This window comes from Podarcis liolepis (assembly GCF_965112155.1).
Source record: "Podarcis liolepis genome assembly, chromosome: 17".
Taxonomy (NCBI): domain Eukaryota; kingdom Metazoa; phylum Chordata; class Lepidosauria; order Squamata; family Lacertidae; genus Podarcis; species Podarcis liolepis.
Window position 1 is genome coordinate 21,708,746 of NC_139571.1, and position 72,089 is coordinate 21,780,834.

A 72,089-nucleotide genomic window follows, 5' to 3' on the forward strand; every position below is an offset into this window, starting at 1 on the left:
GCTTAGCGCAGAGCAGCAGCCGCGCCTTTCCGCGCCCCACGCGGGTCGTCCGAGCGCCTCATGAAAGGGCGCCGAAGCCTCCACAACCCACCCCACCCCCGAGCGCCCGGCTCTTGACCCACAGCCCTGTGGGCAGGAGGGCCTGCTTGGCCCCGCGCCCCTGTACCCGGCCGCCCTTTCATGGAGCATTTTTGTGGGTGTTGCTCGGGCACCCCGGGGAGCGCAGGAAGCTGGCACCTGTGGACACGAGGAGGAAGCGCAAGCGCCGCTCGCTGGGGGAGGGCGCCCCAAGGTGCCCCCTCCCCCCCCCAGGGCCGTGTGGTTATGCAAAGTGACTCAGAGAGAGAGAAAGAGAGAGTGCGCCGTGCGCGCAGCGTCTTGTGCCAAGTGTTTTGGATGCGCCTGACAGAGACAGAGCGCGCCCTGCTCTCCAGCCACACACGCGCAGAGGCACCGCCACCCCCACACCTCTCCACCTCCTCCTCCTTCTCTCCGCCTGGCTATCTTGGAGCCGCAGAGCCAGGCAGACTCCGCCAGTAGCAGCACCAGCACCAGCGGCGGCGAGAGGAGGAGGAGGAGGAGACGCGAGAGACCCCGCAGCGTGACGAAGGCGCACGGTCCCCGTCCTCTCTCTATCCATACGCGCGCGTGCGTTCCAGCGAAACCAGCAGCCGACCGAACGCGAGCGAGCGAGAGCCGTTCTGCCGTTGAGGGAAAGACCCGCCGGCTCCTCTCTCTGCCTCCGTCTCTTGCGCGCGTGTCTCTAGTCTCTCGGCGCGGCGCGCATCCCTCCGGCCTCCATCTCCTTCCCGTGCGTCTTTTCTCCCACCACGAGCCACCATGGCGCAGGAGCTCGCCCGGAAAAGGGGCTTCAACTGCAGGCGCTTCCTGAAGAACAACTGGCTCCTCCTGGCCACCATCCTCGCCGTGGTGCTGGGTGAGTGTTGGCGGGCAAGGGAAGAAGAGGGGGAAGGAAGGAGGGAGGGAGACAGGCAGGCAGGCTGGCGAAGGAAGCTGGAGTGTCGCGGGGGCGCGTGGAAACCTCTTTCATCATTCGGGGGGGAAAGGCAGCCCTTCCCTTTGGAGGGAATCCTTGGCGGCTGCTCTGGGTCAAGTCTGCCTCCTTCCAGCCGTGTGCAGTAGTCTTCCTTAAGGTGGGGTTGTGAGCAGAAAAAAAGAAAATTACAAGAAATAGTTCCACTTGCTTAACATTGAAGATGTATATGTGAATACACACAGAGAGACGTGTATATATAGGAACAAAGAAGATTAGATAGATAGATAGATAGATAGATAGATAGATAGATAGATAGATAGATAATAGATAGATAGATAGATAGATAGATAGGGGCGAAACAAGGCATTATTTCACCCAGCTCGGCACCCCCTCCATGCGCATTTGCGTACACATAGGTTGGGAGCATCAATGGTTTCCCTCTGGAGGCTTCACACAGGGCAAACAAAATCTGGCTACCCCCTCCCCCCAATAGCTACGGCTCTACACACACACACACACACAGAGAGAGAGAGAGAGAGAGAGAGAGAGAGAGAGAGAGAGAGACATGCTAAACAAATGTTCAGCCACCATGGGAGAAATGTAGCGTTGTATTATGAGCATCCTAGAAAGGTAACCCAGCTGGGATTGGTTCCGGGACTTATAAAGGACCCCTGCTATCATTTGGGCAGGATTGCAGTCTATCTCTTCTAAGCTCTTTGCCAAACCCCCAGCTGAGCTTAATAATACCTAGTACACACACACACACACCCCTCGAATATAAATGATGATGGTGGATAGGTGTTTTCCTCCAGGAGAGCCCTTTCCAAAAGAATGAATATCTCCCTGGAAACAGATGCAGATTTGTTCTTTGTGGGGTGGATGGAGGTTTCCTCCGCCCTGTTGCAATAAAGGAAAGAGCTGGCAGTGAGCAAATCTTTGCCACTGTGATGAAATGGTACTAATGTTTAGGTGCTGATCTGGCATTCGTTGAGCTTCTATAGAATGCTGATAAAATTAAAACACCGTGGCTCCTGAGTCGAAATACGTTTACTCAGGTGTAGGTCCCACTAAGTTCAACCAGACTTGGCAAGTATTTTAAGAAAAGAGGAAACCTTAAGGAGAGCTGATTGCCCAGGTCTAGCCCCACTGCAGATCATTAAATCGTTCTTCATCTCAGCAATCATTGACTTGCCCTATACTAGTACCTGGCCCCGCATGATCCTAGTAATCTTGGAAAGGAGGCTCATTTCAGAAATGCTTGCTTCCAAGTAAAGCTTATTAGGATCATAACTGAAGTAAGGGAAAGATGACCATTCTGTGAATGCCGCATAGGAGCTGTGTAACCTGATTTACATTATATTTACTTGCAAATAAACCCTGCTGAGTTCAAAGGAACTTGCTACTTGTCAAGTAGGTTTAGGATTGCAGGAGAGCCTAACCACGTGTACTCAGATGTAGGTGGCTATTTATTTATTTATTTATTTATTTATTTATTTATTTATTTATTTATTTGATAAAAGTTATATACTGCTTGGTTGTAGAAAAAAAAAACCTCAAAGCAATGTTAAATGGAACTCACTCCCAAATAAATGCAAAAAGCACTGCAGCCTCAGTTTCCCTTCCTTCCAGGAAGAATGATCCCCATTCTCTTTCTTAAATCTCCCAAGACACCTCTAGTATGTGAAGTTATTTCTGTGTATTTTTTAAAAAATAGAAACAGACAAGTATTTTTGTATACAGTGGTACCTCAGGTTACATATGCTTCAGGTTACACACTCCACTAAGCCAGAAATAGTGCTTCAGGTTAAGAACTTTGCTTCAGGATGAGAACAGGAATTGTGCTCCGCCGGCGCGGCAGCAGCAGGAGGCCCCATTAGCTAAAGTGGTGCTTCAGGTTAAGAACAGTTTCAGGTTAAGTACGGACCTCCGGAACGAATTAAGTACTTAACCTGAGGTACCACTGTATAAGCTGTACACTCTCACTCCAGCACGAATTGCCTCGCTGTCAAAAAATATAAAGTACCCTTGGTGATTGTTTCCAGCCAGGATTTGTTAAATAATTCATTTCAATAATCTCATTTACTTGACTGCATTCAGTTATTGGTATTACTCTGGCTGTTAGAAGTGTAAATCACGCTTATCCAACCAACATCATTCTCATGCAATATTAATATTTGTTAAATGCCATCCGTTCAGTGTATTTCATAACGATGTGGGCAAATTAATACTAGAGACAAACATGCCTCTTCCCTCTCCATTTCTCTCAATACTGGTTTCCCATAACCTGAATTATAGCCCTCAGGATTCCACAAGTAAGTCATGGTGCCATAAAAAGACAAACAGCAGTGCGATTTTTCTTGAAGAAATTAAATCAAAATTCAAAAATTAATTCAAAATTCCTTTTGAAGTCAGTTTGTTTACTTTAGTGTTACAATTATATCCCACATTTGTTGCTGTTTAGTCATGTCCGACTTTTCGTGACCCCATGGACCAGAGCACGCCAGGCACTCCTGTCTTCCACTGCCTCCCACAGTTTGGTCAAACTCATGCTGGTAGCTTCGGGAACACTGTCCAGCCATCTCGTCCTCTGTCATCCCCTTCTCCTTGTGCCCTCCATCTTTCTCAACATCAGGATCTTTTCCAGGGAATCTTCTCTTCTCATGAAGTGGCCAAAGTCTTGGAGCCTCAGCTTCAAGTTCTGCCCTTCCAGTGAGCACCCAGGGCTGATTTCCTTAAGAATAGATAGGTTTGATCTTCTTGCAGTCCATGGGACTCTCAAGAGTCTCCTCCAGCACCATAATTCAAAAGCATCCATTCTTCAGCGATCAGCCTTCTTTATGGTCCAGCTCTCACTTCCATATCCCACATTTATGTCCTCCAAATAGATCAGTGGGTTACATTTCATCCTCACAGCAACTGTGTGTCATAAGTTAGGCTGAGAGAGGGCAACTGGCCCAAGGTCATTCAGGGAGATTCGTGGCTGACTGAGGATTTGAACCCTGGTCTCCTACGTCCTAGTCTGATTGGGGATTTAGGGTGCAACCTCAACCCAAGATCCACCAGTGAGTTAGGCTGCAGAAGATCTCTGGCTCAGTCAGCTGAGGCTGCAGTGGTTTATGTCCCCAACCCTAGCTTAGCTGGAGATGCACTGGTGCAAAATGCTCATCTTGGCTCAGACGGTGCTCAGCCAGCCGACCCAAAGCTGACTGGATCAAGGCTGGTGTTAAGTCTCTAGGAAAGCATGTTGGGGACAGGCAGGGAAGAGACTTCATAGGGACCCTAACTCTGTTCATCTCAATCATGTGGCCTAGCAGCCCAGCAGAACTTATGCTAGCAAAAAAAGCGGTGCTGTAAGTCACACTCTTAATTTACGGCTTGTTTAAGGCTATTACAGTGGTACCTCGGGTTAAGTACTTAATTCATTCCGGAGGTCCATTCTTAACCTGAAACTGTTCTTAACCTGAGGTACCACTTTAGCTAATGGAGCCTCCTGCTGCCACCGCACTGCCGGAGCATGATTTCTGTTCTCATCCTGAAGCAAAGTTTTTAACCCGAGGTACTATTTCTGGGTTAGCGGAGTCTGTAATCTGAAGCGTATGTAATCTGAAGCGTATGTAACCCGAGGTACCACTGTATTTTAAGGCTTCCCTCAAAACGGGGTTGGGCTCTCTCAGTTGGCAGTAGCCTTGCTCCCGAATGGGGTTTGGATCTGGCTTACCTTAAAGGTAAAGGGACCCCTGACCATTAGGTCCAGTCGTGGCCGACTCTGGGGTTGCGGCGCTCATCTCGCTTTATTGGCCGAGGGAGCCGGCGTACAGCTTCCGGGTCATGTGGCCAGCATGACTAAGCCGCTTCTGGCGAACCAGAGCAGCACACGGAAACGCCGTTTACCTTCCCGCCGGAGTGGTACCTATTTATCTACTTGCACTTTGACGTGCTTTTGAACTGCTAGGTTGGCAGGAGCAGGGACCAAGCAACGGGAGCTCACCCCATCGTGGGGATTCGAACTGCTGACCTTCTGATCAGCAAGTCCTAGGCTCTGTGGTTTAACCCACAGCGCCACCCACGTCCCTCCTGGCTTACCTTAGGCTGACTTAAATTAAGACAGGGTCATTAAGCTGATTTTCCATAGTTAGAATTGCTCCTTTAACCATCAGAAATAGCAAAAGAGAAGCCCTACAGTTCAGCGTACACTTTCTTAGAAATATGGAACTACTTTTGAATGTGTCTAGGCTCTAGTTTCGTGTATTCTCAGAACTGATCTAGAAGGGCAAAGGATCATGCATCTGGACGGTGTATACATATTTAAAAAGTAAAGGTAAAGGACCCCTGACAGTTAAGTCCAGTCATGAACAACTCTGGGGTTGCGTCGCTCATCTCACTTTATTGGCCGAGGGAGCCGGCGTACAGCTTCCGGGTCATGTGGCCAGCATGACTAAGCCGCTTCTGGCGAAACCAGAGCAGTGCACGGAAACACCGTTTACCTTCCCGCCGGAGCGATACCTATTTATCTACTTGCACTTTGACGTGCTTTCGAACTGCTACATTGGCAGGAGCAGGGAGAGAGCAACGGGAGCTCACCCCGTCGCGGGGATTCAAACCGTTGACCTTCTGATTGGCAAGCCCTAGGCTCTGTGGTTTACACCAAATGTGTTGAATATATACTATATGGTAATTTATGGACCTAATATGTATCTAAAGCCATTTGCACATAACAAAATACGTATTTTCTCAAAGTAATTGTTGAACTGAAATACAATTAAGAAGAAGTGATATTTTAGGGAGCAGGCTAGCAGGCAGGGCCCATTATTTACATCACAGGAGCCTACACAACACAAACCACTGTTGCTGTATGTAGGTTTTATTTTATTTGTTTTTTATCTTATGTTTTGGAAATGTACATCCAGGGGTTTTTTTCCTTTATTTTTTTGGGGGGGCCCCAAAAGAGTAGGGCCCTAAACTATAGCTTGTTTAGCTTATATGTAAATCCAGCACTGACTTTAGGGCACCTGTTGTGGGGAGAATTCAACTGGACTTAACTGTCCAGGGGTCCTTTACTCTTTTTGGGGGGGGGAGAGGAGTGTCTCTGGAGTAATTTTTATATCATTTGACAAAGCAAGTCATCCATTGGACTCTGCATATGTGGCTCAGGATCTGAGCACGAGGGGTTTGAATACATCCTTTGTAAATTCTTGTTCATTTTACTTTGAACAACTCATCCCTGTGCCATAGGACATACTCCTTCAGAATCTTATCAGGTGACCTTGGAGGTTGCCGTTCGTTGTGTGTGGGGGTACACCTTGGGATGTTGGAATGAGTTTCATAATTATTTAGATCTTGGCTACAGTTCAGTTACTTTTCTGAGTTTTGTACATTCATGATTTGATCCAGAAGGCAAATTCACACATGCAATGCTCATATTTTGATCTCCCCCACTGCTTTCCTGCAGGGAGGAATTTAGAGATTTTAATCCTTCTCCACTGACCATGATTTAAAATAATACATACAAATAGAATCTACTGGCAAATTTGTTGTTTCTTCACTGTTTGTTTGCAAGTTACTTTGTTTCTAAAGCAGCTATATATTTCACATGGAAGTCATTTTAGTTTTATGTTTTCCTAAAGAAATCTACTTTAGATAAGTAATGGTTGTGAAAAGATAACATTATTAAAAAAAAAAACATGTTGGTAAATTTTCCAGAAACTCATAGCATCAAATTTTAATGTATATAAACATTTTTATGTCCATACATTTGAAATCTAATAGATCTTTTGAAGGAAGCACGAAGATCTATTAGAATTGAAATGTATGGACATCATAAAATTGTCTCAATTTAGCAAAGAATTGGGCAATTAAAGGCCAAAATTGTGGGTACGGGTTAATGAAGAATAGCCTGGGTATGAAAATAGCTTTTCCATATAGCATTATATTAAGATCAATATGTACTGCTATACTTCAGTACTTCGGAACATTGTTAAGGATAACTGCTATGCTTAGTGTATTTTTGGTATTTGGGATGATAAAGCGTGTCATACTTCAAAGAAACCAGTTAAATTGCTTTTTTGGTACAAGGACATGCCCTTGTGTGCAATTTAATATTTTTTTTTGGGTGGGGCGAAATATATGACAACAACATTTCAATTAGAAACCTTTTCATAGCTGAAAGTGTAATCACACTTTTTTCAAGGTAAATTACAAAATACAATTCCATCCTTCCTTAGTTCAATCAAATGCTGTTTGATGTTTGGGGACTTCATTTGCTTGAGGATCTTAAAAATAATTAAATTATTAAGTAAAAAAGAAAAATATGTTTCTGTGGAACCTTTCAAAACTTTTGCAACCAAGCTTTGAGTAAGCAGTAGTGCAATAGCTGAACTGTATACAACTAATATACATAATCTACTGCAGGCTTCCTCAACCTCGGCCCTCCAGATGTTTTTGGCCTACAACTCCCATGATCCCCAGCTAGCAGGACCAGTGGTTAGGGATGATGGGAACTGTAGTCTCAAAACATCTGGAGGGCCGAGGTTGAGGAAGCCTGATCTACTGTGAACTGTATAACTATGATTCAGCTTCTTCTTTGTCTTGAGAGAATGTTTCCCCGTTAAGAGTCAGGGCAAAGCTTTTGTCTACAATGAATGCATCAAGCTAGCAGTGTTGGTCAGTGGAATGCAAGAAAGGAAGTAAACATCTACTCTGGGAAATCCAAACTTCCATTAATCTTGACTCAGCCCTCCAGATGGTTTGGACTACAATTCCCATCACCCTGACCACTGGTCCTATTAGCTAGGGATGATGGGAGTTGTAGTCCCAAACATCTGCAGGGCCGAGTTTGCCTATGCCTGGTCTTGGCATTAAGTACGGCGCTAATGTGAAAATTTCACATTGGTTGAAACTAAGAAATTGCAGCTCCATTGCAAATTCTATTTCCTTGTGAACCCTCTCTTTGCAGACTGAGCAATTGCATTATATGTTCATGACCTGGTGCAGATGTTGTAAGAACTACTACAGTTATCAGTGGTAGAGTCATAAGTAGAGGTAGGGAAGGAATTCAATTCAGTTTGCATTTAAAGTGAAACCTACCTAACTTGCATTTAGGTTGGCAGTTCGAATCTCCACGACGGGGTGAGCTCCCGTTGTTCAGTCCCAGCTCCTGCCAACCTAGCAGTTCAAAAGCACATCAAAGTGCAAGTAGATAAATAGGTACCGCTCCAGCAGGAAGGTAAACGGCATTTCAGTGCACTGCTCTGGTTCACCAGAAGCAGCGTAGTCATGCTGGCAACATGACCCAGAAGCTGTCTGCGGACAAACGCCAGCTCCCTCGGCAAGTAAAGTGAGATGAGCGCCGCAACCCCAGAGTCATCCACGACTGGACTTAACTGCCAGGGGTCCCTTTACCTTTAAGCTACTGAAGGTAATGGGACCCTTTATATGTCCAGCCATCCTTTGTCTACAGCAAATTGTCACTGTTTTTTTTGTGTTGAATATATGCTATATGGTAATTTATGGGCCTAATGTATCTAAAGCCATTTGCACATAACAAAATGTGTATTTTATCAAAGTAATTGTTGTAAAGTCCGTGCAGAATGCAAAGTTCATACAGAATGTAGGCACCCTATCTATAGAAATGAGCAAACCGGTGATATTTTAGGGAGCGGGCTAGCAGGTGGGGCCCATTGCTTACATCATAGGAGCCTACACAACACAAAACACTATTGCTGTATGTAGGTTTTATTTTGTTTGTTTTTTATCTTATATTTTGGAAATGTACATCCAGGTTTTTTTCCTTTAAGTTTTTGGGGCCCCCAAGAGAGTGGAGCCCTAAGTTATCACTTGTTTAGCTTATACATAAATCTGGCACTGCCCTTACACATTTGTGGAAGCATGTATAAACCTTTCAACAGGCATTATCCAGTGAGTTTCTATATCATTCGAGCAACCACACTCCACAGAGTATTCTGAATAGCAACAACCCTACAGTGGTACTTGGAAGATGCAACATCCCTGAAACTCCAGTGCTTCTTTGCAAGATGTCTTGACAGCTGTGCATTTGTTTTGCTATAAACTTCTAATATAGAAAAAGCCCCCCCCCCCCAATGGCTGTAATGGCATTTGAAAACAGATCAGTCAATACTCGTGCAAGTGCAGGATTTATTTATTTTTTTGAAAAGAATCTGGTATAGAAAGGTTTTAGATTTAACAAAACAAATTCCCATCCGGAATTGTGAGGATTTAATTCACAAACAAACTGAGCTCTAATTTTATTTGTACTTCTGTCGGTAATATATATTCATTACTCGCCAAGGGCAGTAATTTGCCAGAACAGGAAGCCCAGATGAGCTCCCTCCATACATTTATAAATCTGATGGTCGCCATAAGATCCATTATGACAGAGAAAACACAGCACTGGGAAGCCGCCTCAAGAATCACAGGCACATGGTGTCAGTGTGCTGAAAAACAGAGATGACTGGGGTGTAAAGCACAGAAGGACTGCTTTGCTTTAGAGACAAATTTACAGATACAGGGACAGAAATCATGGGATTCCATAGTAAAGTCCTAATAATTTCATATGCTGTGCAATGCCCAGAACATTTTAAATGGTTGGTGATATTAATAGTGCGTAATATCATCAACCATTACCATCAACCATCAAAAGAGAGTCAGTTTTGACCATAGTATGCTGCAGGTAGTAATAATAATAATAATAATAATAATAATAATAATAATAATAATAATAATAATAATTTCTTTTTAAAAATTGAATAATAAAACGAAGGGGGGAAATCCCTCCAATGTAAGTTTAATTCACTAGCCTTCCAAACTACCACAAGTAGCCAGGAAATTCCAAAGCAGCAATAAATCTTGCCACAACTCCCAGCAATTAGCACTCGCTGAACTCAGAGCTATGTACCTCATCAATCAATGAGACAGTCCTCCGATAAGCACACGGCCATCTCTACATCTCTGGGCCCATAACCATTGTTGGAACACATGGGGGGGCATCGGACAGCACCCTCACTGAGACAGACTTCTCCGGACATCTTCCTCTGGAGCGCAACCCGGGACGCTCATAACTCTGCAGTCCTGGTGCGCAGCAGCAACACATATCCGAAGATATATGCACACTCAAACAGCAGAGTAAAGCTGGAAGCTCAGGCTATGAGGTGTGACGTCTAAGTAATTTATTAAGCAATATATACAGGACAAAGCAGGGATGCGGATGGCACTGTGGGTTAAACCACAGAGCCTAGGACTTGCCGATCAGAAGGTCGGCGGTTCGAATCCCCGTGACTGGGTGAGCTCCCATTGCTCGGTCCCTGCTCCTGCCACCCTAGCAGTTCAAAAGCACGTCGAAGTGCAAGTAGATAAATAGGTACCGCTCTGGTGGGAAGGTAAACAGCATTTCTCTGCGCTGCTCTGGTTCACCAAAAGTGGCTTAGTCATGCTCGCCACATGACCCAGAAGCTGTACGCCGGCTCCCTCGGCCAATGAAGCGAGATGAGCGCCGCAACCCCAGAGTCGGTCACAACTGGACCTAATGGTCAGGGGTCCCTTTACCTTTACAAGACAGGCAACCATGGTGTCCTCTCACATCTTCTCCAAGAGAGAGAGAAAAAGTACAAAAGTACAATCCAATGGAAGAGATAGAACTGGTTTCCATTTCCCTCACTTTCCAAGCACGGAATGTAAACACAGACATGTGATGTAATAATCACACGTCCAGCAACGGGAGAGAATGAAAATGCTGACAGTTATTGCGACTTCTGGGCTAACAGGATAGTTGTTTACTGGCAGCTGTATTCCCTGGGGTGGAGGAAGCTGCTTGGGCTCCTGGGGCGGCGCACCCAGGGGCTGGGCGAGCCTCCCATAGGGGCAGGGTACACCGCAGGGCCTCCGGAATCTGCCTGCCTCCTCCCACTCAGCTGCCCTACAGCTGGGAGGGAGGCAGCAGGCGGACCATTTGGGCAGCATGGAGCCTGCGCTGCCCAAGTTACCGCGTCACTCCCAGAAGAGACGTGTGGCTCGGGTGCGTTGCAGGCCCCGCAGTGAGTGCCGCCTGGCATTTTGTCACCCCCCTCAGTGGTGACACCCAGGGCGGCCCGCACCCACCCCTTCCTCCACCCCTGCCTGGGGTGTCTTCACTACAGATTTAAAGGAGCTTAAATATCCCCTCTCCAGTGTGGTGTAGTGGTTAAGAACGGTAGACTCGTAATCTGGTGAACTGGGTTCGCTTCCCTGCTCCTCCACATGCTGCTGCTGGGTGACCTTGGGCTAGTCACACTTCTCTGATGTCTCTCAGCCTCACTCACCGCACGGAGTGTTTGTTGTGGGGGAAGAAGGGAAAGGAGAATGTTAGCCACTTTGACTCCTTAGGGTAGTGATAAAGCGGGATATCAAATCCAAACTCCTCCTCCTCCTCCTCCTCCTCCTCCTCCTCCTCCTCCTCCTCTTCTTCTTCTTCTTCTTCTTCTTCTTCTTCTTCTTCTTCTTCTTCTTCTTCTTCTTCTTCTTCCAGCTACAGGAGAGCTTTGCATTTGCTGCACATCACATTCTCCATTTAAACAAAGCTTATACTCCCAAGAGATTAGGTCTATACTCCACAAAACCAAATATAATAAAAAGTTCTAAGAAGTTTACATAAAAACCATTAAAAAACAATGATTTTCAGTTTTTAAAAATCCTAAAGACTAGAACAAACTGTGTACCACAAATGAAACTGAGCAATGTAAATAATTTGGTTAAAAGTGTTTTCAACAAGATGGCATGTTTGAAAATACCATGCTATGCCATGTGTGAGATAATGTGCCTTAACTATGCTAAGAGCAGTAATCAGAAAACAAAATCCACTCTAGAATAATAAGAGAAACTCCTTGTGTGAAAGTTATTTTCACTCAACATATCATTAAGTGTTTTCAGTTATATTTTTGACATTGCTTTCCTTTCCCTGGACTGACTGCAAGTGCTTATAAAATAGGGTGACTCAACTTTAGGAATGAATTTGTACGTAGAAAACCTGGCTAACATATGGCCAGCTATTCCAAAAGGTTTATTATGAAACTACCATACAACATGTATTCATATACATTTGTTTCCTTTAGCTATATATACAAATACAATAATAATAATTTGAAATTTACTATGTGCAGACTTCTGAGTAAAGTATGATAGTCTGGGAATGTAAGGAGAGGGTTCAGTTTATTCCTGCTGTGATACTGAGCAAGATAAATCACACAGAATGTCACCGCATGCTAGACCTCTTCCTTAAACCACTGAGATGCTTTGTGTTCCTTCCTTTTCATCATGTAGCACAACGTACTTCATTAAAACAAAATAAATTTAGCATGTCAATGAGGAAAGAGCGCTGAAAGAAAGAATGTGTCTTTCTTTATCCAAGGCAGATGACAGATGGCTTCATCTGAAAGCTTCACGTTTGGGCTGAAACATTCTTGAGAAAATGTCTCTCCAGAACAAAAGCATAGAGAACTGAAGCCCAACTCATTTCCTTTTCTTTATATTTTTGTGTATTTTTTGTGTAAAACTTTATGTTGCATAGACACACGCAGAAAACATATTTGATGGCTTGGAACAATGGGGCAGCTTCAGAAGACGCTGGTGGTTTCAAACCATGTGATTGGTGCCTAGGTGTAACTTTTGAGCATGCTCCAAGGTGAGGCATTAGCCAGTGAGAACAACAACAGGAAGAATGCTTCCATCGTTGAGTTGCCTCACAGGTCCGTACACCTGAAGGAACCTTCTGCCATCTTTGAATAACATACAGTGGTACCTCGGGTTAAGTACTTAATTCGTTCCGGAGGTCCGTTCTTAACCCGAAACCGTTCTTAACCTGAGGTACCACTTTAGTTAATGGGGCCTCCTGCTGCCGTTGCGCCGCCACCACACGATTTCCGGTCTCATCCTGGGGCAAGGTTCTTAACCCGAGGTATTATTTCTGGGTTAGCGGAGTTAGTAACCCAAAGCATTTGTAACCCGAAGCGTTTATAACCCGAGGTACCACTGTACTTTTGAAGAACAAACATTTCCAGCACTGTCATAATTTGCTTTATGTTGATTAAAATTATATTCAAAACATGATTTCATTCCTCCCCCCCCCTCCCAAATACTAAATCTGGTTTTGTATTTCACTGTTACTTCTTAGGCATTGGATTGGGTGTCGCCGTTAGGGAATATGGAAATCTCTCCAATCTGGATAAATTTTACTTTGCCTTTCCTGGAGAAGTTCTGATGAGGATGCTCAAGCTAATCATATTGCCATTAATTATATCAAGTATGATAACAGGTAAGACCAAATATATATATATATTCTTATTTCTGTAAATAAAATCTGTTTGGTTAAAAAATAGCATTAAGCATTTAAAACTTTACTTCCACGATTTTCAAATGTTACACTGATGCTATTTTAAGAATATAATGTAATAATTATTTATTATTTATTATTTATCCCCCGCCCATCTGGCTGGGTTTCCCCAACCACCCTGGGTGGCTCCCAACAGAATACTAAAAACACAATAAAACATCAAACATTAAAAACTTCCCTAAACAGGGTTGCCTTCAGATGCCTTCTAAAAGTCAGATAGTTGTTTATCTCCTTGACATCTGATGGGAGGGCATTCCACAGGGCGGGTGCCACTACTGAGAAGGCCCTCTGCCTGGTTCCCTGTAATATCAAAGCATTTCCTTCACCTCCTATTTCTAGATTATTGTTCCTTAACAGGTTTTAGGAAGCTCAAACTTTGAAATTTACACAACTGTAGAGCAGGTTCTCAGCTCAGGGTTTCTCCTGCGGGCTCTTGTCTTTTGTCAGTTACATGCAGCTGCTTCATCAACTGCAACCAGTTCTCAGCAGGGATAGCCTAACCATGCTCTGATAACCTCCCAAATTGGATTGCCAGGGGTGAGAGGAGGAGTACCTAATCCCCTATCAATTTGCCCATCCTCTAAAATCATCTTATGAGATCCTCCTTCACGCAAACTCCTTGCCTAAGGTCGGGTGGTCAGAGAGAGGACCTTGTCAGACATGGCTCCCCGGTTATAAAATACCCTCCAAAGGAGACACACCTGGCCACCAGCGCTGTTATCTTGTATGTACCAAGCAAAACTCTGGTTTTGCTTCTGGAAGGAAGAGCTGGGAGTGTTGATCCTTCCAAGTGGAAAGCAGATGTCTTGTGCTGTTTCAGAGTAACAACAAACCTTTGAGAAGTGAATACATTTTAGAGCTCCGGGACGCAGGTGGCGCTGTGGGTTAAAACACAGAGCCTAGGACTTGCCAGTCAGAAGGTCGGCGGCTCAAATCCCCGCGACGGGGTGAGCTCCCGTTGCTCAGTCCCTGCTCCTGCCAACCTAGCAATTCGAAAGAACGTCAAAGTGCAAGTAGATAAATAGGTACCGCTCCGGCGGGAAGGTAAACGGCGTTTCTGTGCGCTGCTCTGGTTCGCCAGAAGCAGCTTAGTCAAGCTGGCCACATGACCCAAAAGCTGTACGCCGGCTCCCTCGGCCAATAAAGTGAGATGAACGCCACAACCCCAGAGTCAGCCACGAATAGACCTAACGGTCAGGGGTCCCTGTACCTTTAGTCAGAAGGCATAAATTGAAAGTAAATCGTTCAGGAAGCTTAAAGAGCCATCCTGTTAAGGCGCAAGACAGCATATCCTAAATGCTAGCGCCTTGTGATGACCAGCACCCCCCCCCCCCAAACTGTACCCTGCCATGTCCCCTTTTTGATCCTAATGACGCTGAAGTTCTGCATTAGAACTGTGGGAAGAGAAAATTGAGTACAGTCATACCTTGGTTTCAGAACAGCTTAGTTCTCAAACGTTTTGGCTCCCAAATGCTGCAAACCCGGAAGTGACAAAACCCGATTTGCGAAGCTGAATGTCCGACGTGGCTTCTGCTCTTCTGTTTGGCTGCAGGAGCTTCCTGCAGCCAATCAGAAGCCACGCTTTGGTTTTGGAAGTTGAATGGACTTCTGGAATGGATTCCATTCGATTTCCAAGGTATGACTGTACTGGATCTCACTCTCTGAAGCTAGAAGGGGATATCCAATATATCCTATGGGCCCAACACTCCTTCCCAGGGACCACTGGATTACATGCTCAGAAAGCAAAAACAAAAATACCGTATTTTTCGCTCTATAAGACGCACCAGACCACAAGACGCACCTAGTTTTTGGAGGAGGAAAACAAGAAAAAATATTCTGAATCTCAGAAGCCAGAACAGCAAGAGGAATCACTGCACAGTGAAAGCAGCAATCCCTCTTGCTGTTCTGGCTTCTGGGGTAGCTGTGCAGCCTGCATTCGCTCCATAAGACGCGCACACATTTCCCCTTACTTTTTAGGAGGGAAAAAGTGAGTCTTATAGAGCAAAAAATACGGTATATGCCATATTAATTATACATGACGTGAACATCCAAAAGTGTTTAAACTTTTTTTTTATGGAGGGGGTACCTAATAAAGGTGCACTTAACATGATTTAAATGTTTTATTCACAGAAATCCCAAGTTTTGCTTGATATTTTTTTTTTAAAAAAAATGGATACTTGTAAATATTTTAAAATATGACAACTCAGTAATGTACACTTCTGGTTTACTATTTAGGCTTCAGGTGGGGAAATTAAGAAGCTGGAAATTGCCGACATGTTAATTTTTGCTTACGTGAAGAGCTGTATACATGAATAAGTGTGCTTCTTACAGATAGTCATCTGATAAAGTTACTTACAAATTTGATGTTGGAACCAACTAATATTGTATCCATTTCCAGTTGTCCAGTCCAGCAACATCTGCAGGGCACCGTGCTAGATACCTCTACAAGAAAGTAGCTGTGGCTTTGCAGTGTGAGATATCTGAGTCGTCTTAGTAGGGATGTGTAAATAGGCAGAAGTTTGCATATTCTGAATTATTAAAAATCTTACAAGGAAAGGAAGAAAGTGTTCAGATCATTGGCGTGAAGTGCAAGGAAATGACAGTGATGAAGGGCATTGTTTGCCAAGCAGGACAAAGACTAGAGCTAAATGGAGTACTCACCTTTTCAAGCTAATTAGGACAGCTGAAAAGTAAAAGGACCCCTGGACGGTTAAGTCCAATCAAAGGTGACTATGAGGTTGCGGCGCTCATCTCGCTTTCAGGCTGAGGGAGCCGGCGTTTGTCCGCAGACAGCATTCTGGGTCATGTGGCCAGCATGACTAAACCGCTACTGGTGCACGGAGGACTGTGACGAGTGCCAGAGCGCACGGAAACACCATTTACCTTCCTGCCGCAGCTGTACCTATTTATCTACTTGCACTGGCATGCTTTCAAACTGCTACGTTGGCAGGAGCTGGGACAGAGCAACAGGAGCTCATCCCGTTGTGCAGATTCGAACCGCCGACCTTCTGATCAGCAAGCCCAAGAGGCTCAGTGGTTTAGACCACAGCACCACCTGCGTCCCTCAAATTCGGAACTTAACAATCATAGAATCACAAAACTGTAGAGTTGGGTGAAGTGAAGGGCATGAGGCAGGAGTTGGTAATGCAGGTGCAAAGTTATTTTGGCACCTGTTTCTACCGCTTCATTTTCCCCTTGAGCAATGTATAATGAAGGAGACAAAGGTCACAGACAGAGCACGGCAGACCACTGAGAAAGCCAAAGGTTAGATAGAGGGCATAATGTTCAGACAGCTGTGGCTTGTCTGCGGATGGAAGTGTGCTCCACATCCGGCGGTCATTCCTTCAGTTTTTTAGTTTGGGTGGCCCTTGATCTGGACACTAGACTTCTCTTGATGCAGTCTAGAATTGCATTAGCTTTTCTTTTCTTTTTTGGTGCTGCATCACACTGTTTACTCATGTTAAGCTTGTGGTCCACTAAGACCTCTAGATCCTTCCATATGCACTACTATCAAGCCAGGTGCCCTCACAAATCCTTCTGTAAGACAAGATTCCCTCTTGTTCTGACAGTCATCAGATGAGAGTTAAAGGAGGAAATGGGTCGTGCGTCATAGAAGACATGTGTAAATCCTCACAGTCTTCTGGGAAGACAATGATTGCCTTAGTCTGAAATTTGCAAGGTGGTTGTGATGCAGTTTTCAAAGAGATGGTAATGTGATTGTTCTGCAATGTAGGCAAACTAGAATTTCCCCCTCATATTAGGTTATGTGAGTTGATCAGTTACACATCACGTGCAACCTGGTTTGTGTGCAGGCTGCTTTTGAATTCCAGATCATCCACATCATTCTGCTGACACGTTCACAAAGCACAACCACATTATACGTAGCCACCTGCTTTGCCGAACTGTACACTGAAGTGGTTGTGTGAATCAGTTCTTAATGCACGTCCTCTTCCAGCAGAGCTCATTTTAATGTTTGATTGCGCTTGGTTAAGTAGTAACCACACTCTTCAAAAGCATGGCATGTGTGCTTGAGGTCATGCATTTTGTCTCTGCAGTCTATATCTTGTGCAAGCACAACAAGCACCTATTGTCTGCCTCGGGAACTGGCCAAGTATGCAGTATGAAATCAATCTCTGTAGAAAGAGGATTTATGGTTTGATCATCAAATAGAGCAGTGTTGGCACAGGCAGTTAAAACAGGACAGGCTTTTTTGCTGATCCTCTTTAATGACCAATTTATTGTGTGGGCTAAATGGAATGGAGGAAGAAATAGATTCTGTCAGTTTCCCTCTAATAGCTAGGTGACTTGTTCAGGCCTTGCTCTGAGAAAGGGAGGAGGAGTACTGCTGATTCACACTCAGTGATGACTTTCAGATTTCATCAGTGGCTAATTTCTGAAAGAGAGCTGCTTTGAGTTCAAGCCTGCCTGAAAGGCACACCCTTTGATCTTCTACCTAATATCGGGTGTTTTGAGGGACTAACGCTGGTCACTCTGTGCAGAGAAGGAACTCTGCACATGTGCAGAGGCACGCATATCTTATTATCTCGCAACATCGTTCAGAATGGAAGCCTTGCTCAACTGAAATTTGGTTCTGGGTCTCCATCTTAGTAATTTAGTGGGACCTTTAAAACACTGAAGGGACATGGGTGGCGCTTTGGTCTAAACCACTGAGCCTCTTGGGCTTGCCAATCAGAAGGTCAGCGGTTCGAATCCCTGCGACAGGGTGAGCTCTCATTGCTCGGTCCCTGCTCCTGACAACCTAGCAGTTTGAAAGCATGTCAAAGTGCAAGTAGATAAATAGGTACTGCTCTGGCGGGAAGGTAAATGGCGTTTCCGTGCGCTACTCTGGTTCACCAGAAGTGGCTTACTCATGCTGGCCACATGACCCGGAAGCTGTATGCCGGCTCCCTCAGCCAATAAAGCGAGATGAGTGCCGCAACCCCAGAGTCGTCTGCGACTGGACCTAATGGTCAGGGGTCCCTTTACCTTTAAAACACTGAAATGCTGAAACATGGCAGTAGAAGTCAATATGCCGAGGCACCACCCCATAAAGAACATAGAACAGAGCTCTATAGCTTTGTACTGGGACACGGTCACAATTCTGGCCACAGTACAGGATAAGCCATTAACACACTATACTGGCAGCTGCCACATGGCTGCACCAGGGCAATTATGTTGATCTTGGGGTGCAAGGAAATGACAGGATTCTCTCCACAGTGGCGGAGCAAGCCGATTAGGCGCCTGGGGGCAGCGCACATGCCCTGGGCCATGGGGCGGGGCCACCCGCCCAGAAGGTGGGACAGGATGCTCCATGGGGCCTCTGGAGTCTGCCTGCCCCTCCCACTCAGCTGAGGGGGAGGTGGTGGGTGGGCCGTTTAGGGTAGCGTAGAGCCTGCGGGCGCTCAAGCCACCGTGTCACTCCCAGGAGAGACACGTGGCTTGGGCGCTACAGGCCTTAGTGCCGCCCAGCATTTTGTCACACACACCCTGTGGTGACACCCGGGGCGGCCTGCCCCCACCGCACCCCCCTTCCTCCACCACTGCCTCTCCAATCCCCTTGTGTAATACTTGGGTCTTTGTCCCTTAAAGGAGCTATTGAGAGTGATACAGGGACTGGGAGGTGTTTAAAGGATACTTGCAAAACCATACTGAAAAATCAGAACTCCTATTCGAATAAACGAGTTCTGTTTTAAATACTGAAATACTAAATAAGATGGATAACAATGTGTAATAGAAAAAGAAGCATGAAATTAGGTTAAAGGTGTGTGAAAGAAAGTAATAGAAGTGGAAAGAAATTGCAATGGAATAGATTGGAAGTCTAACACAAAGGTGGAGTGAAGGCTTGTGGATGGTGATGGGAAAAGGAATTATCTGTGGGATTGAGTGTAGGTATGTTTGAACATTTTTAAGGATTGTATGAAATGTATGTTTGTATGCTTGTATATTCGCAGTATGTGTGTATTAATGCTGAATTATTTTAATAATAATAAAAAATTAATTTTTTTTATTTTTTATTAAAAAAGAGAGTGATACAAATTTGTACTGTTTATAGTTAAGGGGATGAAGGACCAAACCAGCCAGGACACTGAAGAATGGAGGTAGAGGAGCTCCTACCATAACTGCATATTTGTCCTTTTGCATAGAAGAAGGGCTGTGAGGAATTCACAATTCAAACACAGCTTCTCTGCCAGAGTGCCTAGTGCCAACATGATCAAGTGATAAGATCTCCTTGCAATGGAGCTATGGATCGATCCTCTGTCCTTCAGTTACTTGTCCATAGGAATAGGTCTTCAGAGTCTTATCTCTCTGAAAACCACTGAAATGCTGGAAATTTTTTTAGCAAAAGATCTTACCTATGAATGTATGTGATTGGTATGTAATGCAGACCTTGCTTATTAAACTGAGCTTGTTGCAGCTTTTCCCTATCTGGAAAACCTTGTGAAATTTGAACACTGTCCCAAGGTTTGCTTGATTTTGTTTTGTTTTTTAAGAAGTTTTATCTGTGTTGCTGAATGAAATTTCTTAGCATTGACAAATAGACAGAAGTACTTCCTTCTTGACTTCTGTTCCAGGAACATTTCTTAACAGAATTATTATTAAGTGAAAGAGAGAGGTTTTGGGGTTTTTTTGAGAACAATAAGTGTCTTTTTGAGCATAATATAAGTCTGTGATTCACAAATCCTTCTTCATGGAAATGATGGGGGGTTTTATGAGAATGCTGAACCTTTACAACGGTTCTTATGTTGCTCCTATTGTCTCTTTCTTTTAATTTCATTTCTTTTGCGACTGTTGCACTCTCTCCTTTTGTGGTATTTTCTCTGTCCTTCACTTGGTTCTGCTTAAGCATGCTTGCCCAGTAATTTGAAAACTACAGCTCCAATCTTCAGATCCACGTGCAATATAATTCCATGAAAATAGGCATGCGGTACCAACAAACAAACCTCATGAGCTTTCATGTTCCATTTCTGATTTGTATTTTTTTCATTGTGAGGGGTATATAATTTGCAATGTTGTGTTTTTTTAAAAAATGACAAGTAGAAAGTGAGGGTTTATTTTTTTTTAACCTAATTGCTCATAAAGCACAAAATGATTAATGCACCTCGGCACGGTGGGCAGCAGGAGGCCCCATTAGCTAAAGTGGTACCTCAGGTTAAGAACAGTTTCAGGTTAAGAACGGACCTCCGGAATGAATTAAGTTCATAACCAGAGGTATCACTGTACTATGTTCCTGTCTGAAATTCTGAAATGATGTCTTATTTCTAAAACTGATTAGTTTATTTTATTAGATGAAAAGACAGGCTAACATCCATCTCATGAAATAAATTTCCCATGCCACTTAGTCGCTTTTAAAAGCAGTTAGATTTTCCTATGCAAGTTAAAAAGGTGGCATGTACGACATAGAGTAAAATGGCACAAACAGATACATTATCAGGATAGGATGCTGACTATCAGCCACAATGACCCAATGAGACCTGTATGTTCAGGGTAACACCATATTTACTTGAGTCTAATGTTCACCTTTTTTAGCCAAATTACGTTGCAAAAATTAAGGTGTGCATTAGATTTGATGGCACATTTACATCCGCCAGCAAATACATTTTTTGGTTTCCAGGTTCTGAAAATTGAGGTGTGCATTAGATTCGATGGCACATTAGACTCAAGTAAATATGGTATATCTTTGATTAATCAATCTGAAGGTGGTGCAGCAGATGAGATACAACACCTTGATGCCATGCTTGTGAGATTCCAGGGATCTGCTTGACAGTTGTTGTAAACAGAGAGTAATGCTGCCATACTGGTTGATCGAACAGAAGTGTCTACTAACAAGTGGTTTCAACCAATTTCCTCTTCCTTCTGCAACCCCCTGCGCCCCCTTCCACACTGTCTTGGAAGTTCCCTTAACTCTACTATGTTAGTAGGCATTTCATATGAACATATGAAGTCATCTTATACCAAATCAAACCATGATTAGTGCATTTAGCTCACTATTGTCTCCATTGGCGGGTCAGCATCTCCCCAGGGTTTCAGGCGGGGCACATTCCCAGTCGTACCTTGAGATGCCCGGGATTGGGACCCTCCGCATGTGAAATGACTGTTTTGCCACTGAACTACGTACGGCCCTTCGTGTGTATCAAAAGCTTTTTCTGCAAGTGGAAAAGATTAATTGGAAGTCACCCACAATGCAAGGAGAATAGGTAAAGCAAATATCAGAAATGTAGACATGAACTGGCCATGTGGAGATGGCAGTATTGAGTCGGTGGCTCATGTGCTTCTGGCTTGCACTCCTTATAAAAAGATTTGAGGAGTGACGTTGTCCATGCCAAGTCACTCAACCCTTGCTACTCTGCCCTTTCTTCTAGCAGATCAAGATGATCAGGTGGCAGCAAAAAACTGCAAGGTTTCTAGCAGGGGCAGTTAGAATAAGATCCATTATTTTACTATTGATATAAACCTCCAAAATGTGTTTTGTATAGTTAAGTTTTCACCTCTTCAGTACATTTTATTTTATTTTCTTGCTATGGCTAGTGACTGATGCAAATAAAGATTCTTCTGATCTGATCTGATCTGATCTGATCTAGACATGAACTGCATTTATTTACAAATGTTTATGAACTAGAATCTCATTATTTTCCAAATATCCCCAGGTGTTGCTGCTTTGGACTCCGGCATTTCTGGAAAGATTGGCTTGAGGGCAGTTGTTTACTACTTCTTCACTACAGCTTTAGCCGTAATCCTAGGTAATCCTAGAATCTTTATAATCCTTAAATTTATTTGCATTGTACAATGATGTTTTGTTTTTATTTTAAATGCACATCAGAAGTGAACAGTCATTTTTCACCTCACCCAAATTTTTTAGAAAGAGCATGTTTGGATAAACTGTTACATCTAGAGTCATTCTCATGGAGAAGGATGTTTTCCCCCCTCCATGCTACATTCCAGATATGTGATTTCATAGGCATACAGGATTGTCTTAACAACAATTATAATGCTTAACCATGGGATTACCTGTACCTGTACCGTTACCTGTACTGTTTAGGGAAGCTTTTAATATTTGGTGAATTCTTGTATTTTAATATTCTGCCGGAAGCTGTCCAGAGTGGCTAGGGAAACCCAGCCAGATGGGCGGGGTATAAATAAATAAATTATTATTATTATTATTATTATTATTATTATTATTACTGAGCAAACAAGGACCAGGCAGGACCAAAGCAGCTGCAATCTCTTCCTTAGGATCCAGCACATTCACATAAACCATCATTACGCTTATTGTGAATGTGCAACTTTGGCCCCTATGTCCATCTGCTGCCTTGGTTCATCAATAGGCTGAATGACTTGGTGGGTTGTGTGTTTATCCTTTCACCTCCTATAAAGCTTACTCTCTGTTGTGCCACAGAAGCTCAGAAATGAGTCAGCTGTTTCCTCACTAAAGGAATTAACCCATTAAACTGCATTCCTTAACACGATCTTGTGGCGACTTTGTATCCTGTAACAGTGAACTCAGTTTTCCACCAAACTTGAAAGGAAAAATCACTGACCCTACAGCTGACACAATCCTGGCCTGTCATTTGCTGTGCTCTGGAAACAGCCATTGTACACCTTGTAAAAATAATATAAAATGCTGTGTGCAAGATTTACATCTGTTCAGAATGTTATTTTTCTCCATTACAGGGGTTGTGTTGGTTGTGGCTATCAAACCAGGAGTGTCCCAGAATGCTGCGGAGATTGACAGAATGGGCAGTACACCGGAGGTCTCCACAGTGGATGCTATGTTAGACTTGGTTAGGTGAGCTCTCAAATTCTGTTCTGTTGCTAAACCGATTGCACCATAAATGCCACTGTCTCAATTTTAAGCTATCAAACCATATGTATCTGAAAGATGGAAAAGCTTGTACAGTCATACCTCAAGTTACAGATGCTTCAGGTTGTGTGTTTTCAGGTTGTGCACCGCTCCGAACCTGGAAGTACCAGAACGGGTTACTTCCGGGTTTCGGCACTTGTACATGTGCAGAAACACTAAATTGTGCCTTGCACATGCGCAGAAGCGCCGAATCGCAACCCGCGCGTGCACAGACACGGCACTGCGGGTTGTAAACATGCCTCCCACACGGATCACGTTCACAACCTGAGCATCTAGAACTTTTAAGCAATAGATTGTATTCAGTGCTGTCTGCAGACCTTGAGCAAGCAGAATAAACCTCTGTTTTTACAACAAGACTTCACATTCCTCTTCTCCCTGTGGAGCCCTCTGAGTGCTTTCATTCACCTGCTCCAGGTGTTGTGGTTTCTCTGGAGCATATTTTGTGGGGAGAAGCAGAGATGTTGAAGTCCAGATGCCCAAGTGGAAATCTGCTCATGCAATGCTGGATTCTGACCAATATAAAGGACTTGTTCATAATGATGCAGTTCCTTTTCTTGATGAAGCACAGAGGGTATCATATGCAATTCATACTAGCCTTTTCTTTTTCTTTACTCAGCTGGTAGGTGTCCCCTGCCCAATGCAGTATTTGGAACCATTTGTCTGCCAAAACAAAATGATATAATCACTAAACACAACAAGGAGAGAGTGTTACAAAGTCTGGGTGGGACATTTTTATCCTACTCTGTCAATCCAGTAAGATTGTATATCTGTATCCCATGCACTGCATCCCGACTGAATGACAAATATAGCATGGAAGAAAGATCCCAGTCTGTTGTGAACCCATTTGTTAAAACGTTGACTCTTTAAGGCCTTACATAAGTGTTTCACCTTGAACAGATCTTCCTAGAACTTTGAGCCTTGATATAATATATCCTGGGATATGTGGAGAGAGAGAGAGGAAAAAAAACATTATCACCAGCATTCCTTATTGCTTCTTGAATATACTTTGTATTGTTACATTGCAATATCATTAAAGATCTTAAAATCCTTCTGCAGGAATATGTTCCCAGAAAACCTTGTGCAGGCCTGTTTCCAACAGGTAAGTTCAATCTTGGTATTTACTAACCCCTATTCTGGTATTTACTAACCCCTTCTCTGGGTGGCACAGTGGGTTAAACCACAGAGCCTAGGACTTGCCAATGAGAAGGTCAGCAGTTCGAATCCCCGCGACGGAGTGAGTTCCCGTTGCTCGGTCCCTGCTCCTGCCAACCTAGCAGTTCGAAAGCACGTCAAAGTGCAAGTAGATAAATAGGTACCGCTCTGGCGGGAAGGTAAACGGCGTTTCCGTGCACTGCTCTGGTTCGCCAGAAGTGGCTTAGTCATGCTGGCCACACAACCCGGAAGCTGTATGCCGGCTCCCTCGGCCAGTAAAGTGAGATGAGCGCCGCAACCCCAGAGTCGGCCACAACTGGACCTAATGGTCACGGGTCTCTTTACCTTTACCTTTACCTTACTCTGCATTTATTTCTCCACCTCCATAAAACAACATTGTGGTGCTTATACTGTAGGATACTGTGATATTTTGGGTGCAAAAAAACACAACCCTAATGAAAACATCAAGGAAAAATTAGGGTTTTCTTTCCAATTACTAACGCATTAGACAACAATTTTCAGAACCAAAGCAACATATAAAGCTTGCATTCCAGGGCGACATTAAGATACAAAACCAAAGGCCTTCATAGGCCAAGTGGTTCCCTTTTTCTAGTGGTGCAGAAATATTACGTGGCTGCAACTTACTCAGCACTGGGATTGGCCTGCAAGGCGTCATCTTTATAGCTCAGAAAAAGAAAGTGAGGAATCAGAGGGAATTTTATGGTTTTCTGATTGCTTGCACTTACGGTGAAGGAGGAGAAGCGTTAGGTAGAAGGAATAAGGAATGTAGAAATAAACCAACACGAGGACATGACCCTGGCTCAGGTGTGGCTCTTCGGAGAGGATGTTGTGTTCTCTTAACTGCCCCTCTCCCAACACTCCTAATTCCCTTGGCAAAGTTTTCTGGAACAGTCTCACACTTATCGTCTTACACAACAGCAGTTGGCAGGGCAGGGCAGGCAGGGCTTCCCAACAGCAAGCGTTGCTCCTGGTTACCAAGAGGTGGACAGGGAGGAGCAACGAGCGAGGAGCTCAGCACAGGAGCATCAGATTGGCTTTGCTGAGCTTCCTGCCCCTTGCCCTTCTGCTTCTCTCTCTTGGTAAGCAGCAGGGATACTTGGGGTCAGGGAGCCCGGTGAGCAACACCACCCCACCAACCAGTGCTTTGTCGTCGTTATTTACACAGGCAACTCCCCATTTGCTTGCAATCAGCATGCTCGCAACCACTGCTGTTTTTTTGGCACACGGCTTGTGTGTGTCCCGCCGATGCGTGCGGTGCCTCAGAACACAACCCCTGTGTAAATGGGGAGTTGCCTCTACTCTGTTTCACACAGGCAACTAGCCTTGTGAAATACAATGAACCCCAAAAGGGAAACATGAAACCAGAGTTTCCCAAACTTTGGTCTCCAGCTGTTTTAGGACTACAACTCCCATCATCCCTAGGTAGCAGGACCAGTGGTCAGGGATGATGGGAACTGTAGTCCAAAAAAAACAGGTGGAGACCCAAGTTCGGAAACCCTGCATTAAACAAATACTTCATCAAACAAACTTGTTATTATTATTATTATTATTTAGATATTTTATTGAAAAAATTCAGATATAACGCAGTAGATACAAAAAGAAAGGAGAAAGGAAAAACAACAAAACACAGAACTGTGTAAAGGCGGAAAAACTATATGCGGATGTACAAAAAATACCCTAACCCATACATGCTTTTATAAATTTGATATTGCTATCCTAATACTGATAGAAATATTAATAGTCTGCAGCATTTTGTATAAATTCATTCCAAATATTGTCGTATTTATCCAAGCAGAGTCTATGTCTGTAAGCAGTCCGTTAGCCGGTTGCAAGTGTTATCATATTATCAATCCACTGATTAAAGGAGATCATATCTTTATTCTTCCAGTTCATCAGTATCAGCCTCTTGGCTACCATTAGAGAGTGTAAAATCCATTTTCGTTGTCCTTTTGCTAACTTCCGTACAGTAGGTATAAAGAAAACCAAATCATTTATTCCATACAATGTTGGCTCTTGTTCTAACATAACCCTTCATGATGATTTCCTAATATCATATTAGCTATTTCTATCTATGTACACATTATAATGCATCTGCATGTCAGCTGTTGTTGACATGTTGAAACCATAAATAGTATATATCAGCATTCTAGGCCTCACTAAACACCTTCCACCCTGAAAAGAAGTTTAAAAAATAGTTTCCTTGTCAATCCATTATATCCTAAGAATGTAATGTATGTTTTCTTAACTTTCAGTATAAGACCAAGCGTGTAGAAATAACGATCACAACGGAAGTAGACAAAAATGCTACTATTCCTACACCAGACCCACTCTCGACTGTACTGCCAACAGAGATTTCAAAGGTATGATTACTACTGGTTGTTGTATTGCACTGAAACTATTGAAATTATGACGAAAGGGTTAGGGTAGTAAAATTCTGCTTGTTAATGTGATAATTAATAACAGGAATTGAAAAGGATCTACTGGACCACACTGTTAAAAGACCCAAGCTTGTGGTCAAATTCTTTAAGATCATTTGTTCTCCAGAGGCTCCGCATGCAGCCATTTAGTAGCACTACACAAACCAATACTTTCAAAACTATAACCCAGGCATAGGCATGATCCCTAGCTAACAGGACCAGTGGTCAGGGATGATGGGAATTGTAGTCCAAAACATCTGGAGAGCTGGAGGTTGCCTATGCCTTCTATAACCCAAGGAATAAAGTAGCAAACTAACCAATAAATGGGACACAGGTGGCGCTGTGGGTTAAACCACAGAGCCTAGGACTTGCAGATCAGAAGGTCAGCAGTTTGAATCTCCACGACGGGGTGAGCTCCCATTGCTCGGTCCCTGCTCCTGCCAACCTAGCAGTTCGAAAGCACGTCAAAGTACAAGTAGATAAATAGGTGCCGCTCTGGCGGGAAGGTAAACGGTGTTTCCGTGCACTGCTCTGGTTCACCAGAAACAGCTTTGTCATGCTGGCCACATGACCCGGAAGCTGTACGCCGGCTCCCTTGGCCAATAAAGCGAGATGAGCGCCACAGCCCCAGAGTTGGCCACGACTAGACCTAATGGTCAGGGGTCCCTTTCCCTTTACTAACCAATAAACACCAAACAGGCTTAAGTTTCTAGAGTTTCCTGAACGAGAAAGCTGCTTAAGTTTCATATCAAGAAAACGTGTTGTTGGTATTCATATTTTATTGAAAAGATTTCAGTTTAAAGAAATAAAGTGATGCAAAGAAAAAGAGAAATAAAAAGGCACAAAAATATGTAGGGGGGAAATCCACAATATACAAATATATATGAAAAATACCCGAACCCATACATTCTTTTATAAATCAGATATTATTATCCTAATACATATGGGAATATTAATAGCTCACTACATTTTGTCTAGACTCATTCCAAATACAGCCATGCCTTGGAAGTCAAATGGAATCAGTTCCGGAAGTCCGTTCGACTTCCAAAACGTTCGAAAACCAAAGCGCAGCTTCTGATTGGTTGCAGGAAGCTCCTACACCCAATTGGAAGCCCCGTCAGACATTCGGCTTCCAAAAATAGTTCATAAATCAGAACAGTCACTTCCGGGTTTGTGATGTTCGGAGCCAAAACGTTCGAGAATTAGGCTTTTCGACTTCCAAGGTACGACTGTATTGTCATATTTATGCAACCAAAGTCTACATCTGTAAAGTGTTCATAATTTGCGAGTGTTATCATATTGTCGATCCATTTATTAAAGGGAATTGTATCTTTATTCTCCCAGTTCATCAATATCAGCCTCTTGGCATTGTTGCTGATTGGTAACTTTTCTCCTTCACTCTCAATCTGCAGAATATAACCAAGGAATACAAAATAGTGGGTTTGTATTCCGATGGTATTAACGTTCTTGGCCTGATAGTCTTTTGCCTTGTCTTCGGAATTGTTATTGGGAAAATGGGAGAAAAGGGGAAGGTGCTGATGGACTTCTTCAATGCACTGAACGATGCCACAATGTACATAGTTCAGATAATAATGTGGTAAGTAGAATGATATCTTGCCCGTAAGTTTTGTTACTGTAATGGTATCAGGGGGTTGCTTGACAGCAATCAGGCAAATGCCTCCCTGGTCTGTTGTAAAGCCTTGTTATTGGTGCCAAAAAAAACCTTCACCATGCAGAGCGCCACTATTCTGTGACTCACTCATTCACTGGCAGAATCTGAGAGTGGGCGGTCCTTCCCCAGCAGAGTAGTTTCTTGACGCCCAGTCTGCGCTTCCCCTCTCTGCGCGGAAGCCTACTGCGCAAGGAAGGCATGGGTAACGGGGGACCTCTCTCCTCCCCACTTTGCTCAGACAAGGTGTCCTGGCACCGCCTTGCCTCCTCCGAGCCCTGCACCTCCTTCCCACTAGAGGCGTGGCTTCCTTCCTCCGCTGAGGAGGTGCTGCTTCCCACTATCTTTGGGGGCTCTCTGTAATCCATCCGGCTTTTCCCCTCTCGCCCCTGAGCCGATGGCAGTTCCCTGACAGTTATTGAATTCAGGATGATGATAATGATAATAAAGTAATTTACCGTACATAAAACTTCTTTCAGAAAGTCGACGTGATTAACAGGTTTATTCCTTGAGTTTTAAAATATTACGCATTTGGCTGTGAAAGCTCTTTCTCCCTCCCCACCTCTTTCGCTTTTCCTCTTCCCCCTCCCCTGAAAGAGGCTATTTATTCAGCTATCAAAGTTATGGAATCGCTGGCGGTAGGGGACGGCATTTTTGGTATTCGTATAATTGAACCCTTGTTGCCAAAGCTATGACACAGCATGGTTTCTGCTCCTAACATCTCTTCAGAGCTTCTAAGGTTACCAGGTGCCCCTGTTACCCGGGGACAGTCTCCAGATTTACAAATCAGTCCCCATACAAAATCCATTGAAGTTGACACGTGTCCCCGGATTTATTGAAAAAAATCTGGTAACCTTATCATGACCTCCAACTACCAATGATGGTTTTTGGATGGGCTATAATAGTAAATAGCTGCTTTACTTATTGCTTACCTGATTTCAGTGTTTACCACTTATTTCCATCCCTATACTGTAGCAGTGACACATATGAAACCTGTGACTGTTTCTTCTGTTATTTTTGTTCTGCATTCTATTGCAATTTGCAAAATTAAAAATTATTATTTTTCGAAAAAGCAATGGAGCGCAGTTGAGAAAATGCACTCCCTTAGAAGCAATCTAGAATTAAATTTCTTTTAGAAAGAAAGAAAGAAAGAAAGAAAGAAAGAAAGAAAGAAAGAAAGAAAGAAAGAAAGATCACTTCTATACAGGGGCATTTCTTTTGTTTTGCAAAGGAATTCCAGCTACACAATGCAGTACTCTCCTTCTTAGTTGTCCATTGTCATATGCATGAAAAAAAAGTTGAACAAATTTGTTGTTTACCATGTTTTTATAGCGAGCTCAATGAAATAACAGTGATCATGGAATACTTTTTATGACGTTTTGTGCATTCCAGGTATATGCCGTTGGGTATTATTTTTTTGATTGCCGGAAAGATAATAGAAGTTGAAGACTGGGAGATTTTTCGCAAACTGGGTCTTTACATGGCTACTGTTCTAAGTGGGTATGTTATTCCTTAAACCGTTATAAAAATGTACTCATTTACTTTTCATTTTTAATTTATATACAATAGATCGGTTTCTTCTGTAACTGGGTATGAGAGGACATTCGTTTTATAGACGTTCTAATTTCACTGTGCTTCAGAACGACATTGAATTAGAAACGCACTATTTTTATTTCAATTGTCAGCTCCCAGGCAATATAATGGGGGGGGGGGGTGAGGTCACATGAGGCGGGGGAGGGGAGGCACAGGGTTCCAAGCTGAGTTACATGCATATAAATGGAACTCATACTTTGATTCTGTGGTCACCTAAGGAGTATGGTGGCCAATGTGAGATTTGAATTCTCCCCTCCCCCCATAATTTTTATAAAATTTTCTGTTTAACACTTTAGAATATTCATTTAAACAACCTTAAAATATCAGTGACTTCCATTTTCTCTTTCCTTGGGTTCATTTTGCATAACATAAATCCCCGCATATTTTACATAAACTAAACCATGGGTAGGCAAACTATGGCCCGGGGGCCGGATCCGGCCCAATCGCCCTCTAAATCCGGCCCGCGGATAGTCCCTGAGTCAGCGTGTTTTTACATGAGTAGAATGTGTGCTTTTATTTAAAATGCATCTTTGGGTTATTTGTGGGGCATAGGAATTCGTCATCCCCCCCCCACAAAAAATATAGTCAGGCCCCCCACAAAGGTCTGAGGGACAGCAAACTGGCCCCCTGCTGAAAAAGTTTGCTGACCCCTGAACTAAACCATTCAGTATTCCATTATTACACCCATCAAAACTTATTTACACTGTTGAATTTATCTTAATGCTGCCAGCGTTTTCAAGTGTACACAATTTCCCAATATGTCGCACCTTGATGCATATGAGTAGATCACACATCAAATCTATAACAATATCAAACAAAATATACAAGTATGTCACATATATGAGATATTGTGGGGGCAATTTTCCAAGTCAAAAACTGCAATAGCTTGGCTGGCTTGCTATGCTTCAGGTAGGTTTTGGAACCCGTTGACAGCACTTCCCTAATGATTTATTGTCAGGTAATATTTGAAACGTAAAAAAGGGGGGGTACCAGGAGGAAGTATTCATGCATGTTAGGATTTTCTAACATACCCACAGATACTGGCATTTGACCCGTGCTTTAGGGATGAACTGAGCAGCCTAATTCTGACTCATTTCAGCCGTGGCACCTTGGGATCAGGGCCATAGTGGGCGCTGTTTTGCATGCCCCTCTGGGTGTGTGGGGAAAGGGAGAGTTACCTGTTGCCTGAACGTCTAGAGATCTATTGCCAATATGGACAGAAAAGCTCGATGGGCCACAATGAAGGACGATAACTTAGTGGGACTCACCTCCCCCTGTGCAAGTGGAGGGGCCGTGAGAGCCCGCAACCCCACCTCCTCCTTAAGGTGGAAGTGGCTTTCATATTAATTTGAACAGTTTTAAAAACAGAACTAAATTTCAAAAATGGAGCTGTGATTTCTGCACTGCAAGTGGGCTGGACTAGGTGGGATCCTTCCAACTTTACAGTTCTATGATTCTGTGATTTCCCCTTCCCCTTTTTTCCCCCAGGCTTGCAATTCATAGTATTGTAATTCTGCCGCTCATGTACTTAATAATAGTCCGGAAAAACCCGTATAAATTTGCCATGGGGATGGCTCAAGCACTTTTGACAGCACTCATGATTTCCTCAAGGTAAGGATAATTTTGATTTTAAAAAAATCTTCTCTTCATATCAAATCATCTTGGAATTAATAGAAATGAATTTAGAAATGATTAAATCTGCCCTCTGTTTTGCCGCGTTAAAGTCTACATCTTAATTTCCAGTAGCCCCATAAATTGTTCTCATGCCAGATTAATAGCCATGCACACTGGCATTTCACTACTATGCTTCTTAAAGTCTTTTCTTTATTTTCTCTCCCCCCCCCCCAAATGTGTGTGATACAGTTCAGCCACTTTACCTGTCACGTTTCGCTGTGCAGAAGAAAAAAACCATGTTGACAAGAGAATTACTCGATTTGTTTTACCGGTAGGCGCTACAATCAACATGGATGGTACCGCCCTTTATGAAGCAGTGGCTGCTGTTTTTATTTCACAACTTAATGACTTAGAACTAGATATTGGCCAAATAGTGACCATTAGGTAAGAATCGTACTCTTGCATGCTTTTCAGTTCATCTTTCCCAAGCAATGTAACTGCTGACTTTGTTGTCCAGAATGCTTCGTGCACACAAAGGTGGGCCAACCACAACATGATCTGACATCTCACTGAAAACCTGTAGAGAACAGTGAGATCGGTCATCCCAGTGAAGGGCTAAATCAGCTGTGGAACTGAACAAAGACCGGATTTTCTGACATACCCACTGGCATTTGACCCGTGCTTTAGGGATGAACTGAGCAGCCTAATTCTGACTCGTTTCAGCCGTAGCCCTGTGTTCTGTGGATTTACAGATGAGCATACCTATTACACAGTAGATATTGTTACACAGCAAGGGACGCGGTTGGCACTGTGGTCTAAACCGCTGAGCCTCTTGGGCTTGCCAATCGGAAGGTCAGTGGTTCGAATCCGCGCAACGGGGTGAGCTCCCGCTGCCCTGTCCCAGCTGCAGCCAACCTTGCAGTTTGAAAGCATGCCAGTGCAAGTAGATAAATAGATACCACTGTGGCGGGAAGGTAAACGGTGTTTCCACGCGCTCTAGTTTCCGTCATGGTGTCCCATTGCGCCAGTAGCAGTTTAGTCAAGCTGGCCACGTGACCCGGAAAGCTGTCTGTGGACAAACGCCGGCCTCCCCAAGATGAGCGCCACACCCCATAGTCACCTTTGACTGGACTTAACTGTCCAGGGGTACTTTACCTTTTGTTACACACCACTCCTGTCTCCAGGCAGTGCACGATTCCAGGGGTACCAAGCATGCTTCCCTGGGTCTGTGTTTCCTTTTGGACAGTGGAGACTATGACACCTTTATGATATATGGTTTATTTACACATATATACAACCTGGGTCTAGATGGAGAAAGTTCAGAGCGTTTTCATCCCAAGAGAGTCTCTTGCTTCTCCAATAAGCAGGAGAGGCTTAAGTCTCAGAACAGAGAAATCAGCCAAGCTCTCTGCCTGTCCCAGCCAGCCCACATAGTTCTCCAAATGATTTCCCTTGCTTACATCATCCAAACTGAAACCCTACATCCCTTAAACCCTTTTTGCCTCTGCCCACTAACACACAGCTGGAGGAGGGGTCCATATTCCTCTGAATTATTACTTTATTATTCGGCTGTCTTGTCACTATGCTTTTTACTATGTTTTCACTATGTTTTTATCATTAACGTTCTGTAATGTGTTTTTAATGTTATACACCGCCCTGGGAACTTTTGACAAGGGGCGTATATAAACTGAATAAATCATAATAGTCTTTGCCCTCCCAATGACTTTCTGGGTAGGTAAATGACTCAGTTCTTACTAGCTTTCTTCCCCTTGATGTTTCCTCTTCCAGGTGGTTTCCTGAATGGGGAAAGCTGAGTCCAGCTATTTAAAGTCTGATTTTCAGTTTAACCCTCCAAGCATGGATTAATTCTAACTTTTAAACCCAAGAATTTAGAGGGGATTTAGAGCACACACCCACACCCAAAAAAACACCTCATAGCAATATAAAATGCACTGTTTTAAAACCATTTAATCTTAATATATCAAACAGCAGACCTTGTTGTGAATGTTGTCCCACCTCCTTCAAGGCAGTTAAAATATCTTCCCTCTGGACACCACCGCTAATAAAACTTAAAATGGCTGCAGTGTTCTATGAGGCAAGAAGAGACACAGATCAATAACAAAAAACAACCTCAACTGGTGTATACCTTAGAAATCCCTTAAGATTACCGGTACTTCTTGAATTTACAATCATTCAGCAGTCGGAGTTTCCCATAAAGTCAACGTTTTTTAGGATGGTAGGGAATGTTTTTTTAAATAACAACTCTGGTTTAAAAACTTCAAGAAGTGTTTCCATAACTGCACAAGACTGAATGAAGGAGAAACATATCTGATGGCCTTTTCTTGGTTTGGGATGTAGTGTCACAGCAACAGCTGCCAGCATCGGAGCTGCAGGTGTGCCCCAGGCCGGACTAGTTACCATGGTGATCGTACTGAGTGCTGTCGGACTGCCTGCTGAAGATGTTACCCTCATAATAGCAGTGGACTGGCTTCTGTAAGTGTCTAACCATGAATGTCTCTCGATCCTGTGTCCTCAGTAATGCAGATACAGTGGTACCTCAGGTTAAGAACTTAATTCGTTCTGGAAGTCTGTTCTTAACCTAAAACTGTTCTTAACCGGAAGCACCACTTTAGCTAATGGGGCCTCCCGCGGCTGCCGCGCCACAGGAGCACAATTTCTGTTCTCATCCTGAAGCAAAGTTCTTAACCTGAGGTACTATTTCTGGGTTAGCGGAGTCTGTAACCTGAAGCGTATGTAACCTGAGGTACCACTGTATCCATAATAAAACATAGGGTAACCTGACAGCGTAGTATTAAAAGGTTGCCTGTGCTAGACCATTAACTTGAGAGCAGATCTGCTGTACATCTTATTATTTGTATCAAAACGTGCGACATACAAATTGCAGCCCTGCTGGGGGTTTTACTTATCCATCCACCCAGTGTGTGGTTTAGAGGGTTCAAAGTTGAACAAATTTGAAAACGTAGAGAAAGGGTGAGGAACCTGTGGTGGATCCACAACTTCCACCATCCCTGATCTTCGGCTATGTCAGTGATGGCCAAACCTGGCCCTCCAGCTGTTTTGGGACTACAGTTCCCATCATCCCTGACCACTGGTCCTGTTAGCTAGGGGTGATGGGAGTTGTCATCCAAAAACAGCTGGAGGGCCAAGTTTGGCCATCACTGGGCTACTTTGACAGGGACTGATGATGGGAATCGGAGTTCAGCAGTCTCTGGAGGGTTTCAGGTTGCCCATTCCTGGTCTAGGTATATCACTAATAAATGTGAAATTGAACACATACTTGACAGTAAGAAGAGAATTCGGCCATTCTTGTGCTTTTTGTATCATATATATGCTGCTAATGATTGAAAACCCACTGCCCCAATTCGGTCCACAAGTAATAGCTTTGAACCTCTTGGCGAATACAGTAGTTTCCCACTGCAGTCTCTGTTTGAAGTTCTTTTATTCAAGTCTGGGTACCATAAGTAACAGAGCGTTCCAGGAGGCTAAAGAGTTTTCCCAGTGGGTTTTTTAAAAAAATAATATTGCTGTTTCTGACACCACATATGCATTCATTTAGTATTTGGCATGGAGAATGGCCTGTTCCATGTAACATGCAAAAGGCCGTTGCTGGAAGGTGTTGGCATATATCACATTGAAAGATGAGAAGACGAATAACCCCCTGATGTTGTGGGTGGGTTATACAAAGTTAATTAGGTTCTGCAATAGGGTTGCTGGAGTAGACATGGGCACAGAGTTGGCATCTGAGTCTGCTGCAAGGTGGGGTCTGTGTCCATATATGTCATACATCCATAGATTTAGCACATCTGTTGAAGTGGACTGTAGTGCCCCCTGAAAGCTTTGTTAGTCCTTAAGGTGCAGACAACAGACTAGCGTGTTAACCCCTCTACAAACTATCCTAAAATCAGAACAGCATCTACCCACAGGTATTCTCCCCCCAAATCAATATTATTTTCTTAGTTTGACGGTTTGCTACTGAATTCCTGCAGCATTCATTTATATGTCACATTAAAATCTTTACTGAGCCAACTTACAGTTCATTTCTGATCATTATGAAAACACAAAGTTCAGGAACATCGGGAATTTATTTGGAGTATGTATGTACTACTGTTTGATTTGTGAGAGCTTTAGAGTGCGAACTAGAAAATGAGATAGCAAATGGGTCAGTTTCGGGTAAAATATATATTTTCAAGTATTACTTTATAGTTGAATTATGTTCCCGTTTTGTTTCATTATGTAATCAGTTTAATTCTGAATGATTGGTTTTTTTGTTGGCACAAGTTTGGATATTTCACAGTCAAGTTTTCCTTGACACTCAGTTAACAATATTAACAAGGAACCCAGCTAATCATTTGGTTTCAAAGCCCCAAGGCAGCCAATTGTATACCTTTTCTTTGCATAGATAGGCACCTACTGTGTACTAGTAAATGAATTCATTGCCATTACAATTGCCTTCTGGCATACACTTGCAATCTTATCTGTTGCATTTATTTTTAGAACACCAAATTATTTTTGCAGGAAGCACATTGCCCTGGACTATATGCCAGGCCATTTAGCACTTCTGCAGATTGGTTGCCCCAGGGTACCACGTTGATCTTCAGTCTTTCACTTATTACCTCAGATGTATCATCTTTGTCCTTCCAGGAAGTAACTCATTAGCAGTCATTTAGATTATATGCAAGGTTGTGTGTCTATGGTTGCCAGAGGGAATTTTGCTCCTAACTGCCTAATATGATTTTGGACCCCAAAAAAAGCACATTTTTTTAAAAAAAGGAACTCCCAATAGTCTTCCAGGCCTGAATCCTTGGAGAAGGAAATCAACACTAAGCGCATTTTTGCCTACTCAGAGATTGGTTCTACAGAGTTCAATGGCCTGTTTAACCAGTTGTAGAATGTGGTGTTTGTAAGTAAGTAAATTGTGCACTACCGTTCCAATGTAACCCCTGTCTCAAGTGCCTCAAGGCAGTTTTGTCTGTTGTATTCAGAACCAGGCTATGCTGAAGAAGCAGTCAGAGCATAGACTTGATTCTAAGCCATAGCCAAGCCCATTGGCCCCCTGTTTCTGTCTAAGTGTGCCACACAATCAGTTACATAGCATGGGTTGCTAGCGCCCGGAGCTGTGTGGAGTGGGTGGGAGGGAGGGAAACAGCAGAGTACAATGCACATTCAACTGTGTAACGGTGTCCATGTCACCCAGGAGATTGCAGTCACAGAGATAAGAAAGGAAGAGTCATTCCCTTCTCTGGAGAGGTCACTTCCTGGTTCACATGGAGAACCTGTTTTCAGTGGAGCCCAGTGACAGAAGTTCGCAGCTGTATGGAGGCAGCACTGGGTGTTGAAATTTTGCACCCACTAGCAATTTTGCGCCCCTGCCCTTGTGCCCGCCCACCAAGCTATGCCACTGCACACAATCTCCCACTGCCTCTGCCACATATCTCATGTGCTAGCAGGACAAGTGCCCTCTTAATTTGATTTTAAAGGGGGGGGAAGAAACTTAGTTTCAGGATCCATTTTGCATCTTTACATGAAAGCATAAATACAAGCAAAAATTTCCAATTGCTGGGGTCCACTTGAAAACTCAGTTCACTCTGAACTTAAAGTTCACGTTGATTTTTTGAAACGCAAATGTTAACATTTGTTCCATGGAGCTTAAAGTTCATATTTTTTTTTAAACTCAGCTTTCGAATGTGATCTTTCCCACGTTTTGTTTGGGTTCTGGTACTGTGCCATTCATTACAAAATCAGCCTTGCGAACTGAAACACTTTGCAGAAGCAGTATAGCTTTTGCCTTTGTAAAAATAGATTGGACCTAGTCAACTTGCCCGGACTAACCCAAAATGTTTATTCCATAGGGATAGATTCAGAACAATGGTGAATGTCCTTGGCGATGCCTTTGGCGCTGGAATTGTGGAGAAGCTCTCGCAAAAGGAACTGGAGCTTATGGACGTTGGTGCTGAAGTCAACATAGTGAACCCTTTTGCCCTGGACAAAACAACGAAGGATGACAGTGAGGAAACAGAGGCCAAGAAATCTTATGTGAATGGAGCTTTTGCTATTGATAAATCAGACACCATATCATTCACCCAGACATCACAGTTCTGAATGAAATTGACTGACAAGGGAGCCACACTGGATTAAAGGACATGGGAAGGCCCTATGTTGAGCCATATTCTGGGCCCCTCTCACTTCAGACCCCACATGTTGAATTTTTTCTTCTTTGCCTATATTCATACAGGCAAACAGGAAGACACACATCCTGTCTCACAAAACTCCCCTTCTCAGATCTGCCACAACACAATCACCCTGCTCCTTTTCTTGTGCAGGCTATAAGGAGATTTCAGTTTTGCCCACAGCTGAGAACGTGGCCATATCACAACGGGATGGCCAACATGTTGTGTTGATTTCTTCAGGAGCCTCAGTGATAGGTCATATCTCAGCATAGATATGTTCCCTGACAAATACACAACGTCAGGGAACCCTGCACAGCTGAGGCCCTACACTGAAACAGGCCACGGTCTTACCTGTGCCTGTGTCAGCAACCCTGAAGAACATCACCATGCATGAAATCATTTAGCCAACCGAAAGGATAAATGTGTTGCTTTGAAACAGAGGCTCCAGATTTTCCTCAGTTCTTTGTTTTTGAAACATCAGATCATTGAGGGCAGATTGATCCCAGTTGCACAAATACGTATTTTCTTTTAAAGAGCCATCTCTTGAGAATTCTAGGTATCTGCTTGCAGTGATCATGATGATAAGTTGGGATAATAAACCAAAGGATATGGTTTATATCTGAAGCACAGTGCGGCGTTCCCATTCCTCTACTCTGCACATGAAATTCCTTTTTGTTTTTCAAAAAGGAAGACTCTTCTTTTAAAAATAACTTTAAAAGGAATTCTTATTTGAAATTCCATCTCTGACATTTCTCTGCAAATCAGCCAAATGTTCATTCTGGTAGCTAATTAACTGTTAGAGAAAGGAGATGAGACTGGTCCTTCAGTACGTGTGAACTTTTAAAAAGTATGTGTATTTTTTTTTTAATAAACTATATAGTATGGAAATTGGAAATTACTACAAAAGAGCTTTCATTTTCATGTTTTCTTTTACACCATAATTTATTGCAAGAACATATCTGGACTTCAAATGCTAAGTCAATCATAACAGCTTTGCTGTAATTTGAAACTCTCATAATTTAGCTTTCATCATTTATTAGTCCTCTTTTGGAAGTGGCAAGAAGTAACTTCAGAGCTACTAGTATTTATCAGCTCCAGGGAAAACAGATAAATATAAACCGCATAGCTATTCATGACATAGCTTGTCAACATTTTATGCTTTCAAGAATATACCCACTGAATAATTGCTAGTGGTTAGCTGAGTGTCAGTTTGCCTGCTTCTTACTTTCATTTTATAATTTAATTTTGCAGTGGCCAATATGATAGGCCTCATGACAATAAAAACCCAAACTTTAAAGCAGCCCTCAAATGGTGAAGAACAAATATTAGCATTTTACAAGTGTTCATAGCATAGCGGAGACATATTTTCATATCGGCTACATGGGCTTTTTTATCAAACCATTCCATAATGTTAAACATTTTATCTAATACTTATACCAGGTATTTTAATGGTGCACTTTTTCCTGCAATTAAAATTATTGCAAACTATTTCGAATGCACATCATTTGTTGGCTACCTGACTTGAAACACAGACTAAAATTAAGAGAGAATACCTTTTCTTTTCTTTTCTTTTGTAAATAAGCTTGTGTTAAACCGAAAAATATGCACTTAATTGCTATCAAGAAAAATAAAAATTTCTGTAGCATTAGACAAACTCGGTCTTACACTTTTGTATTCAGTAAATAAGCCAGGATATGTGCCAAAGACAACTGAAACAAACAAACAAAATCACATCTAGCATACATTTTGATAAATTGCACCTTAACTGAGAGGCATAATACTGTATGTATTTAAATATTATAAGCTAAAAATGCAGTGTGCATACAAAGTGAAAGTGTTGATATGTTTATACAAAATGAAGGCGTGTACAGTGTAAATTAGTTCTTTTTCTTGTGCACAATTATTTTTTAAAATATATTTGTACAGCTTTGCTACTGCTAGAGACAGAAAAACATCCAGAGCCAGTGGTACTTGTTCTTTTCTTTGCAGCTTTCTTTTTGTAACTCGTCCTTTCACCACTGTACATGTTGCCTTTCTTTCATCTGAATAAACAGTCATCCTGCCTTCAAACCATCCCTGCTCCACATCTGTATGCAGACTTCTCCCTGGGAACAAATACATCACGTGGGCTTCTGCTCATCTGTTCTAGCTGTTAAACTAGAATGGAAGAAAAACAATGCCTGGTTTTTCTGAAGCTGGTTTTGCCAGAGTAGCACTAATAAATATCACAAGGCTATTCCAGAGTGAGTTGTGGCTGGGACCCGTGTTTCCTTGCAACCAGTAAACGTGATTTATTATTAAGTCACCTATATTATAGCAGGTGCTTATAAATCAAAAGAAACAATGATGTATCAGTCCTCAGGCTCACGACCAAGACCTAAAGATAAGAGCTTTGGAAACGGGAAGGTCAGGACTAGTATCCAAAATGTGCTTTGGCTGTAGCAAACCCAAGCAATCTGACAAACAATATCGTTAGTCACATAATATGCATATTTAAATCAGGTTGACTGTTTTGATTGTACTAACGTTTCTGTGCACTGCTTTGCGGGGGGGGGGTTCCTTTGGGGATCGAAGGATGAGACGGAAATTAAATAATACTGCTATATCTGTTAATCTTCTAGATTTCTCATGGTTATGCCCATGTGGAATAAATCGTGTACAGCATCATGAACTATGATCACCGTGTACTTTCATTCTTCCTACTTGTCGAGGTACCGGAAAAGCACATCTAATGGGTTACACACAAGTACATTGGGGCTTTACTAAAAGACGTATGCAGAAAGATCCATGTGCACAACAGAGCCATTTGCAGTATTTTCCTCAACAGCAGTTTCCTGTGTGTGTAGCGGGCGTGGTTTATCTTGTGAAGCAGAAAAGTTCAAGTTGTGTACAGTGGTACCTCTGCTTGCGAACAGGATCCGTTCCAGAGGCCCGTTCACAACATGAAAAGAGCGCAACCTGAAGCGCTGTATCTGTGCAGGTGTGCAGTGTGATTTGGAATTTGTGCGCATGCATGAAGTGCGATTTAGCACTTGTGCGCATTCACGAGCGGCGAAACCTGGAAGTAACCCTTTCCGGTACTTCCGGGTCGCCGTGGGACATAACCTGAAAGAACGTAACATGAAGCAAACGTAACATGAGGTATGACTGTATAAAGCTGATGCACAGAAACAAGTTCATGAACAAGTGCAACATGACTTGCTGGAGAAGGACCACTAACTCCCTAGCGTCACTGGAAAAACTCAGTTTGTTGATTATTAATGAGTTGGCCAGGAATCAATACAATATCATGAGTCTTGAGAGGAATGTGTGCCTGCTTAGGTTCACAACTATAATTAATTTTCATTGAAGCTACTAGACATTACCACATGATAACTGAGTATTTTAAGTTTCTATCAAGCAGTCATATGGTATTAACCGTTCATGCGAATAAGTGTGTTGAGGGCAGCCAGCAATTTTTCCACAGGTGGAAGATCATAGTTTTGGTTTAGTTATCCCCTTTATAACCAAAATGTGTCAAGAGTACATTTAAAATATTAAAAAGCTTGTCTCCTTTGTGTACACATGACCTGATTTATTCCCAACGTAAGCCAATTTAATTTAAACAGTGTTTGGCACAAATTATTAGGGCAGATTCCAAAACTGCTTGGAATAGTTGAGTATGCATTTGTTTTAGTGCTATATTGACAATTTGTTTTCTAACTTGACAAATTTGATAAAACTACATTAAAGTTTCGGGATGTCACCATGATTTTCTGACGTGTGGTCGTGAAGTTCATAGTCTGACACTCAACACTGTGACCTGGTTCAGATGTAACACTCTCCTCTACAAGAGTTTGAACACATCTGCATGACAGAGTGGTGCATGCACTAGTTATCTCCCGCTTGGACTACTGCAACGCGCTTCACCTTTGCAGGTGACCCGGAAACTGCAATTAATCCAGAATGCGGCAGCTAGACTGGGAGTGGCTGCCGGAACCACATAACACCGGTCCTGAGAGATCTGCATTGGCTCCCAGTACGTTTCCGGGCACAATTCAAAGTGTTGCTGCTGCCCTTTAAAGCCCTAAACAGCCTCGATTCTGTGTACCTGAAGGAGCGTCTCCACCCCCATCGTTCAGTCCGGACACTGAGGTCCAGATCCGAGGGCCTTCTGGCGGTTCCCTCATTGCGAGAAGTGAGGTTACAGGGAACCAGGCAAAGGGCCTTCTCGGTAGTGGCGCCCACCCTGTGGAACACCCTTCAGGTGTGAAGGAAATAAGTAGCTATCCTATTTTTAAAAGACATCTGAAGGCAGCCCTTTTCAGGGAAGTTTTTAATATTTAATGCTGTACTGTTTTTAACACTTGATTGGGAGCCGCCAAGAGTGGCTGGGGAAACTCAGCCAGATGGGCGGGGTATAAATAATAAATTATTATTATTATTATTATTATTATTATTATTATTATTATTATTATTATTATCATCTTGCATTTTCAACTACGTATTGGCATTTTGTACTTTCACTGAAACCAGGATCTGCCATTAAAACTAACTATGCTTCCAGTTTCATAGTGGCCATTCTGGGAGAGGGGGTGTGGGAAGAGAAAGTATATGAGGCCAAGGTTCATCCACACTGCAGCAAGCTATGATCTGGTGTGATCTCCAAACATAGCCAGTACGCTGCTACAAAGGTCTGTCTAAAGTCACTTTCGAAATAGCATTTTGTGCTCATGGGTTACCATTTTAAATGTATCATGTGAGGGGAAATGTTCCACAGGATTTAAAATCCACATACGCTTTTCAAAGAAGAATCTATGGAAAGGACCAGACAGAAAACTAGGGATCTATTTAGAAAGAGTTATCATCCCATATACATTATCCCTTCAAAATCCCAGTCCACTGGCCCAAAATGTTTCACCAGGAACTCTGCTATAGACATCATAAAACAGTGATAAAACTATCCTCCATTAATTTGTCTAATCCATGGGTAGGCAAACTAAGGCCCGGGGGCCGGATCTGGCCCAATTGCCTTCTAAATCTGACCCGCGGACGATCCGGGAATCAGCGTGTTTTTACATGAGTAGAATGTGCCCTTTTATTTAAAATGCATCTCTCAGTTATTTGTGGGACATAGGAATTCATTAATTCCCCCCAAAAAAATATAGTCTCCCCCCCTCCAAGGTCTGAGGGACAGCGGACTGGCCCCCTGCTGAAAAAGTTTGCTGACCCCTGGTCTAATCCCCCTTTTAAAGCTCACTTAGTGGCTATGATCACATTGTAATGGCAGTGAATCACAAACACCTGGTTGGAGCCAGACTGTCGGAGCACTCCACACACATCTTTGCACCAGGCTGGGGGGGGGGGTCGTGGGTTGTGATGGGCAGAGGTGTCCCCCACACACACACACATACACAGAGCTTTGCTGCTGACAGGATTCCCACCAGTGGTAGACCCACAGTGAGGCATTCAAAGGGCAGGGAGAGGGAGGGGCAGAGTTGATCCTGCAGCCATCAGGTGATGGGATCTGACTCAGTCCAGGCCCAATCGCTGCACCTCCCACCCCAGCCACTGTGCATGACAGGTCTATGATTGCAGTGGTGCCCCGACCACTCCATTCAGTATCATTGGGCAATGGCCAAGGTTACGATTGCCCTCCACCCCAGTCAGTTGACTTTCAGTCAGATTAAAATAAATGGAACAGGTAACTAATGTCCTATTGATTGCAGTGGGAATGAACATCAGCTAAATTAATCGAGATTCAGCCACTAACCATACCCATTATGTGAAGAAGTACTTAAGTTTGTTCTGAATCTGCTGCCAGATAGTTTCAGTTGTATGTTAATTGCTTAAAAGGAATGGCCTACTAATTTTTAAATTATTTATTATATAACACATGGCCACAGATACACATAAAACATTTTGATAAATTTGTAATGTAATTGTATATTTAAACTTCATTAAATTTAAAAAATACAATAATTTATTTTTTAAACATATGGATTTATTGAAATATAGATTTTACATTATAGCAGTGAAAAGCCTTAAATAACTCTATTTTTGCACTCTCATTTCATATGCTTGATAAAAAGGAACCAAAGATTCTCAAACTGTTGCTTTTTCTTTCTTAATTATTTCAGTGAATGTTGATGCTATTGTAACATACCATCTTATCTTATTAAGCCACTGTTCCGTCAAAACTCAGGACTGTGCCGTTTGGCTAATATCACTCTGGGCAGTTGCCAACAAAATATTAAAACACAAAAAAACCTCAAACATTAAAAACCTCCCTGCACAGGGCTGCCTTCAGATGTCTTCTAAAAGTTATAGATAGATGTTTATTTCGTATTACAAACTGGCTTCAGTAATAAAAGTAGATATGTGATTGATGGCTTCTATATATTCCTTGGCATTGCTGTTTGCAATTGATAAGCTATAAAACCATAATGTTCCATGAAGTGCTTTTTTTCTTGGAGGGTACGCCAAGAAAAACATTTTGTGAATCTAAGTTTGGCCTCATTGAGGTTCAGTATTTCAATATGAGTAGGAAAATGAGAGTACCTGTTAAGTTGTGGGCGAACATATCAGACCACACAGCGATTCTTCCAAAGCAGCTCTTTATTTGTAAGCTGGAACAGAACTGAACTGAGGAGCTCAGTCAGCCTGCTTATATAGAACTCCACTAGAATGCAACAGTAACCATTTTCTGTAACTAGCCAATCACTGAACGTCACTTTCGATCCTTCATTTGCATACAAACTATCCAATCACTGAACGTCACTTTCTATCCTTCATTTGCATATCTATCTACAGTATCCCCCTGCTGGCCCAGGGTGAGAACTTCAGTACATAACAGTACCCATAAACATTTTAAAGAAAAAAAGCACTGGTCCCATGCCACAATGTTCAGAGGCATGGGGAGTGAAGACAGCAGCCTGATTACAAAAACAGCTTTCACTCCACACCACACCTGTTTTCACAACTGACGTTTTCTAAAGCAAAGACACAAGCTTCCTTGAAAACCTGTACCTTTCAGAATGGGCTTAAGTAAAAAAAAAAGAACTTTCCCTCTATATTTGATTCAAAGGGGATTTAAAAATAAATAAATCTGCAAAGCATCTTGTTCTTGATTCTGAGCAGTCATGTGCTAAAAACCCCGCTTACCATAGAAGCAACAAGGAAACCAGTGTTTGTTATGGGGATTAGCTGAATCGGGACCAGAGCTGGGTGGGAAGGGGGCTTTTGCCCTATACCTCGGCTGACCCAAATCAGTCCTCCAAATACCTGCTGTTTGTGCCCATAGGAATTTTGCTCACATAGCAAATAGAGGTTGCGAGGAGGGCCAATTCTGAAGAAGCCACTCCCCCAATATTATACTCCTGATCGAGACTGGGGTTCTCTGTGCAAGTCATTTTTGCTTGTTATTTTAAAAAAGAAACAAGCAAGCAAACACCAGCCACACAAGACAAAATGACATGAATTTTGCCACATGCAGTTTGGACCTAAATGGTAAGAGTGCTGGATTTAGGATTTGACGTGGAGCTGAGCTATTTCCACCAGGACTCAATTAATGGAGAGACCCCACCCCTTTTACCTTTCATACTGACCCCTCTTAGCTACTCTGTTTTAAGGATATGGGCAGACACAATGTCCTTGTTTTCACTGGATAATTGTTGGAGGAGATGGAATACACATGGGTAGGCAAACTTAGTCCCGGGGACCGGATCCGGCCCAATCGCCTTCTAAATCCGGCCCGCGCACAGTCTGGGAATCAGCGTGTTTTTACATGAGTAGAATGTGCCCTTTTATTTAAAATGCATCTCTGGGTTATTTGTGGGGCATAGGAATTCATTCTTTTTTTCTTCTTCAAAATATAGTCCGGACCCCCCACAAGATCTGAGGGACAGTGGACCGGCCCCCTGCTGAAAAAGTTTGCTGACCCCTGGAATAGGATGTCCCTATTTGCACCTGAGAAATGTTGGAGGGGATGGCATATAGCTAAAATTAGGGTTAATCAGGATGAGGATTGTGAGTTGCACTAAGAGCTTCCATACCAGCCCAACTCTTACCAAGCATTTGAGCACTGATTAGATCCAACAAGATCTACAGCAATTCAGTCATCTGCCTATCATAGTGGAAAAGTCTCATTATGCCAGTCAAAGATAAGCCAAGTATTTTCAGGGAAGGGTTAGGAAGTGTGAAATTATGCCAGAGAGCTTTCGAAACATCTTCATTAGAGGTCTGAAAATTCTGCAGCAATTCAAAATGATTAACTAAGCCTCTGATGGCATGGTTTTATGTCCATAATTTTGTTTTGTTTTTGTTACATTTCTATAGAACCCAGAGATTGCTTTCACTGGTGTATATTCTGAAGAGGCAAGATACAAAAACATTATGGACTTGCTGTTGCCTGGTCACATTAAATAATAATTATGCGCCTAATCTTCCTCTAACCTGGTAGAGGAAATAGCTTTGCTTGTCAAATTTAATAGTGCTATGGAGAGATATAAAATATGGATTATGAAATAATACGCAGTTGAAAAGGTTGACAATAGGACCCATGGATTCCTTTAATGGAATATCCTTCACATAGGGATGGCGAGAGCGTTCTCCCATCCCTACCACCTGAACCAGAGCCTATCCGCAACCCTACAAGTTGTGACAATTTGCTACACGGCAGGCGAAACCCAAATGGCAACAGCCAGTCAGCCAAGTGGGGGAAATTTCTGCCGTGCCCCTGTCCCAATGACAGATGACAAACGACGGCATAGCAAGATCAATCGGAAATGCCCTAAAAGTAGGCAGAGGTGGGTGGGTGTTCCAAATGCACGAGCAGAAAGAGGAAGCTCTGGGTCACGTGCATGGTTTACACTGCACCCCATTGGCCAGATCGAACCCAACATCGAGGGACCTACCAATCGGGTGTTGTGGCTAACCAATCCAACCCACGCACAACACAGGAGGTAGGTCTCCAGGTCTCACCACAACACGTGCCCTCTTTTAGGAAGGACATGATTTCTCATCTTATTCAACATAGTGAGTGTAGGAGAACTTTGTGTCATGGTTCCAAGTGCCCATCAGATGCAAAGCCAATTCCGCTTCCTCAGTTTGTGCTCTCCTTCCAGTTCCAAGGTTTGGTGGTGAGGGACCACATTTTGACCACAGCAGCCAAGCTCCCTTTCCCAGCCCCCCTTTCCCCGATGGCCTGGTAAAATGGCGAAGTGAGACAGTTATGACGCTGTAAGCCAGGACTGGAAGCAACGGGCTAAAGAAAGCATGCTGTTCAGCCAACTTCATGAACCACCTCCCATTAATCCAGTGGAGGAGATTGGATGGTACTGCTCTTCTTCAAAGCAAAACAGTTCATTGCTATGGTCTACTCTGGCTTGAGCTGTGTCCGAATGGCTCAACACAGGTCACCTTCCTTTTTCTTGCAATACTCAAATGTGAGTAATTTAAAGAAGAAAAAGCTATCTTTGCTATTTCCCTTTGCATTCTCTGCTCAGTGACACATCAAAATAAGAGAGATGAGTCTTAATTTGCATCTCCAATTAAAAGTGACCCTGCTGATGAATTAGATTGACACCAAAAAGAAGGCACTTTTTAGCGGTAGTAGCAACCCACCTCAGCCCACGAACTGCACATGGTCTTTAGGTTCTCGGTTATTTTCTGCTTGAGCTATTGTTCACCCATTTTCAGGGCAGAATCCTGACACAGGCAGGGAAGGCAGGCAGGCAGGCAGATATTTCTGCTTCCTCCCTTAGCATATTCTAGAAATCTGGGTGTGAATCGAGAGCCCCGCTTTGCGATGTGGAATTTTACTCCTTCCAAGGTTAAGTAACTCGACTGATTGAAATGAATTGGAGACTACAGTCCGATGTCTGTTCAGTGTGGAGTATCAGAGCGGAAATAAGGAGGCCGGCCATCACATTAAGCTTTCTATTTCTATAAATCTTCCCCTACAAGGTGCTAAGGGTGGGCAATCATTTAAAGCAGCAATTTGAAGAGAAAATTGCTTTGATCCTCTTCCAACTGTTGAGACATAACTTTTGTTTTAGCAATTTGCTGTAAATAAGGCATTAGCGTGGTCCAAGGTCATTATTTTCTTTTTCCAACACAGGGTGTGCTAAGCCATAAGCCTGCTGGGAAGCTGAACCTTCTGAATCTTAAAAACCTTTCTACTTAATCCTAGGTGTGGGATAAGCTGTGGCTATTTAACAATAAGAAAAAATGCATTCTCTACATGTCTTTGAGGCACTGCTGTTTTTACTGTTTTACTGTTATTTCACATATGCTGGCAACAGACACACACACACACACACACACACACACACACACACACACACACCATAAAAGGTACATATTAAAAGGCTGTAGAATATTAATCAGGCAAAGGCCTGGTTGAAAAGGAACATTTTCACCTGGCACCTAAAAATATATAATGAAGGTGCCAACTGAACTTCCCTGAGAAGAGCATTCTTCAAACAGGGAGCCACTACAGAGAAGGCCCCATTCTCGTGTTGCCACTCTCTGGACCTCATGTGGAGGAGGCACATGAAGAACACAGAGTCCAGGACAGCTCATACGGGTCCTTGAGGTATTGTGGTCCTGAGCCATTTAAGGCTTTATAGGTCAGAACCAGCACTTTGAATTGGGCACCAAAACTACATTGGCAGCCAATTGTTGCAGTAATCTGACCTAGAGGTTACCAGAGCATAGACAACAGTATTTAGGCTATCCCTGTCCAGATAGCTGGGCCACATAGGGTTGCCATATTTCAAAAAGTAAAAACCAGGACACCCCAAAATTGTTGAGCTCTTTTTTTAAAGGAAACCACCAAAATTGCTGAGCTATTTTAAGGAAAACCTGAAAACACCAAAAAATGAGAATTTTTGATGACTTGCCTAAGATCCAGGACAAAGCACCTCCTTTCAGAAATTCCCCCAGGTCACCAATTCCGCCTTTGAAATCCCAGCAATGTCCAGGAATGTATGACAGACCTGGTTGATTGAACAGGCTTACTTGCAGGCAAGTATGTATAAGATTGCAGACTGAATCTGATTTAAGAATGAACCATTTAATTTACTCTAAAGCAAGCAGCAGGGTAAGTTATAAAGGTAAAGGACCCCGGACAATTAAAGGCGACTAGAGAGTGCGGTGCTCATCTCGCTTTTGGGGCAAGGGAGCTGGTGTTTGTCCACAGGCAGCTTTCTGGGTCATGTGGCCAGCAGAACTAAACCACTTCTGGTGCAACGGGACACCGTGACGGAAGCCAGAGCGCACAGAAACGCTGTTTACCTTCCCGCCGGAGTGGTACCTATTTATCTACTTGCGCTGGTGTGCTTTTGAACTGCCAGGTTGGCAGGAGCTGGGACAGAGCAAGAGGAGCTCACCACCATAGAGCGGATTAAACTGCCGACCTTGGGCAAGCCCAAGAGGCTCAGTGGTTTAGACCAAAGCGCCACCTGCATCCCTTAGGATAAGTTATATATTATACCAAAAGGCCATTCCCATGTGGATGGTTCACATGGCAGGAATTTATATTTCAGTGTCTTGATTGCACTCATCAATGCATTCAAGATGTGAACACACATGTAGTTGCACTGATGAATGCAGTAAAGGCATTTAAACATGGTAGGGGTTTTGAACAGCAACCACATGTAGCAAGTTACATTTAATTGGCTGTATCTGCAGAACTTAAAAGATAAAACATTAATATTTCAAATTGCTCAGTGCTTCTGAGGGGAGAGAAGGATGTTCGCCACACAGTCGGTGGCTGTGAAATAGTAATGAGTTCATCATTGCTATAGAAAAGAGATTAGTTGAACTTCTGGCTAGCTCCTGATTAATTCATGCATTTAAGTTTGCAAATCCTGGGAAATATCTCATGGTAGTCTGCTAAAACAAAGTCAAATCAGAAATGTCTGCTTTAGAGGATCAGGAATAACAGATCAGATGAAAAATGCAGATTTAAAATCCGACGACGACAGAGCTAACAAGCTGGAGTTAGGATTCACTCCATTTCTACTGAAAGGTACTACATTTTCCAGCTGAGCATCAGTCATAAATTAAACAGGTGCATCTTCAACAGCATGGAGATGGTGTCATAAATTTCTACATTTTATATAACAGTGAAAGGCACTGAGCCTCTGTACGGGAAAAAGAGGCAGTTCTGTTCCTTTCCGCAATGGGACAAACAAGAGCTGCATCCTTTGTATTTAATGTAAACATTTTTTAAAAGAAAAATGTAAATAGCAGCCTGAATCATCAGGATCACAGCAGGACTTGAGGAAGGTTTTGCAGATGACACCAAACTAGGAGGGGCAGCTAATGCCGCTGAAGACAGAATCAAGATTCAAAATGACCTTAACAGATTGGAGACCTGGGTCCAAAATAACAGAATAATAATTAATAATAATAATAATAATAATAATAATAATAATAATAATAATAAATTTATTTATATCCCACTCTTCCCAGCCATAACCGGGCTCAGGGTGGCTAACATCAAAATATAAATACATTAAAACATAAAATTCAGCAATCGACTGAAATACAGCTTAAAATCAGATTAAAATCAAATAAGATCAGAAGGCAACCCACAAATTATGACTATAGGGGTTGGGAACCTTAGGTATTCAGCAGGCTCAGCTATTTATATGAGCTGGTGAGATGAGTTAGAGAGGCCTCTTATATATAGGGTCTCGTAGGAAAAGAGGGGTCAGACTGGGCCCTGACCAAAGGCCTGGCGGAACAGCTCTGTCTTGCAGGCCCTGCGGAAAGATGTCAAGTCCCGCAGGGCCCTAGTCTCTTGTGGCAGGGTGTTCCACCAGGCTGGTCAAGGCCAGTCTAACCTTCTTGAGGCCCTGAATTTCAGTAGGGGCAAATGTAACATCCTACACTTAGGCGGGAAGAACCAGCTGCACGAATATAAATGGCGAGGGATTTATGCTGCCTACCAGCAGAAATACCTCTGGCAGTAGCATCCTCTTACCTGTAATTGGGGTGGGTGGAGTCTGCAGAACTGGGCGGAGCCAGGAGAGGGCTGCTCAGTGGACCTTGAATTTATCCTAGAGTGGTTCTTCAAAGTTTGCTGTGCATCTTACCAGCACGAAACCAAACTCTTTCCCCACTCCTTTATTCAATTCAAAATGGTATTCGCTTCCAAATTTCTAAAACTAAGCTTTACACTGAGGACACAGTCCTGAGTGGTAACATAATTCCAAGTAGGTTTTTCATGGAAAATACTTTCAGCAGCCAAAATCTTAAAGAAGTATATAGCACCATCAATAGGACCATGACATCCACCCACAATAAGCTGATAGGCTTGCACTTGTTTGAAAATGTATAAATCAAACCTTTAATCAGCACTACAATACAGAGTGTTGTTTTCAAACCAATTTAGACATAACATCACACAGAAAATAAACCATTCATCAGTTAGCTCTAGAATAAAAATCTTGCCAGCAATGGGTCTTCAGGTCGATATCCCAAGGCTGCTGTATTCTTTCTGGAAAAAAGGCGTTAAATTGTCTGTTACTACAGGATGGGGGAAACTGATAAAATATTACAGAGAAACGTCATGCTTGGACAAACCCGTATATCCTCTTCTATTTTTGTTTTTGTTTTGCAAGGGAACTGTAACATCAGTGCTCTGAATGCAGTTCTTCAATGAAGACTGCAAGCTAAGCATCAGTTAATCGTTTTATTTGTACGCTGTTAAAACCATACTCAAGACGGCTTACAATATATAAGAAATTACGTAAGTACAAACATAATAGTTATTATGGGATTGTCTGATGAGTTTTGCACAAACACAGTGATTTCTCAGCTCGGTTACTTACCATAGAAGTTACTTAAAAGAGGAGACTGCTTCACTTATTTCCAGTTGTGCTAGGGTTAGACTCTGGGGCAGTGAGAATTATCTGCCAGCTAGCAGAGGTAACAATGACAACTGAATCACTGGGTTAATGGTTGGGATCTACAGTTAAGTAGAGACTGCGGGAGGGGAGAGATTCTGCGGGAGGGGAGAGTCTCTTTTTATATCACAAGAATCTCTCACTCTCTTAATGCTGCAAGGGATCTTTTTGTGATGTAAAAAGAGAGAGTTACAAGCCATAAGCAATAAATACAACATCAAAAAGCACACAACCAAATTAAACTATTTCCACAAAAAATTGTAAGATCCAAAACAAAAATACAAAAATTAGCAACAGCAACAACCCGGCACCTCCCTTCCGCCTAAATAACACCCCAGGCAATGAATCTGCTCAGGGAGCCAGTCTTTCAGGACTCACAGCCAAGGCCCTCAAGGTGGTGTAAACACTATTTTATTTTTAAAAATCCATATTCTAGATAAGTAGTTTTCAACTGTCCAGTTTCAGGGACCCTTATTAACAATCTACAGTGGTACGCTTCAGGTTACATACGCTTCAGGTTACATACGCTTCAGGTTACAGACTCCGTTAACTCAGAAATAGTGCTTCAGGTTAAGAACTTTGCTTCAGGATGAGAAGAGAAATTGTGCTCTGGCGGTGCGGCAGCAGCAGGAGGCCCCATTAGCTAAAGTGGTGCTTCAGGTTAAGAACAGTTTCAGGTTAAGTACAGACCTCCAGAACGAATTAAGTACTTAACCCGAGGTACCACTGTATTGTAGAAAACCTTCTGTACATCTACCGGTACTTAAGAATTTTCACCTTTTACCATGGATTCTGGGGCGTGCATCCATTTATAGTTTGTGAAAGGTGCTAGCCAGTCCTGTTTATTTCAGTCATTCATTCATTTATAATAAATTTTATATGCTGCTTTTCTGGACACACAGAAGGAGAGGGGAAAGGCAGCAAGAAGAAATTCCGACGAAAGAAGAATGGCAGACGAAATTAATGGACTATGCAGAATTGGACAAAATGAAAAGAAGGATTCGAAACCTGCGAGACCGGAGATTTACAGAAGATAGGAAGAAGTATATGAATTACTTGAAGAGCAACTGTAATCAACAAATTACGCTAGTAGTTGTGTTACAAAATAGAAAAAGATAAGAGATATTGTTATGAGATTGAAATGTAACAGGAAAAATTAAGAAATGCATACTAAGAGATTAGACTGGAAAATTTTCAGTCAGGGCTGATGGAAGTCAAAAAAATTGAATAAGATGTAAAAGTATGTTTAATTACTGTTGAAAATGATATGTTAAAAACTAATAAAAAATATATATATTTAAAAAAAGGAGAGGGGAGAGGAGGCTGAGGGGACACTGCACAAGGGAGGGTGTTTGAAAAAGGGTAAGAGGCTGCCAGCTCTGCAGGCAAGGGGTGACATAACTGGGCTCCTGAGCCCCACAGGGGTGCCGCAGAAAGAATGTAGTTGGTTAAAGGAGCCATGGACTCAAAAAGGCTGAAAACCTCTGACTTAACAGATTCAAGTTACAAGAAAGGAGAGCTCAACTAAACACCAGGAAGAACATTCAGACAGTGAGACAGTGCGGAAGGTGGTGGAAGCTGCAGGGCTTCCCCATTGCCAGTCTGGGTTTCTTGCACGCTCTTTAAATGAATGGCAGAACACGAGGGACAACAGCATCTTCATAGCAGAGCACCAGACAGGTCCTAGCAATAAGCCAGATACCATTGCAATCACTCTCATCCTGCCTGACCCACGTCGGTGTGAGAATTGCACCTTACGGGGCCTGGAATGCTGTTGTAATAGTTTATCCTACCAATTTGTAGCAGGCTTTATATAACCTTCCCAGTGCTTTTTTTTAACCTTCTGAAATAGACCAGTCCAATAAATCGAGAGAGAAGGAGGTGGCTTTATGCAGCATACCTTGCCAATGACAGCAGTTACAAGCAGTATCTTTGTTCCGTTGAGTCACACAGTGGGGAACTCCTCAAAGAGATGGACCTTCTTTCAAGGACATCATCAATTTCGGAATCAGTGGCTCCCTGCAAAATAGTTGCCCCGTTAAACCTGGGTTGTTCATCGTCATCAGCGCTGCTAAATGTGCCTGGCTGAAAACAAATATATCAGCTGTTCTAGGAGAATTAAAAGAAGCTTGTCGCTGCACGTTTGCGAACCACTGACGTATGACGCTGTCCTCTAGCTCTGTCGGTCAAAGTACCTTTCTATTAAGGTTCATTAGAAGAATGTATCATCTTGGAGAGACAACAGCAAGTGATGTCACTTTGGGTTAACTCACATGGATCTGTGTCTCCATCATGGGAGCTTTGAAATTCGTGAGTGAAAGCAGTTTCTGATTTAAACAAGGCATAACATTGAGATCCTGGAGGGGGAGATGAATGGCCACAAAAAATTATGAGCAGAAAAAAAGGCTTTTCGGTAGAGTTAAATCAGGGGTGGGGAATTCCCCGTCCACAAGATGGATGTGGACCACAACTTGATTTCATCAGGCCCTTGCGGTCCCCTTCCAGCCATCAGATGTTTGGCAGAGAAGATATAGGGCTCTGATGTCCCACAGAGTGCACACCTGCAGCTCCTTCCTCTGCAAGACAACCAAAGCAGGGGGGGAAAGGCTCAGTAGAGGCACATTTATGTTCCTTGCAAGGTGCAAAAAGTGCCTATGGGTTCTGCAACTGTGTGCATGCAATTTTCAGGATACACTTGCATTTTGAAGTTTGAGGCATTGCATATCTGCAAAGAAAAAAATTGCAATTCAAATATGCACTGAACTTATTTGCATTCTTCTGCTGTGATTATTTTGCATAGTTGGGGGAAATGAAGGCTGTTTGAGGAGCTTTCTGCTTGTTTAAAACCATAGAATTGTAGAGCTGGAAGAGACCACAAGGGTCATGTAGCCCAACCCCTGGCAACGCAGGACACCTTTGCCCAATGTAGGGCCCGCAACCCTGAGATTAAGTGTCTCATGCTTTACCAACTGAGCTTGTTTGTTTTAATAATTATTGATAACCCACAAGCTATGTGAATTACCCAACTGACTGATCTTGGCAATATCCAAGGCTTCCTGAATAGGCAAAAGTGTCACAACCTCTTTAGCTGCTGTAGGCTTTAGCTGCTGAGGTCACAAAGGACTGGTGTATCTTGAGCCAGGCTTTGGGTCTTGCATTGGGCAGCTTGGGAAAGGAACACAGAAGTTTAAAGCCCAAAGCAGATGTTACTCTAGATGGGCAGCTGCTGAAAACAGCATGCACATATCAACTTCCCCACCTGCCCACACAACATCTGTTGTCATTCACCTAATGTCCCTTCAACATTCAAATGTGGGCAAGAACCGGCCTTGTCATTTCCCACATGGAACTGTTGCCACCGCACACTCTTAAGATGGTCCCACGCTCATAATCCACATGAACAATCCTCATCCATCTGGTTGGGTCATTTAAACGCCACAAAACCCACATAGAAGCCATTCATAGAAAAACGGCTGCCACGTAACTATGGGAACATCTAAAAGGACACAGGATCTAGGCAAAGCGATGAGTCTTTGTCTCCCATTATCAGCAGCCAATGAAATTGAGGGGGTGGGGAGGGGTGGGATGTCATGTCGCAGAGCTAAGTTGCAGTACATAGAGAGACAGAACTAGGCGTGTTGCTGCCATTTTTGATGGCACCCATTGATCAGAGAAACATCTAGATTGGCCCCGAGCAACTTTGGCTAAAACTTTAAACCACAACTCCGCTCAGTTAATGAGTGTTGACTAGGGTTGCCATATTCCCAAAAGCGAAAATCCAGACAAAGTCGTTGACCTTTGTTGACATCTCCCCAAAAAATCCGCCCCGACGCCATTTTGACAGTCCGATTCCCAGACGTATGGCAGCCCCAGTGTTGACTGAAATGTTTTGATTTAATAGAGATAAATAAGTCGACAGAATTGTTACACGAATGACAAGTCCCATCATCCCTGACCTTTGGCCCTGCCTGCTGGAAGCTGGAGACCAATCCATATGGAAGACCACAGTATATCTACTCCTGTTTTATATGTAAAGCCATATAAGGCTTTATAGGACTTTACCCTTGCAACTGGAGTGAGAGGAATCAATAACAGTTCTGCTTAAAGCACATCATACTTACAAAGGATAGTCTTTGTATGGCCTCGTCTGAAGTTAGAAGGTTTTTCACTCTCTCGTTAATCTCTTCCCAGCTTGAATTCGGGCTGGAATATATCCTGAAAAAAATGTCAGGGGACTCAAGTCACTTGATACTAAGCATTTGTGATTTCTCTCCATATAGTCCCATCACGTAACGCAAGTAATGTCAAGTAGCGACCAGTTCCTAGTTCCACTCCCCACCATCACAGAAGCCCTCTGAGCCTCTTTTACGGCTGTGAAATTAGGCAGCCAGAGAATGGTTTCAACCTCTGACCTCTATGTTCTGCAAGTTAGGACCAAGAGACACCAGTAGAATGACTCTCCTTGCTACTACGAACAACAAATGGAACGGTTCCGCAGAGGAGGCCAACTTTTGCCAAAGTGCTGACTATGAACCCAAAGTATCTCTTTGACAAAGCAATGGCAAAGGAATCCAAATATATGGAATTCTCTCAGATCTTCTTGGCTATTTTTATACCACAAGGTCAGGATTGTTTATGGGGCCTGCCTGGAACATAGCTCCTATTCTTCTTAATCTCTCCTGATCAGCATCATTGCATTGCGTTCTCCAGTCAGCATGAAAAAGAAGCAGAGAACTGTCACTTAAACCTGTCACGAGGAAGAAATTCTGGATGTTAATAATTCTCCAGAGATCCCCCATCAAGCCTCGAATAAAGTGTTGTGTGAAAGGCACTTTAGCACCTTCTGCATTCAATCGCCACCACTCCTATTTACTATTATTCAAAGAAATTATTCTACCTCCTGCCTAACAAAAGACTCTAGGATGGCTCGCAATTTTTTAAAATTCGCAGTGAAAAGAACAGTCCTCCACAACCACCAAAAAGCAAACAAGTCACTATACAAATTTGCAAAGCCAACAAATTAAATTTAAAAAACAAATACTGCCAAAGGCCTTAGGAAATGCAAAAATTGTCTTTTTAGCAACACAACGTCAGCAAGGTGGATGCCTGCCAAATTAAAGTGAGGTGGATGCTCTGCAATCCAGGTGGCATCACCAAAAATTTGGTATTCAGAGACCTACCACTTCAGATACCAGTCTCTGTGGCTAGCAGCCATTGATGACCATATCCTCCATGAACTAAGGCCTTGGCCTCACTTAGGGGCCTGGAAACCACACCCCCAGGTTTCCATGGGCCCCATCCAAGCAGCCCATGCTGTGGTTGAAATTTTCTGTTGCCAACTCCTCCATGTCACCCAGCAGACAGGCTGGGGTGGAGATACTGGCCAATGATCGGGTAGCCCAAAGGTCAGAACGTTGACCTATGCTGCACCAAACCCCAATAACTTGTAATCAAAGCTGTGGCTGTTTTTAACTCAAGCCTGTCCCTGATGGCCATTGGTACCATACACTTATCTCTCTAGATTTGTATAGTGGCATTAGAAATTTGACAGCCCCGTAGGGTTGGCAGCTGATCCTGGGAAATAGGATGGCAAATAAGAACAGCAACATCGGCCACCGCGACTGACTTCCAGGAATTTCCGAGGCAGGCGTGCCTAGACATGCTGGCCGCCTGTCACTTAAGTATCTAGGAATGGTCACCTGTGTTGAGGAGACGCCCACCGCGCACATGGGCTTGGTGATCGGTAGCGCTTTGAGGAGTCAGATGAAGGTTTGTGGCAAAGAGAAAGAGAGTAATCAAAATCAATAGGCTCCCTTGTTTCAAGTGATGATGAACCAGGATCCAAGCTGTATTGCATATCCAGCTCTCTGGTTACCTGTGGAGAAAGGAAGAGTTTTATTTATTATTATTTCACAACATTCATATACCAGTTGATTGTAAAGATAAAGACAAACAGCCAAATGACAAAGTAATAATTCAGAGGAATATGCCGGAGGAAGAGGGGTGGGACCCCTCCTCCAGCTGTGTGTTAGTGGGCAGAGGCAAAAAGGGTTTAAGGGATGTAGGGTTTCAGTTTGGATGATGTAAGCAAGGAAAATCGTTTGGAGAACCATGTGGGCTGGCTGGGACAGGCAGAGAGCTTGGCTGATTTCTCTGTTCTGAGACTCAAGCCTCTTCTGCTTATTGGAGAAGCAAGAGACCCTCTTGGGACATGAATGCTCTGAACTTTTTCCATCTAGACGCAGGTTGTATATATGTGTAAATAAACCATATATCATAAAGGTGTCATAGTCTCCACTGTCTAAAAGGAAACACAGACCCTGGGATGCACGCTTGGTACCCCTGGAATCTTGCACTGCCTGGAGACAGGAGTGGTGTGTAACAATAGGTAAAAGGTAAAGGACCCGTGGACAGTTAAATCCAGTCAAAGGCGACTATGGGGTGAGGCGCTCATCTCGCTTTCAGGTCAAGGGAGCCGGCGTTTGTCCACAGACAGCCTTTCCAGGTCATGTGGCCAGCATGACTAAATTGCTATTGCCACACGGAGGACCGTGAGAAATGCCAGAGTGCATGGAAATGCCATTTACCTTTCTGCTGCAGAGGTACCTATGTATCTACTCATGCTGGTATGCTTTTGAACTGCTAGGTTGGCAGGAGCTGGTAAAGAGCAATGGCAGCTCACCCTGTCGCAGGGATTCGAACTGCCAACCTTCCGATCAGCAAGCCCAAGAGGCTCAGTGGTTTAGACCATAGCGCCACCTACATCACTCCCACTTGACTGTAATAAAATTACCACTTGATTGTAATAAAGCAGTTTCCAGGAGTTGGGATGTCTATAAAGGGAGAGAACTCCAAGGACCCCCTAGAGGACGCATTTCCCGTCAACAAGATAAGGGTAAATATCATTTCCTGTACTTCAGATATATGTTTCTACCACTTCCAGAACAAGCGCTTGTTTCACAAAGTCAATTCAATCTCCTTTCTCGGCATAGAAAAGAGTGTGTCGTACACATGGATCAGAACGCAACACAGGTAACAAAACATAGAAGGAGGTACTTTGGGTTAACATCACAAAGTCCAAGTCTACCACACCAATGCTCTGTGTCCAACCCCCAACCCCCCACCAGCAGCAACCGGTCTTTGCATATGAGGAAGGGGAGGCACACATGAAAGATGACCTCTGTAACAAACCAGGCCAAGGCTGTTTAAGGCTTGAAGAGTAAACCTGGCACTCTGAATTGTGCTCTGAAGAGAAACTGGGAGCTACTGCAGACCCCCCAAGCACACATTTAGTGCTTCTCTTGGTGTGCTCATGCTAGTCAGCAGGCTGCCACGTTTTGAACAATGTGAAAACTTCCAAACTGTCTTCCAAAGGGAGGCCCATGGAATGTGTCCATAGTTCAGACCAGAGGTTGCCAAGGCGTGTGTCCAAATAGCCAGGTTTTCAAACTTGCTGATCAAGCGACAGTGGTAAAATGCACTCTTGGGCCATGGCTGCCAACTTAAGATGCCAGGACTGATACTGGGTCTAGAAACAGCACCAAACCATGAGGTTGGATCATTCAGGGAGGGTGCAGTCCTATTTTAGCTCAATCGGATCTCCCTGTTAGGATTCTTGCTCCGTGTTTGCAGTCATGAGATTGTTGTCTATCACATGACGGTGTATGTTTTCATTCCACAGAGTGGGAAGTGATGAAGAAAGATGTTTTGTACTACTGTGTTCTGGAATGTAGGACTATTGTCCTTTGTTTCTTTCTCTTTGCTGTCTAATGAGAAAGAGGCAGGAGCTAAGTCAGAATGCTCTGAGTGTAAAGGTAAAGGTAAAGGGACCCATGACCGTTAGGTCCAGTCGCAGACGACTCTCAGGTTGCGGTGCTCATCTCACATTACTGGTTGAGGGAGCTGGCGTACAGCTTCCGGATCATGTGGCCAGCACGACTAAGCCGCTTCTGGCGAACAAGAGCAGCGCACGGAAACGCCATTTACCTTCCCGCCAGATCTCTGAACTGTACATAAGGTAAAGGGACCCCTGACCATTAGGTCCAGTCATGGCCGACTCAGGTTGCGTCACTCATCTTGCTTTATTGGCCGAGGGAGCCAGCATACAGCTTCCGGGTCATGTGGCCAGCATTACTAACCCGCTTCTGGCAAACCAGAGAAGCGCACAGAAACGCTGTTTACCTTCCTGCCGGAGCGGTACCTATTTATCTACTTGCACTTTGACGTGCTTTCGAACTGCTAGGTTGGCAGGAGCAGGGACCGAGCAACGGGAGCTCACCCTGTCACGGGGATTCGAACCGCCAACCTTCTGATCGGCAGGCCCTAGGCTCTGTGGTTTAACCCACAGCGCCACCCGCGTCCCTTGAACTGTACATAGTTTGCACTAAATAAAACCTGTAAAAGACAGGTCGGAGTTCTGGCTGTTTACTCGCGAGCAACCACCTACAGACCTGACAATTCTTCACAGGGAATGACACTTCAGAAGTATGATTGCTGGCTTATATCCGAACCAGCTTTACACACCTTTTAGTGCAGAGTAAAGCGTGCCTTGTGGAAAGTTACATGAACTGTGTGCCCTTGCCAGACACCGATAAATAGCCTTTTCCCCTCAAGTATTTCTCATTCCCTAACCTCAAGCACTACCATGGCAAGCATCTAGTCTTATTAAAGTCATACACCCAATAACCTAACCAGCAAATGATGCTACAGACTCCACTTCTTAAATTACCTTTGCTGCCGGGCAAGCAGACTTCCAGCTATCGTACGATAACGCTGCAAGAAATAAAAAATAAAAGAATCAATTCTGAAGAATTAAAACAATGCCTATAGTTGCATGTATCACATATGGAAAGAGGGCTGAGGAAAGATGCAATGATGGTTTCATATGGTTTGTTGGTTGGTTGGTTGACTGGTTGGTTTGTCAACACAATTTCTAATATAGAACATAAACAAGCAAGCAAAATAGATTCGCTGCTTTGCCTCCAACTGTTTCACGGGCCCTGCCATCCATCCATATATGTAGCTTGCCCAGCTAGTCCGCTCACAGGAACTGTCAATTCCCAAGCACATCAACAACAGTAATCTTTGTAGGTGTGTTTAACAGGTGCAGATTACACAAATGTAAGAAACGGGTGGTGATATCTGTAAGGAGCAGCCTTTGCCCTAAAAGTTCCTTCTTCTAATCACAGGATGTTTGAAACGAGCTGTGGTTATGCTGGAGAAAGGGAAAACACTCTGCACATTCTCAAAGGTACTGCCTTCATCCCCCAACCTCACAAACATATAAAAGCACAAAGAACTAACCGGGCCCACTAAATCTGGAACTGCCTCTGAATACAGCTGAATACATTGGGTTGTTCTTGTTTTTATTTTGATTATGTCTTCTGTGTGTTTTGTATCGTGATTTTATCCTGTGAACCACCCTGAGACCTGCGGGTATAGGGCGGTATAAAAAATTTAATACAGTCGTACCTTGGTTTTCGAACAGCTTAGTTCTCGAACGTTTTGGCTCTCAAACGCTGCAAACCCGGAAGTGACTGTTCCAGTTTGCGAACTATTTTTGGAAGCCAAACGTCCGACAGGGCTTCCGATTGGCTGCAGGAACTTCCTGAAGCCAATCAGAAGCCGCACCTTGGTTTCCGAACGTTTTGGAAGTCAAACGGACTTCCAGAACGGATTCCATTCGACTTCCAAGGTATGACTGTAATAATAATAATAATAATGATAATAATAATAATAATACAAAATGTATTAGTATCTTATGTACTAAACTACTCAGCAGTGTTGTGCTGGAGAATTCCTTTACCCCAGCGGCAAATGAAAGGGTGAAAACTGCAACTTATAACATGATCTGAAATCCATTACTTGAGAGAGAAATCTCATGAATTCCCATGGAACTGAAATAATGATTTAGGATTTGAATGCAAAACATATTGGGATGCTATCCCAAAGAGTAGCCCACTTTCCTGAGAAATCAATGGAGCAATGTGAATAAAACATCAATTCAGCGGAGTAATGGTGACAGAATACAACCCACAGCGTATTAGAACCCTATGACATGCATGGTGGTCTTGTTATCAGCACAGTTCACATTTTTAATTAAGATTAAGGAATTGTTAAGTACCTCGTTTCAACTGAAGTTTGTGGGAATTCCTTGACGAGCTCGTATTTTGACTTGGAATCCAATATGGCTCAGAAAACGTTTTAGAAGAATCTACCTACAAAAAAATTTAAAAACCAAAGAAATAATAACAAGACAATAATCTTAAAACAACAGAATTAGGCTTGGTGATACGGACCGGGAAAGGGGGGGGGGGTACCTCCTTCCCCCTTCTCCTTTGAACAACCGAGGCGATGACCTCGAGGGTGCCCACAATACACCCACCCTCAGCCCCCTCACCGTTACACAAGCACCACACGTCTCCCGTCACCCCCCTTTTCCTTCTTTCTTTCTTGAGCGAAATAAGCTCAAATATATGAACATGTCCTCCTATTTCTTCCTATGGCTATTCGCGCTCCATTCTTAGAACGGGTAGACCTGGCGTTCCAGCTTCTCCGCTAATTCCTATGGCTGCGCCTTAGCCAATCACAGCCATGCATTTATCCTGCACGAGCTAGCTCACGGAGCCCTTGCACGCCTCGTTGAGCCTACTGACAAGCTGCTGACGGCCCCCCACGGCGAGAACAATGGATCCGAAACCAAGGGCCTCATAAAGCTGTCAAAATGTATCCATTCTTGCTACAATGTATCCATTTTGTTTCCACTTTCAATCACCGATACGGAATAGGTCAGACAGCATAGGAAACCTTAGGAAACCTTTAGAAATTGATATAAAATCAACCGTAACTCCGATTTCTTTCCTTTTGGTGTCATTCAACTCGGCTCCCTATGGACTCCATGATGCTGCCCCTACCTCCATGATCCCCTGAGCGACAGGTCACGTACTCAGGAAGACCTTAATCCTGTCAGATCGTTCTGCCATACCCTTCCTCCGGGCGATGCCAGGTGGCAGACGATGCATATCTCCGCCATTGTCTTCCCATCACCTGTACTCAGGAAACGCTTATCTGTGTTTATCTGTGCATATCTCTTACTCTGCATATTTCCCCCTCCCTTCCTGAAATGTTAATCCATGTAATCCCACCTTCCTGTAATGTATTCATGATGTAACCTGGAAAACCCAGCCTTCTTTTAATGTATTCATGACGTTTTGTCGCACTGTATTCTGGGACTTGGAGGGAACTTTTAAAAGTTTATGTCGCCCCATGCTCGGGGTTCAATTCCACTTTGAACCTGTTGCGCAATAAACTCGGATCTTCGCATTTTGCTCCTGCGTCCGGCTGAGCTTCCTTTCTTCCGCTAGAATCCACGGACTTGGTCCGATTGGCTGGGTGGCAGGGTAAATACGCACCCAGATTTTCCGTAACAGCTTGGCGCCCAACGTGGGGCTGAGCGGTTCTCCCGGGTTGCTGACCGGGGGCCCCGAATTCTTCAGCCGGCTGCGGGCCAATTTGCCCGAGAAGACCCTTTTGGACCTCCGACCATCTCCCGGGCGGTAATCAACAGCCCCAGGAGTTCAGCCGGGGAGCAAAAGGGATCCAGCCGGCTTATTCATCGATCCCGGGATCGGATCGACGTAGAAGACGCGTGAGTATAGGAAAATCCAGTGCACTGGTGGGAAGGGGTGGAAGTCTCCTGGCAACCGAATTCTCTGCCCTCCTCTCTATCGTGCCTTCTTGTCTTTCTCTTGGTCCAGTCGGTGAGAGAGATCGTGGACCGCTGCTCGACCCGAAAGGGGGGTTCTGAGCTCTATCTCTTTATCTAAACTCTCTAGCCAGCCGCACCAATTGGGAGCCCGAAGGGTAAGACGGAGAGATCCGACTTGAAAGATAGCCGACTCTCCGCAAACGGGTATCCCAGTTGAAAGCAAGGGGTTGGAGCTCTCTTTCCGATCTTCCCGAGCGTCCTTTCTAGGGGGCAGGAAGTGGTCTTGCTTTCTATCCCAATCCCAGCCGCACCGGTCGGGCTACGTGCCACGTGTATCGTAAGCCCGCTTCCGAAAGCAAGGGGGATTTTCGACCCGAAATTCTGTCCAGGGATCACCCGATCTGGCACCGCACGGCGCGGGCGTTCAGTAGGGCCCCTTTTCCTGAGAAGTTTGACGATAGGTAGGAGGTTGCCAGGAGGGAATAGCCCATGAGGAATTGGGCGGGATCGGCAGAGTGGAAAAGGGACCCCAGGTAAATGGTTAAGGAAAAGGGAAGAAAGGAATACCGGATAGCTAGAGCTCTTTAAAACCTCCCTAGGAAGTTGCCAAGCGACTAAAGACCTTTCCCTTTCTTTGTTTCAAGTCCTTTGTCGGACAGCCCTAGACCCACAAATCCTTATCGGCCCTCTCCTCTCTCCTCTTTCCTATCTAGACACGCGTGAAATATACTATGGGTACCCAGGCTTCCAAACATGAGCGGACTCACTCTGGGAGGAAGGCTTCCCGGAAGCCATCCCGTTCCCAGAGAGATCCCGACTCTCCTCTCCAATTCGTCATTGCGTGTTGGAAGTCGATTCCTGGCCACAAATTGTTATCTAAAGAAAAATTAGAAGACCTCTGCTCCGAAACATGGCCCGCCAGTACCGCCTCCGCCAAACCCGAATTGCGGTGGCCACCGGGGGGTTCATTTAATGAAGAACGCTTGAACCACCTAAGGAAAGCCCTGTTAGAAGAAAAACCCCGCCAGTTAGAATATCTGGCCACCTTTGAGACAGTAAGGAGAATGCTCCAAGCCCCAAAGGGAACGACCTCCTACCAACTGCCTATATTAAATCCCGGGCGACAGCCAATGCCCCCCCCTTACGAGGATGACGATATACGACAGACCCTAGTCCCCTTCTACTATCAAGGACCACCACCGCGAGCCCCAACATCCAGTGACAGCAGCTCTAGTAGTGGGGAGGAAACGGGGGAGGATGAGACACAAGACACTGACAATAGGAGGGTCACACGACTACAAGCGAGAAAGGACAAAGGGGGCGTCAAACAAGTTAAAAACCCCGGACAAGCTAGGACTAAAACCCCCTCTTCTACTCCCCACAACACCATTGAGAACTCTACCCAAGTCGTGAATAAGCCTACTCCCACGGAACCTCATGGCTCTGCAACGGGGACCCTGGGCTGTGATAAAGAGACTCCGGGGACTTCTGACCAAGTAAGCTCCACCGTGACTTCTACTGCTGTCCAGATGCCCTTAAGGGCCCTGCCCATCCCTCCTCTCCAACCTGATGGGCCCCCACGGATGGTTTACACGCATCAACCCTTCTATACCTCAGACCTGGTAACCTGGTCAAATCAGATGCCCTCACTGAGGGACGACCCGGACAAATGCCACCGCCAGGTCAGCGCTATCTTCTCCACACACAATCCCACCTGGCCAGATGTCCACGTCCTTCTGAATGCCCTCTTCAACGAGGCGGAGAAAGCGGACATCCTAACTAAAGCCGGGGAAGCCATAGAACTACCCGACTACCAAAGGGGACGGCCTCAGGGATTGCAAGCGCTCACAGCACAATGTCTTAGAGTGGAACCGGAATGGGACTATAACACCACCGAGGGTATTTGGTGCTTAAACCTATTTAAAAAGGCCATTTTAGACGGTGTAAAGGCCGCCGGACGACGCACCGTTAATTGGACCAAAGTCCAGTCGGTCATGCAGGGACCAAACGAACACCCGTCCGATTACTACACTAGATTGGTCTCTGCCATTAAAACATGGGGGGGGATAGACCCCGAAAACCCACAGCATGAAGTAATCGTTAAAGGGTTCTTCAAAGATCAGGCATGCCCAGATATCAGAAAAGCTCTGAATCTCCAAATTGGATACGATGGAAAGAGCGTAAGTGAAATCTTGTCCATCGCAAAATCTGTCTACAACTCTCGGGATGAAAGAAAGAAGAAGGAAACAAAACCCGAAGTTGAACAAATACTAGCCTTAAGCATGGACACTGCCTATGGTCCTAATCGAGGCAGGGGACTCCCCCGAGGAAAAGGGATCCGTGGAGGAGGACCCCCAAATCCCTATAGGCAATGGGGACCGGGGACGGGAGGATGCTACTACTGCCAAGAAGAGGGACACATAAAAAGATTCTGCCCCTACCTAAATGCGACACCCTACGGGGGACCAGAGGCAAAGTCTTTCCCTGTTCGGAATCCTCACCCCCCTTTCTCCCCGCAAGCCAACGTAACTCCAGGCTACAGCAACCACAACCCAGCGGCTTATACCCCGCAGACGGCCTCAAACCCGATACCTCAAACCCGACCACAACCGGGACCCCGGACCCAAATGCCGGCCATAGACCAGCCCGCCCACCCTTGGGCGAATGCTACTGCTCCCCCCTTGCACCCTCCAAACCAACCACCTCCCGATGATCAGGACACCTATTGACAATTAGAAGGGGATCCCAGTCAGACCCAAACCATCTGCCCTGTCCTTACATTGTCACCTGAGGACCCGGTCTGTACTATCGAAATAGACGGCCACCCCTATCAATGCCTACTGGACACAGGGGCTACCTATTCCACCCTAACCGACAGTCATCTGGAACCAGGGACAGTGACCAAGAAAGTGATGGGACTGGATGGGATACCCCGCACTTGCCCACTCTCGCGACCGGCCAAGGTCACCCTCGGACCATTACTAGCGGAACACACTTTCCTTTTAACAAGCAGCCCTGTCAATCTCCTCGGCAGAGACCTACTCTGCAAACTTAACGCCACTATAAAATGCTCCCCGGATGGCATTTACCTACATATGCCAGGGAACTCTATCCCCATGTTCCAAGGTATCGTTCAGGAATCTAAAGCGGATCGACAGTTTCCCGAGCTCCCTCTAGACCTGGAAAAGGAATTGCCCCCCTCCCTATGGGGCACTGAATCAACCTCAGTCGGGCTCTTACTCTCCGCTACTCCGGTCAAGATCACTTACCGAAGTGACCTACCCTTCCCGTGCACCAAGCAATACCCTCTGCCCAAAGAAGCCATAGACGGTCTAACACCCATGATTGAGGACTTCCTCGAAAAGGGGATCCTAGTCTCATGCGCTTCACCCTGTAATACCCCAGTTCTCCCGGTCAAGAAGCCCGCTAAGGAGGGGACACCTGTACGGTACCGTTTTGTGCAGGACTTGAGATTAGTGAACCAATTCGTGATACCCCGACACCCGGTAGTTGGCAACCCGAACTCCCTCCTAAACGCCATTCCAGCAGGGACGACCTGGTACTCCGCTGCGGATCTGTGCTCTGCCTTCTTCAGTATACCCCTGGATCCGGCTAGTCAGTTCCTTTTTGCATTTACCTGGGGGCCTGGCCAACTAACGTGGACCAGACTGCCCCAAGGCTACGTAGAGTCACCCGCAATTTTTTCGGCCGTATTACACCAGGACTTAGAGGACATCCACCTACCGGCTAGCTCCACCTTACTTCTTTACGTGGATGATATTTTATTATGTTCTACCAGCGAGGAAGCGTGTAAGATAGATACCAAACACCTCCTATCAGAACTAGCAAGGAAAGGACATAAGGTATCTCCAAAGAAACTCCAGTATTGTAAACAAGAAGTTAAGTATCTGGGACACATCCTGGGAGTAGGGACCAGAAGTCTGGCCACTGACAGGATTGAGGCAGTCACTAAAATCCCTCTCCCAAAAACAAAGCGACAGCTGCGCGGCTTCCTTGGCATGGCCGGCTTCTGCCGGGCATGGATCGCTGGTTACAGTGAAATAACGAAGCCCTTAACTATCATGACGCGTCAGGACCACCCAGACACATTGGTCTGGGAAGAAAAAGCTTACAGCTCTTTTGAACGACTAAAACGGGAACTCAGATCCGCTCCTGCCCTGGGGCTACCCGACTACCGAATCCCTTTCAACCTGTTCATCCACGAGCAAATGGGGGTAGCCTCCGGTGTCCTAACCCAACCCTTCCGCGATCAAGAGAGGCCAGTAGCATATTATAGTCTACAACTTGACAACACTGCTAAAGGGGCTGTCAGTTGCCTCAGAGCCATCGCAGCCGCTGCCGTCCTCCTCGAGAAAGCCCAAGAGACGGTCCTGGGCCACGAAATCACCCTTCACGTTCCCCACTCAGTCTCAACCCTCCTAACCTTAAAAGGATGTCACCATTTCTCGAACTCCCGCCTCAACCGGTATGAAGCCCTCCTACTAACCCCAACCAATGTCACCATTAAACGTGTTAACTCGCTAAACCCCGCTACCCTACTACCCCTTCCCGACGATGGCACCCCGCATCATGACTGCACCACTATAGTCCGGCAAGCCGAAAAGCCCCGCGAAGACTTAGATCATCTTCCCCTGGAGAACCCGGACTTAATACTATATACTGATGGTAGTTCTAAAGTAATCGACGGGGTTAGAAAGACTGGGTACGCGGTAGTCTCCGACTTCGAAGTACTAGAGTCAAACCCAATCAACTCCCAGTACAGTGCCCAAGCCGCCGAGTTAATTGCGCTGCTGCGTGCCTGCGAGATTGGTGAAGGGAAGCGAATAACCATTTATACAGATAGCAAATACTGTTTCGGCCTTGTGCACACAACTGGCCAAATTTGGCTCCAGAGAGGCTTTCTAACCGCTGCCGGGTCTCAAATCTCGCACGCCGCCCTAGTTGAGCGACTTCTCACAGCGATCCACCTACCTGCCGCTATAGCCGTTGTCCACTGCAAGGCCCATACCAAGGGCAGGGACTCAGTTTCTAAAGGAAACAGACGAGCCGACAAAGCCGCACAGATGGCTGCCTTACGTATCCCTAACAATGAATCCGAGTTTCAAGCCCTCCAACTACCAGCAGACCTAGATCTCACAGAAATTTACAAATCTGCCCCAGGGGATGAAAAGGCTACGTGGGAATCCCTAGGTGCCACCGAACAACAGGGTGTCTGGGTCCTCCCCGATGGAAGAACTGTCCTTCCAAAGGCCTGGACTCCAAAAGTAGTGAGGTTTCTTCATCAGCGAACACATTGGGGAAAAGGGAGATTAATGGAGCATGTAATTAGATCTTGGTACGCACCCGGGATAGCGGCCGCTGCAGCAGCAGCAGCAAAGAATTGCATTACCTGCCATCGCTTCAATCCCAAGCGGGAGCCCAGGAGACCACCAGGAGCCAGACCGTGGGCCTTTGTCCCTTTTGAGAACTTGCAGCTTGATTTCATTGATCTGCCCCAATGCCAAGGCTTTAAACATGCTTTGATTATAGTTGACCAATTCTCCTCGTGGGTGGAGGGATTCCCTTGCAGAAAAGCCACCGCATCCGTAGTTGCCAGGGCCCTCCTACAGGATATTATTCCCCGCTATGGCATACCCCGCCGCCTAGACAGCGATAGGGGAACCCACTTTACTGCAGAAGTGGTGCAATTAGTGGCCAAGGCACTCCAAATTAAATGGGACCTCCACACTCCATACCACCCACAATCCTCTGGCCAAGTGGAGCGTATGAACCAGGAGATAAAAATACAGTTGGGCAAACTTTGCGAGCTCACTGGCCTAAAATGGGTGAATGCACTCCCACTGGTTCTTCATAACATCCGCAGCGCCCCAACCGGACGTTTGAAACTCTCTCCATTCGAACTCTTATTCGGGAGACCTCCTCCCGTCTACAACACTCTATTCCCACTATCAGAACTGGAGCTGGGGGAAGCAGAACTTACTAATTATGTTATTCAGCTCCAGACACAACTACAGCGCCTCCACCACTACGCGGCCATCGAGGGACAGAACCTGCCCATCGACGTCCACGCTCACTCCTTCCACCCTGGTGACTGGATCCTCGTCAAAGTCTACCAGAAGGAACCACTCCAACCCGCGTGGGAAGGTCCCTACCAAGTACTCTTGACATCGCCAACCGCCGTGAAAATAGGTGAGAAGAATTCTTGGTTACATCACACTAGGTGCAAGTCCTCACCCCCTCCACCAGAGACTGAAGAAAGCAACGGCGAGGACTTCACCTTTTCGACTCCACCTGCTCCACCGGCCTCATATATTGACAACGACGACCAACAGACCGGACTGGATCGGGGCCAAGTTCGGGCCCAACAGACCGGACCAGCAGATCGGGGCCAAGTTCGGGCCCAACAGACCGGACCAGCAGATCGGGGCCAAGGTCGGGCCCAACAGACCGGACCAGCAGATCGGGGCCAAGGTCGGGCTCAACAGACCGGACCAGCAGATCGGGGCCAAGGTCGGGCTCAACAGACCGGACCAGACACCGCGACACCCAACTGGACGTCTGAAATCATCCCAGATACCAACACCATCAAGCTACGTTTCAGACGCGCTGACAACCACGTTTGACAGCTCCGTTTGACAGCTCCATTGACAGCTTGCTTCGTTCATCTGACAGCTCCGTTTGACAGCTCCATTGACAGCTTGCTTCGTTGATAGCTTCGCCTTTTGACAGCTCATCTGACAGCTCCATTTGACAGCTCCATTCAACAGCTTCCTTTGATAACTTCACTCTACAGCCTCGCCCTACCTAACACCTTTGTTCGTTAGACCATCTGCGCCCTCCCTACACGCATCCGAACCATGGGTCTGCTTGGCACCGCCCTTCTCCTCGCTGCCCTATCCTCGGTCGCGTCCATCTCATCAGACCACTGCACGGGCTTGCAAACGAACTACCACTTCTTGGACTATCATGAGGTCGAGACGGGAAGGTCAAACCCTGATCGAATGGGGGACTTTGATTTCTGCCTTCCTGAGTCCCGAACCCTGCTGCGCCATTCCCTAGTTCCCCAACTCGCCGAAAACGAATATTGGGAACTTTTCATCCGGAACAAGGATTTACACCGCATCGGCTCTGCGGCTCTCACTCTTGACCACTCCTCTTACCGGCTGACCTGCAGAAATGGGACTTATCTTCTTTACGAGAGTGGAGAGGTCTCACAAACCCCAAATTGGACCGAAGTCGAGACAGGAGGGGCTACTCACGCTTATACGCAATCAAGCCACCCCTCTGGAAACTTGATTTTCGGGTTCCAATGCCTCCGCTCCACCCCAGAAACCCGAAAGCCCCAACTCCAAGGACTCTGCCTGCGACGGTTCTGCTGTTTATGGGACTTAGGGGTCACTCATGAGTGGAAAGGGGCTGAATATCTCGAAGGGTGGCACCACCCTATACACCCCTCACTCTCCCCCTCCTGGGACCACGTCGGACCCCTGCGATGCGGCGGTATCGCCAGGGATAGGCGACTACTGAACACCACCGACCCCCTCCATCCGGTTGGTACGGCACCCCGACAATTCGGCACTGACTCGGCACTCCCGGGAGAAGATCTCCTATCATCTTGGGAGCAGAACTCCTACATTAAGCTTCTCAGCCAGGTGGCGAAGGAGTCACCCTACCCGGACTGCTGGATTTGCGCTCACGCACCCAGCCATCTCCAACAGAGCCTCCCACTGGTCCCTGTACCAGTGACCCTAGAACAGTTCCGTTCCGGAAATGTTACCTCCTGGAACTTGACCGCACTCAACTTAACACATCAATACCTCTACCTCACCGGCCCCACAAAGGGACCCCTTTGCCGCAGCTTCTCAGGGGAAGGAACCTTCATCGGATCCAGTACATGCATCAACACTCTAGAAATCCTACCAACTGGACTGGTCACCGTCTCCAACACTAGGGACTCCCGGACTTTTCCTAACCTTACTGTTGCCTGGGCCGCTGCGGTCGGACACCCCTTGGACTGGAAGCCACAACCCACAGACACCATGCTGCTGCAAACTTTTGCCTCAGGCCGAATGGAATCTTACCTCAGCGGCCTATTCTGGGTGTGTGGACACCGCGCTTACACATGGGTGAGCCCACACATGTCCGGATCCTGCTTCATTGGCTACATCGTTCCCGGAATTAGAATAGTACCACACCTACCCCCTGGAAGACAACGAAACAAAAGGGAGCAAAAGGAGCTGTCAGATCTGTCAGATGTCGCTGCAAATGGAGAGACCGTAGGCCGGTCGCTTTTCCCCGCCTACGGTGCCGGTTCAAATCATGTGGATATTCTCCGACTCACCGACATCCTCCTTAAGTTCATGCAGGAGGCGACTCAGATCACAGACTCTCTCATGTCGGAACTATCCGAGGTAAGACAATTGAGCCTACAGACGAGAATCGCGACAGACTTCCTCTTGTCCAGTCAAGGAGGCACCTGCGCATTAATAGGCACAGAGTGCTGCACATATGTGACTGACCAGACTTTGAATATAACTGGACATTTAAATAACATTCATGAGCTAGCAGGGAAGCTCC

The 72,089-nt window shown here is 44.5% G+C and overlaps 2 protein-coding genes across 7 annotated transcripts in view; one reads left to right on the top strand and one right to left on the bottom strand.

Moving 5' to 3' along the window:
• Positions 1-244: 244 nt before the first annotated feature.
• Positions 245-40,563, top strand: SLC1A1 (solute carrier family 1 member 1). Its single transcript, XM_083482294.1, has 12 exons — positions 245-937; positions 13,155-13,295; positions 22,019-22,111; positions 23,043-23,157; positions 24,289-24,331; positions 26,658-26,765; positions 28,235-28,419; positions 29,884-29,991; positions 31,573-31,695; positions 31,948-32,142; positions 34,057-34,191; positions 37,569-40,563. The coding sequence occupies exons 1-12, from the start codon at positions 841-843 to the stop codon at positions 37,816-37,818; spliced, it is 1,593 nt and encodes a 530-aa protein (XP_083338420.1). The 5' UTR covers positions 245-840; the 3' UTR covers positions 37,819-40,563.
• A 10,634-nt stretch (positions 40,564-51,197) lies between these two features.
• SPATA6L (spermatogenesis associated 6 like) overlaps positions 51,198-72,089 on the bottom strand; it is a 37,169-nt gene continuing 16,277 nt past the window's right edge. For 5 of the 6 annotated variants that reach the window (XM_083482303.1, XM_083482302.1, XM_083482298.1 and 2 more), the window contains 6 exons: positions 61,908-62,001; positions 60,513-60,556; positions 57,484-57,659; positions 55,906-55,999; positions 53,685-53,803; positions 51,198-51,375 (listed from right to left, as the gene is read on the bottom strand). In XM_083482303.1, coding sequence (XP_083338429.1) covers positions 53,702-53,803; positions 55,906-55,999; positions 57,484-57,659; positions 60,513-60,556; positions 61,908-62,001 — 510 coding nt within the window. In that variant the 3' untranslated portion in view covers positions 51,198-51,375; positions 53,685-53,701. The remainder of the gene's footprint in view (positions 51,376-53,684; positions 53,804-55,905; positions 56,000-57,483; positions 57,660-60,512; positions 60,557-61,907; positions 62,002-72,089) is intronic. The other variant, XM_083482299.1, reaches the window with a different exon arrangement.

What these genes read in the sequence shown, in the direction of transcription:
- SLC1A1 (XM_083482294.1), top strand. Translation starts at nt 841, where the DNA reads ATGGCGCAGGAGCTCGCCCGGAAAAGGGGCTTCAACTGCAGGCGCTTC. An exon ending in AGCTTTAGCCGTAATCCTAG is followed by an intron (nt 22,112 to 23,042) that starts GTAATCCTAGAA and finishes TCTCCATTACAG; the next exon opens with GGGTTGTGTTGGTTGTGGCT. An exon ending in ATAGTTCAGATAATAATGTG is followed by an intron (nt 28,420 to 29,883) that starts GTAAGTAGAATG and finishes TGTGCATTCCAG; the next exon opens with GTATATGCCGTTGGGTATTA.